Source organism: Brienomyrus brachyistius, chromosome 6 (genome assembly GCF_023856365.1).
Source record: "Brienomyrus brachyistius isolate T26 chromosome 6, BBRACH_0.4, whole genome shotgun sequence".
Taxonomy (NCBI): Eukaryota; Metazoa; Chordata; class Actinopteri; order Osteoglossiformes; family Mormyridae; genus Brienomyrus; species Brienomyrus brachyistius.
In genome coordinates, this window is record NC_064538.1 from 20,618,262 (window position 1) to 20,679,209 (window position 60,948).

General features: G+C 45.2%; 1 protein-coding gene across 1 annotated transcript; it reads right to left on the reverse strand.

Moving 5' to 3' along the window:
- Positions 1–25,856: 25,856 nt before the first annotated feature.
- On the reverse strand, positions 25,857–59,853 carry nfatc2a (nuclear factor of activated T cells 2a). The gene is given in 11 exon segments (XM_049018423.1): positions 25,857–29,465; positions 38,067–38,355; positions 38,357–38,775; positions 38,878–39,010; positions 39,129–39,184; positions 47,734–47,874; positions 51,206–51,378; positions 51,692–51,894; positions 56,703–56,871; positions 57,282–58,203; positions 59,097–59,853. Coding segments are annotated over 11 exon segments (2,703 nt in total). The 5' UTR covers positions 59,239–59,853; the 3' UTR covers positions 25,857–29,409.
- Between the last annotated feature and the right edge of the window lie 1,095 nt (positions 59,854–60,948).

Consider the following 60,948-nt stretch of genomic DNA (forward strand, 5'->3'; position numbering starts at 1 on the left):
TGTGGCATGTATGTAATTGTTTTTTTTTCCTACACACTTAAACATTTCAATGAACATCTCATGAGAGGGGTGATTCCATACTTTTTGCCAGGGGTTGTATACGTAACCCACACACACACACACCATCTGAGCTAGCATCTTACTGGAAGAGCATCTGGTGTAACAGGGCAAAGGGAAAGTCCAGAGAAAGTTGATGAAGTTATATACTTCTGTGTAAAATAAATAAGCCTTTTGAATTTCTGCCCCTGAATCATAACAATTAGCTGTAAGTCTTGTAAAAGCCTCTTTGGGTATCTGGCCATCAACCCTGTTACAATTATAATCCCAATATCTATGTTTCCATACCAAGCATAAAGTATTAAGATTTAAACTCAGTGATTAACAGTAAGCTGCCACATGTGTTGCAGGTGTATTGGAAAAATTGATTTTTAGCACAAACATTTTATCATTGTGGTGCTTCCAATCAAAACTGGAACAAAATATCCCTTGGCGACATTAGAGGATTAAATAAACATTGCTGATAAATTAAGTTAACATAAACCAATGTTATGTGTGTTCGTGTAATATTGTGCATCTATCATGTGCATTTTAAGCCTAATGCAATCACGTGGATTTTTCAATTGTCTTTTGGTTTTCCATCCATCCATCCATTTTCCAAACCGCTTATCCTACTGGGTCACGGGGGGTCCGGAACCTATCCCGGAAGCAATGGGCACGAGGCAGGGAACAACCCAGGATGGGGGGCCAGACCATTGCAGGGCACACTCACACACCATTCACTCACACATGCATTCCTATGGGCAATTAAGCAACTCCAATTAGCCTCAGCATGTTTTTTGGACTGTGGGGGGAAACCGGACTACCTGGAGGAAACCCTTTCCCATTAATTTCTATTAATTATTGCTGGTATCTGTTGTCTTGATGATATCCAGACCAGTGACTGAATGTTCTGCCCAGTGAGGGAGGTAAATATTCGTGGGAGGGCCCAGTTCTTCATTTTCAGTACCTCGACCTCCCCCACAATGTCGGACTGATGGATCGTTCCCAGAGGCCCGGTGACCCTGGTCGACAGCTTCAGCCTTGAAGAACACTTTGAAGCTTCCTATGAGGATGTCAGCATGTCTTGTTCAGAGGAGGAGGGGAGGGGGGTTGGGTTACGGGGGCAGCCACTTCATCTGCTGGCCCCATGGGTACCTGATGTAAACATCTCATCAGTGGCCTGCCAGCCAGCTTCTACACGAGGCTTCATGCCATAAGCTCCCTGACGTTTGCTGTTGTACGTACCAGATCCATGAGGCACCAAGTGCATCCATTATTATAGCATCTGCATCACCTTCCGAGAAAAGCGCTTTTTGGGTAGCAAGTGCTATTCAGTTACCAGCCCAAAATAGGTATCATTTTCAAGAATTCACTTATGTAACAAGGCAATAGAACAGAAGAGTTTTAAAAAGTCAACATTGTTATTTTGATTAATAGAAATATATTAATACACTCTTCTAAACAATTATACTAGTGGAAAAAAACTGAAGAGTACAGTGGTGAGCTCTATTTCTCAGTACTGTTCAATGCTGTATAAACAGTTGTTTTTCGCAGTTACATTTGAATAAAGGCATGATCAGCACAAAATGAGAACCAGGCGTGAGTGCTGCGGTATAGCAACACCCCAGCCCACTGAGAGTAAATGGTCAGTATAATGCATTAGTATCTACCTCTCATCTCCATCCCTCTCAGCACCACTTATTATCCAACCCTGCATCCCACTACCCTTACATTTCCATTGACCACTCGCCTCTAGTGGGCTTGGGACGGAGCTCGATCCCATCCCAGCGAGTGTGTGGTACAGAGTGGCGAACACCCTGTGTGGAACGCCATCTCACACACACACACACACATGCACGCACGCACACACACACACACACAAACACACACACATTTTTAATGTCCTTCTGCAAAGTTCAACTTGCAAATGATGACACTCTGCATGATATAATTCAACACAGAACAGCAACAACATTATGGAGACCCTGACAGAATGGGGGGGTCCAGCATATTATACAGGCCCCCAAAATGTACCATTCCCTGCAAGATCTATATATCTATATCTATATGTATGTATGTGTGTGTGTATATATGTATATATATATATATATATATATATATGTATGTATGTATGTGTGTGTATATATATATATATATGTGTGTGTGTGTGTGTGTGTGTGTGTGTGTGTGTGTGTGTGTATGTGTGTGTATATGTATATATATATGTATATATATATATATATATATATATATATATATATATATATATATATGTATGTATGTGTGTGTGTGTGTGTGTGTGTGTGTGTGTGTGTGTATGCTGCTGACCATATTGTTGGTTACAATATTCCATTTAAAGGTGTAAATCCCTGGATAGGAAGGTGCACATTTACAGCCCACACACAATTAATATACAAACTATCCGTCATTATTAGTCATTTAAGCGCCACTTTGGATGGTAAGGATCTGGTGACAGGGTCCCTACTGGGACACTGGTCACCCACATCCTGGGGCCAGTCCTCGTTTCATTGGGTCAGTGTGTCTCTGGATGGCGGAAGGAAGTCCGACCAATAGAAGAAGCTCAAATGTAAATCCCAGGGCCAAAATAATACACCAAGCTGCCTTAAACCACGAAACAGTGGCTCATAGGATGCTAGTGCTGGTAAGCGATTGGTTACATGGGTTCATGTATCCAGGGGATGCATAGAACATTTTGGATCGTTAAATAATGCTACTGTCGGCATGTTAGCTAAGAACACGTCACTGTCACTGCACGCTAAAATGGGATATTTGACGTTTTTAATTGTTTCGTTCTACCAGCTGTAGCTTCATGTCAAGCAGCTTTAACAAAAGATGCTTTGACAAAAGATCAGGGGGAAAAGTGCTTGAAAATATGCATGAGGAAAAAAAATAATAATAGAAGTGTGATTACAGTGTGGCTAATTGTTACGAGCCTTCACTCGCATGCATCATTTAAATCTATTAGGATTTTCCAAGTATTCTTTGCTCTTACTAAATATGAAACTATACCTTTAAATGAGACGGTAATTAAGTGCACCATGTCTAATTAGCAGACACAATGGGAATTGCCATAGCAGCCAGATTTAATTTGTTTGGGTTCATTATCAACAGGATGCTAGTGAGCGGCGTCTAAGGGCCTTTCTCTCCAATTCCCTCATGCCAGCTAAACAAACAGCCGAGGAAAATCCAAATTAATTCCCAGCAAACAGAGGCTCGGGATTAGCAATTCAAATGTAATCTCATCAGTCTTCCGCCGATTGGGCCGTGCAACGGTTCAGGTGTCTCAATTTTCAGGCACCTGAATTTCCAAACAATCGAGACACACGGCGAGATTAAATAAAGGCGTCTACATGTGGTAGAGTTTACCTGAACCACATACGTGCTTGAACACCAGGTTTGGTGGCTGGTATTAAGAACACCAAACACCTGAATCAAACCACCAAGAAGACTGAATGCCTGAAGCTGTGGCCACCTTCACTATTCTGTGGTTCTGACTGAAATTCTCCACACCTTCAGAAGCATATCTGTTCATTTATGTCAGTAACAAACATTGCCAAATACACTTCCAGACCAAGATACAGACACAAGCCTCCAAGGTATGTTTTGCAACAGGGGAACCTCACGTGTGACTCAGTTAACAACATGAAGTGAGAAGAACCTTCTCCTCTCAGGAGGAACACGTCCATCGCTTAAGGCTCTTGGGGGCCCAAATTAACCTGAAATAATATTCGCTGGAAGCCAGAGCTGTTACCTATAAAGTGAAAGGTGATTCACTTCACATTCAACTCAGACAGAGTCCTGGACATCACCTCACTGTGCGATGATGCAGTGTGTTCCAGGTAGGAGGTAGTGAGAAAGAAAGGACCAGTATCAGACCAGTAGCTATTTCCTGTGTAAAGGTTTGCAGCAAATCTATGGCATATTTTATAACCAAGAGAATATGTGTGAACATCTGTCAAATATAGATATTTGGAAACATGGAAGATTCATACATGTCCACAATAACTATGGAGGTACATGAAATAAAGCCCCTGTGTACTTTACAGTAAGTATCAGTATCACCAGTTTCTTTATTTAAACCTATAAAATGGTGAGGCATGTAAATACCCTACAATGCAAATATATTTAATTTGCTCCAGACATGATCTACATTTGCAGTTAGTGCTTAACTGATGCTTACCTGTCACCTCTGGATTTATTAGTGAAAATGCGGTCAACTGCATATCAACCAATCTTCTACCTAGCACTCATACCATAATCACAGTAATTCATGGCATTATCTTAAGTGTAAATATTTTTATCTAAATTATTATCGGTTTCTATAGACATCACTTTCATTCCATGCAGTGATATGGCGGGGGGGGGGGGGGGGGGGGGAGTTGAAGGAGGTGAAAAATAGGGCCTACAGCCCGTTTTATGTCTGCTGATTAGAACCTTGTGGTACGTTACTGATTCTGATTGGCCAGAGGCTTCACACCCGGCTCACAGGTAAAGGAAGGCTGGGAAATCAGCAGTACTTGGACTTCGAGGACAGTTATTTGAACAGCCCTGCTGTTTCAGAATGAGAGACACTCCATCAGGGATCAATGACAAAACTCCATAGCCACTGTGTGCTAATCTACAAAAAAAAAAAAAAAAAATATATATATATATATATATATATATATATCCATCCATTTTCCAAACCGCTTATCCTACTGGGTCGCGGGGGGTCCGGAGCCTATCCCGGAAGCAATACGCACAAGGCAGGGAACAACCCAGGATGGGGGCCAGCCCATCGCAGGGCACACTCACACACCATTCACTCACACATGCACACCAATGGGCAATTTAGCAACTCCAATAAGCCTCAGCATGTTTTTGGACTGTGGGGGGGAAACCGGAGTACCCGGAGGAAACCCCACGACGGCATAAGGAGAGCATGCAAACTCCGCACACATGTGACCCAGGTGGAGACTCGAACCTGGGTCCCAGAGGTGTGAGGCAACAGTGCTAATACGGAATGTTCTGCAGTTTTCCCACACAGTCCTAAAACACGCTAAAGGTGAATTGGAGTTGGCAAATTGCCTGTGTGTGAAATCTGTGTGTGTGAACGGTGCTTGTGCCCTGTGATGGGTTGGTGCCCCATCCTGGGCTGTTCCCTACTTTGCACCCGTAGCTTCCAGGACAGGCTCCAGTCCCCTCGTGACCAAGGGGTCGAAGTTGAATGAAGGTGCATTTTCTCCTCGCTGGCTTATTTAATGCTTTTTTCTTTGAGGGAGCATATCCTTTCACATAGATGGTAATCGTCAAAAACATTTCTTCCAAAGGACAGTAATGCTTACATTCTCAGCTCAATTAATTACTCAAATAAACATTTCAGAGGGAAAATAAAATGTAGCTTAACATTAATTTGACATATGGCACATAGACAGTTATTAGTCAGTTTATGTCCCTGAAAAGAAATGCATGCCTTCACAGACATTTTGCTATTATTTGTAGATGTAGTTTTATCATAATGATCCATTTCCTAGAAAAATGAATGAATTAGTCATGTTTCAAGGATTCAGCTTAAGCACCAATAAAATGCAGTAACATAATATCAATAAATAAACTAAAGCAACATAATCATTGCTGCTTGATGCATTATTGATCCAGTCATGAAATCACGGTTACTTATAATGCCATGGTACAGAAATGTCTGCGGCCTAGACAGGTACAGAAATGTCTGCGGCCTAGACAGGTACAGAAATGTCTGCGTCCTAGACAGGTACAGAAATGTCTGTGACCTAGACAGGTACAGAAATGTCTACGGCCTAGACAATTACAGAAATGTCTGCGGCCTAGACAGGTACAGAAATGTCTGCGTCCTAGACAGGTACAGAAATGTCTGCGTCCTAGACAGGTACAGAAATGTCTGTGACCTAGACAGGTACAGAAATGTCTACAGCCTAGACAGTTACAGAAATGTCTGCGGCCTAGACAGTTACAGAAATGTCTGCGGCCTAGACAGGTACAGAAATGGTGATTGTCTTTTTTCACAATCAATTGAACATTTCGTTCATCTATTATTCATTGGAATTCTCATAATGCCAAACACAAACTATTGGAGAATGTCATATTACAAAATGTCCAAACAAGAAATACTGCAGTTAAACAAGGACATACGTGTCAAAAGTGATTATATTTGTTAACAAGCGCCACCCCGTCTCTTTCTGGTTAAGAAAGCATCTTTAATACTTAACCTAGTCGTGAAAATTCCATGGAATCTCTAGCTGAACTGCACCACTTGTCACACTGAGGTCACATAACAAGATTGAATTTCATGCCATCTGTTCAGCAAAGCTAACGAGAGTGAAAGACCAAATCATAAGGGCCATATGTGAGACACCAATTAGGTCTTATTTAGCAGCTAATTAGCAGCTAATAAACTGCACATTAGCACATGGTACATACTAGTACACCAAAATTCATTCCTAAAATATTTGTTCCGATGCAGACAGTTATAGGGACAATATTATTGACATTATTCAGATAAGTACAGGTTTACTGATATATCCCAGCTCTCCCAATAGGCAAAGACTTTGTATTACTATGGGTTGTGGATCTTTTTGCAGTTATTAATAAGTACATGACAGGGATTAAAGCAATTGACAAAAATTAATTGGAACAACTATTCCATTTCAAATTGGCCCAGTTAAGCTTTCTGTGAGGCAAACATTATCCGAAAGCTTGAGACCTCGTGTGCCTCTGGATAAAATGAAAAGAACATTAATATTAACCACATGACTGATGCCTGAAGTAACAGTACTTGAAATTTTAAAAAGAAGTCAAATATTGAAAATTAATATACACATTATTAACAAAGGCTTTGACGTAACAGACTTAGGAACAATATATCTGTGAAGCAATCATAGAAAAAAATTTATATAATTCTGTCTTGAAGTGATTTTGTAAAAGATTAAAAACTTTACACTGAGAACATACACTGTAACATGATGGTCCACCAAGAATCCACTGCGCACCAGTAGGGGGCAATCAACACCATGCAAGTCAACGGTAACAGTAGTTTCCTCACATTTGAACACAAGAAGCCAGCCATTGGATGTGGCTGGCGGCCAATAATTACCCCAACCAGAGGACTGGACAGTCTTCCCCAGTGTCAGGATTAGTCCTTGCTGTGTCCCATTCTGTCTGTAATTTCCCTGTTGCCCCAGCAGGTGTCACTGTTCATCTCATTCTGCTCCCTGTGTTCCCTTGGGTTTTTCCTCATTCACAGTCCCCATAGTTCTCCCAATTTCCTGGGCTACCATCTGGCTGAGTAGGCACAGTGTGTGGCTAATCAGCTATGCATCCTAGACCGTCGTTGGACATCTGATTAGTTGCACCCCACATCTGGTTTACCCAAATTACTCAAAATCCTTGTGTTTATGTACTTCAGTGTGATCCTTGCCCTTAGTGCTATTGTTTACCCTGTCTGTGCCCAGTTTGTATCCAAGTCTTGTGTTCGTAGTATCTTAGTCTCTAGTTTTTGAGTAGTTGTTAATGACCCACATCCATCCCTTGTCTAGACCTTGTTACCTGTGTATACATGTGCCTGCCTATGCCCTGATCCTCTGTCAGCTATTGAATGTGCTTGCATGATTGCTGTTAGCTGGTCGGTGTGGTAAACGCTGTTCTGAGTGTGTCTGATTACACTGTAATCACGTTTAGTTAAAGTGCTGGTTAGTTCTTGCGTTGTCTACCTGCCTTTGTTTCGACCCACTTGTGGTCAGTTTTGTAGTTTAGGGTGTTTAAGCATGTTTTAAGCATGTTTGTTTAAGCATGCAGTACCCTAAGTGTGGACCATCATCCATGGCCACGTAAAGCCCACGCTGGGAAGAAGGTTGGACAGAAGGGAGATGGATGAGCCCTGGGAATGGGGTCTCTGGTCTGGTGCCTAGAGGTCTTGGGAGACGTCTGCCCTGCAGGGGGACAGCGGTTCTTCCCCCTGAATTGGTGCTGACTACCATACCCTTGTCAGGACAACCCTTTTGTATATTTTCTACTTTCTTTAAGCACCCCCCCCCTCCCCCAAGAAGAAGCCGTCCAGGGACACTGCCCATCCTGTCCTTGCCAGCACTGCCACTGCCCACCATAATATATAATCATCACTACACTGCTACATGATGTAAGACACTAAGAGAAGCAACATTCATTTCTTCGTGGAGTATCAAAATGCCATTTGGAACCATAGAACAGATTTGCGCATGTCCACGCTTATACAGTACACTTTTGGTTACTTATCTAGGCAAAAAAAAAACAACATACAACGAAAAAAAAAGACTTAAAGGTCACGGGACATTTAAGCGCATTTATCAAGTACGTTAATTCTTTGCAGATCGTCTGCGATCACAATAGCATAGCTTTTAAACCTCATTTCACACTTTTAAGGAGGTGTGAGAATGTTACTTAAAAGCCGTAATTAATTCTGGTGTCCATTCCGAAAAAAACCTATATTTCACAAGCATCATGTGGGTTGTCTAAAAGCGTGCCGACTTCCGTTTTAGGTATTGGGTGATCTTTTTGGAAAGTTACCATTTACAGGGGCAGTAACCCTGAAAGTTCTGCTTTATGTAACTCTGATATAGTCCTGGCTCTGTATCATACGGGACAGGAATACCAACAGGGCAATAGCCAGATAAAGACGAAAAAGGGGAAGTAGTGCAACGCGAAGGCGGTGACGCACTGCGCTCCGCTCCCCGATGCGCACAGGAGGTGTCTCGACTCTCTCCGTTATTATCCCGGCGCTTAAAATTACAACTTCACATTCTGGCTTCCTTTAAGACAGATAACTGTAGCCAAGCCAGAGCATGAGTCACTGTAAGGAAGCAGCGGAGCTTTGTGTCCCTGCACGTCCCTCTGCCACGGAAAAGCAGAGAGCTGATCGCCAATGATGCGTGTTTTTAACGCGGATACGCACACCCTTGGTATAGCTTTATCACAGGAAAGCGATCTGCAAGTAGTTATAATTAGGCCACTGCCCTGCTAATGGATTTTGGTCCACGGGCTGCATCACTATTGCACTACTAGCAAAAATAACTACCCAGCTAGCTATTTCTTGATGTCAGTTTTACTTGGTACCTCGGAACTTTGTACATGTAAAGTTAGATTTTATGGGGATTTTAATATTTCATATCCCTTGTAAAATTTATTTTAAGACAATATAATAAATTTAATTTGGAAAATTTGAGTATGTGTGTCTTTTTGTTCCCTTTTTAGAGAATTTTGATCATTTTCTTCTTCATTATATTTAGTTTACTGAGCGTTGGCACAACGTGCATTTTACGTTAGCTGCAGACGTTGAGTTGACGTAACCCAGACATTGAAAGTAGGTTGGCACATGGTCCCCATAATGTCCGTGGGACGTTGGTTTTACGTTGGCCCCAGGGAATTGCACACATTTGCTTATCACTACTTGGTTTACTGCACGTTGGGACAACGTGCATTTGACGTTCGCTGCAGACGTTGAGTTGACGTAAACCCGATGTGCAGATGCACGTCCGGCCAACGTCTGCTAATGACGTTGGGCCGATGTTATGTCCGACGTTCTACCAACATTGGGCCAACGTTAAATGTTAGCTGGGGACTCGGGCACCGGTCATCTCCATGTGTCAGACCCCTGGCTTTGCAGAGCGCTGCATAGCGTTTACACCCACCGGATCACGCAGCAGGTTTGCCGGTGGTCGTGTGATTGATGGTCCCAGTCTGCAACCTCCATTATAGAGACATCGCCGTTATACGAAACTCCACACAAATGGAAACCTTAAGCTGTCATTAAGGGCAAGAGCCCACAAACATCAGGATACTGGAGCAACTACATGCCACAACAGAATGTCTATGTCGTAGCTTCCTGCTATAAATTGCTTGTGGTTTGGTTTATAGAATACGCAGCTGTTCCATCATTGATTTCTAAAAAGTCGCACATGAAATTGTTTAATTTGTTTGCGGGAAAGTTAATCGGAATGTAACGAACACATTTGGAACTGGGATCGCAGGGAGCACGTTGCATCTGCTGTGTTGCTCTGATTTGGGCAACGGGGGAGCGAAGATAGAGGAAAAAAGACAACTGTTGTTTTTCTGGGATAAGCAACAGACACATCCGGAAGAGACATAATTGCAGCTGCTACCGTGCTTTTAGGGCAGGATTTCTCCGTGTTTACAGAAAGCACTTTACTTTAACCTTTGATTTGTTTGTTATAAAGTCTTACTCTGCAGGTGAATGAAATTACATTAAAAGTTGTATGGCTTCCCAAGCTTATTCAAACCGCAAGCGTCCGCATCAGCTAAGCTGGGACAGCCTGAATATCCGTTCATTTTCTAAACCTGCTGTTCCTATGCTAGGTCATGGGGTCATGAGTCTGTGGGCTGGAGGCCGGGAATAATCCAAGACGGGGTGCCAACCCATCGCAGGGTACCATTCATGTACACACGGGCGCAGTTTGGAACTTCCAATTAGCCTCAGCATGCTTTTGGACAGGTGAGAGCAACCACAGTCCCTGGAGGAAATCTCAGGACTGTTGATTTCTTTTAATTATTATTTACATTTTTAATTTAAATTTGCCTTATTGTGCATTATCACCTTTAAATAACATCCTAAAACTCTTCTTTTGTTAAATAGCAGTTTGGTTTGTTTGATGTTTTAGTATGTCTTGCTAGTTTTAATTCTGTTTTTGTACAGCACTTAGAATTCACTGATGTTTTTAAATGTGCTGTATGAATAGACTTGACAGAGGAAGAACATGTAAGTTCTTCCTACAAGCAGCTGGGACGGAGAATCTAACCCCAGTTCTATACGTGTGAGGCAAGAGTGATAACCGCTGCACCACCATGCTGTCCTCTGTCTGAATATATAAGTGAATTTCACACACTCAACCTGATGTTCCGTAGTTGGGAGCTTAGTCACACTTAAAGTTTTTTTTCTTAATGTATAATTACTGCAAAAGGTCAAAGCCCGGTAGTAATGATAAATGATGATGAGCTAATGACAATAAGCGAGTAAAAGACTCATGAACTTTCCTGTTTCACACGGAGCAGAGATATAAATACATTTCAGTAGATCGGCTGATTGGGGCTGAGGATTTAGATGATTCAGGTAATTGCACAGCCCCTGATAACCAGAGCAAAACCCTAATCACATGCCATGCAATTAAAGTCACCCCACATCTGACAAGCCTAATCAGTGACACGGAGCGCAGGAGGCCCTGAGCTCCACTGAAAAGCAGGAAGAAGGGGCAGGGGGGACATGGGATTATTAGGGCAGCAGGATGGCAAAGTGGCATGGGCAGGGTGCCAATCGGCGCAGCTGCCCGGCCTCCGGATTTAGATACAATGCCACCTGCATAGTGGCATCACACTGCAAATACGCACACATGCAACCTACCGTTTACTATCTACAGGTTAAATCGTCTATTACGATTTCAGGCAGATGACACCAGGGCCGTTTCTGACCATTATCCTGCTCTCGGCGAGAGTCCAAATTGCGCCTTTCACTACTCATCACCAACATACATATGCAGGAAACCGGGCACAGCTGCCGTAATGCTTCAGTCACAGTGTACACAAACACAGCACGGCCGCCATTTAGTTCCTTAAATTCAAATCAGCTTTTTATTAATGTATTTAAATATCACGTGTCATTATCGTGTAATTTATCACTGATGATAGTTCTCTAAATGGTATGGAAACGATATAAGTTAGAGCCAACAAAATGATGTAGAGATGCAGTGGAAAATCCATCATAGATATTCATTTGCTGCCTAAACGAAACACAAATAAGTGCTGATAGAGGCAGAGAGTAAAAACACTAAATGCTTTAATTTTGTAAATGTTGTGGTGACGCTATTTGTGGTACATTGGAAATAATCTCTTGTTATTTGGGCACCGACTGTCAAGTTATAACACGGTCTCATCTTTGTATTGGGTTTTTTCATGTCAGACGTTTGGAGGGACAGCTAATTATTATTGTGGCACAGGTATCAGACATGGTGACAGCCTGGTACTAATGAGTCACAGACCAAGTGGGGGAAAAGCTTTTATTGATGTATGTCAGTCACTTTGACAACTACGCACACACTGCCAACTGTGTTGGCCCTGACTACTTACCACACGCTGGTAAAATAACAAATAACGTTAAACATTGTACATGACATTATTGCACAACACAATAACAATGCCACACATGCTAGACACACAGCTATTTACATTATTTACACCTGAAATCCCACATACCTCCACCCTGCCTGATAGGTACCGCCGGTACTACGCTGCCCCCCCAGCTCAGCCGTGGATGTGCCCAGACTTTCACATCCATACTGCCACTGCTCCATGAGCTGCTCCTTCATCTTCCCCTCAGACTGTTGCCAGAAAAACTGTTGATTCAGCACAGTGAATAGGGTGTCAGGGTTAGCACCTGTTTGTCTCAGTCTTTCCTGTCTTCCCCTGTTGTCAGTCTATAGTGTTCCTGCTATTCTCCATCGGCTGAATGGCTCAACGTGCTGCACGTGCAGCTACCAATTAACCCCTTTGTTGTGTGTTCGAATCCTGCCTTTTGTATTGTGTTTCATTGGTTTCGTCAGTTTTTCATTGATAGTTCCTGTGATTTTGTGGTTTGTTCCCTGTTTTGGTTTCTTGCTTTGTGCTTTGGTTGTGTTTTACCTGTCTTTCTTATTCCCCCGTGTTAGAGTCTGTATTCATTGTTTTTTTGTCAGTTCTTAGTTTCCCTGTTTTATTTTCTGAACTTCTTGTATTAATAATTTGTTTCGCCTGTTGCCTGTTTCCTTGTGTCAGTCCTTGTGTGTTCTCTCTGATTGGTTAATTGTTTCATGGTTCACTCCTGCTGTGTTGTTACCCAGTTTAGTTTCAGTATCTAAGTCCCTGTCTCCGTTCCCAGTGGTTCATTGGTTGATGGTTTATGTGATGGTTGTTGATTTGCCCGCCCCATTTGTAGTTAGTCTTTGTTTTTTCCCCTTTTACTTTTGACCCCTTGTGGGCCTTTTTGGTTTTTGTAGTGTTTTTGTTAGTAAATCCTGTTTTGTCCTGTGAGCCACAAGTGGGCCGTCTGCCTCCTTCCCAGCTTGCACCATGCTACACCGTCACCCCAAATCCACCCTGATCCTTGACCTAGGGTCCCTCAGTCAATGTTTCCACGCTGCTTCCTTCTTTGAAGGTTTTCTTTTAAGTTCGGGCGACTGAAGCTTGCGTCAGTCCTTTGCCGAAAGAAAATTGAGTTTTATCATTTACTTATTTGGAAATAGAATGCGAGCATCGAACACAAGTCTGATAATAAATTAACAGAGAAATGTAAGTGGAACTTGTCTAGCACACCATATAAATTAATAAAAAAAAAACACATCTTTGGCACCCTCTGGAGCTGGGCTACTTTAGGTAAATGTAAAGCTCTTCCATGCCTAAGGGAGAGGATAACAACCAACATACACCAGCACAGAATTATTCCATCGGCATCTCTTCAAAAAGTCAACACCACCCAGTAAAAATCCACTGTCTACTAGTTTGGAGGGTTCGTCTGAATAGTTAATAACGGTACAATTATTCTGTGCGTCCAGTGTCTCAACACTGTTCTAATATTCTGATGCGGAGACCTGAATGACTGACACCCGGGTATCATTATAAATATATTATTATGACCTAGAAGTTTCTTTATGCAGCTAATGACCACGTACTGACAGTCTCCATCAGCAGCAGCTCCAAATTATTTTCAGGGGAGGGTATCGAGGGTACAGGGGCAACCACAAAATGAAGGTTGTCCCAGACTACGATCTAATGAGTGCACTAAATGGTAAAAAACACATTTAATTATAAAGTTATGATTAGTGCATGTTCATGAAATTCTGAGAACTACCAAAATGTTGCCTCTAAGACATGCATGTAAGAAAACCTTGTTTAGGGCTCTATGATTGACATAATTTGGAGCCAATGAAAATGCGGAATAGCCTGGGGCCCAATGCGATTTCGGGGCAGGGCAATGCCGCCTCGACCACTGTCAGATGCTGGTGTGTGGACAGAAACTGACAGCCACCTGTAGCAGGCGGTCTAGATGACAGACAGGATTACAGGGATTCCCCGGGTATGCAGATCAGTGTTTTCTATTCAGGCATGCGGCTCTGTTACAGTATTCAGCCATGAAATCCCATGATACGACGCCTATATGCTGAAAGCTGCTGTACCACTAATAGCATGTCACCCCGTCCAAAGAGCAGTTGCGTGGTTCCCCACAGGAGTAATTCTTTATAACGTGTCACGCGGATATAAAGGTGGAATGAGCTGATAAGCCTTAGAAATCTATTCTGTAGGACAGGATAATTTACACAGCCTTTCTGAAACATTTTCAGCAGTCATACAGGAAGAAAATGACTACTTAGGGCTTACTGGTAAAAATCCACATCCACTGGATTCCTTTATTCAGCCCTGAGACCCTGGGGGCATGTTACAGCCAATGTAAAGACTAATAAAATGTGTTGACAAATGTACAAGAATAGTGGCATTAAGCTACGTTAAAGGTAAGCTAATATGATTTTAAGAATTCACGTTCATTTGTCATATTCGCAGCCACATTGATCTTCTGTATATGTGCAGGCAACATTTGTCAAGTACTCAGTGATTAATATAAAAATTAGAGCCCAAATATGGCACATTTGAAAATGATAGTTTTTAATGCTATTTAGTGTTGAAACGAGTATGAAGCAAAACAAACCGTCTGGTAAAAATGGCAAATATCTTGTCAAATAATTACTGTATTTCGCAATTTTCAACAAAAACACAGTGAAAGTCTTGACCTTCTGTCTGTCTGTTTCTGTCTGGCTTTGTTAGTCCCCTACATAATGTACATGGGGAGTGAAAATGCAAATTAAAACCTATTAATATAATCCAGCGTGATAGACATTGGGTAGCAAGTGACACTGTGGGCAGCGCTGTTGGCATTACTTCACTTTCTTCCTACAGTCCAAAGACATGCAGTTAGGCTAATTGGCCGCTAAATTGCCCTTGGAGTATGATGGGGTGAGTGTGTGCCCTGCGATACTGGGCATCCTGTCCAGAGCGTAGCCCAGCCTGGTGCCCTGTGCTGCCTGGGACAGCCTCCAAGCGCCGCCCGCGATCCTGGCTAGGATCAGCACTTAGACGATGAATGCATGGATTATGCACACAGAGCAAAAGCTATTGGACATCTGTAACACATAAGCCCACGTACAGGTTCCAGAACAATAAAAACAGGAAATCAGGTGTGAAAACCCCTTGAAATAGCTGTGGGGGCAAACAGGAAAAAGCAACAATGAGTGTAAATGATGCACAAGGGCTCAGTACTGTGAAGAGGACAGATTTTCATGAAGCCTTGGGGCATGCAAACACGGGAACAGCTCACCAAGCTGCAGAGCCACGAGAGAGGAGGGAGTACCTCCTCCCTCTCTCCCTCTCTCCCTCTCTAACACACAAGAAACTCACTAAATACGTGGTGACCTGTGTTGTCCCTCGTCCTTGGCCCCAAACCCCCGAAATACCTTTGTTGTACTCTCTTGCACCATACTCGTGGCTTGTGTATGATTTGTAAATGGCACCAAAATGCACCACATTTTCACATCTCGTAGAATTTCCTCGCTCACTAGAAGTTTTCTGGCTTTAAGATTAATATGGATTTAGTCAGTGGTGCTCTGTCCACATGCAGGACAGTGAGGTTGTAATGTACCACTGTTTTAGCATAGAACATTAAAATGTTTACTGAAAATAATGAAATTTCAGGGGGAAAAAGAGCTAAAGGGATGACACAAGCTGCACAACTCTAACCGTATGATGATTAGCTGTATGTGGGGTTGCTGATTCGTGCAGAAATATGCATAAAGTGATACAGTCTTAGCTGAAAACAACAGCTTCCTATTATGCAGAGTAGGAGGCTGGTGTGGAAGAAATATGAATGGGGACAATTTTATGTTATCAGCAGTGATTGATTTTTATTAAAAAAAAATATTTATTCTACATTGTGACTTGATTAATATGTTTGTAAGGTGACCTTGAATGTCTTGAAAGGCACCTACAAATAAAATGTATTATTATTATATTACTATTATTATTATTATTATTAGAAGATACTGTCTAGTAGAAGATCTCCTTTAGTAACTCCAATTCCTACAAATTTGCAATAAAATTCAGCACCATTAAGACTTCTTGAGCTGTTTGACCTCTTAAGGTCATTTGCACTGAAGCAGGTAAACACAATTAGTTATTAAAGTTATTCGATAATTGTTATCATTTTAAGGTTTCTTTCCAGAAAGACATTCTGTAGCTTGTACCCCGAGAAACACGGTAATCCATGTTCAACGGGATCCATTTGAAGTGTTTCCTCTGTCCGTCGCAGTAATCATTTTTGGAATAAGTCCATCCTTCAGCACATCTTGTAGGTTTCTCAGTGGTCTACTGGAAGGTGAAAGAGCCTTTTCATGAGAGGAGACTTAAATTCTGGAAACTCCACATCAAGGAACCTTGGCAGAAGGCCACAAATCTCTGCAGCGTGTCTCTTTAGGCACAGATCCATTGTGTCTCCAAGCAACGGCAGCTAGCTGGGTGATCAGCTGACCATCTCCACTACTGAGGCCTGGCCGCTCCTTCTGTCAGTAGTTCCACCTGGATGTAGCTCTAGTGTCGTTACCACTATACCTTACAGCTAGAAGACTAAGACTGAAATACCTACTTTTATCTCAGATTTTCTATAGACCAGAGTTTCCTAATCCGGTCCCACAGACAGCCCATGTTTTTGCTCCCTTCCAGCTGTTGCTGGCTGGGAGCAAAAATGTGAACTCTCTGCCAGGGAGCTCAGAGGGAGCAAAAACATGTGGGTCCCGAAGTACCAGATAGGGAAACATGACTAGACATTTTATAATCAATAATAAAAATCATATGTGATGTATTTAACATACAGAAGCAAATGTTATTTTAAACTTTGTGAGCTGTATATAACTAATGTTTTGGCTCTGAGGGTGGAGCAATGGTTAAGGAACTCCAATTTAATCTGTATACCTTAAACCCCACGTGGGGCGAAGCAGTTGTCCATTGCATGTGGAATAATAATTTCAAAATAAGAGTCTCTACCTTGTAACCATATGGCCTAACCCTTGATCTGCTTTTCTGGTGAATCAGCCATAAAAGCTTCCTTCATGACAGTGTTCCTGCTACCTGACCGCCTTGGCCTCGACTTGCATTGTCATCGTTTGAGTTCCGCTATTTACCGCACATTTCCTCACTCCCATTTCTGACATTGGCATTAATAACACATTGTCAGCCTTTCTGCAGTCAATCGTCGAATTATGGAAATGTGCAGCCATTTAGGAATATGAATGTGCCTGTTATCTGAGCGGACGACAACACCTTGATTAATGTAACTGTGAGGTTTCGGATCCCAACTGGAAAATGCAGTTAAAGCCAGTGGACTGTATCATTCTGTCAAAGAAATACCTCATGAACAGACTGACTTTACAGACAGACAGGTTATTGCACATACTAATATATCCTATATGTCCCATTACAGGTGGTTTGCCGGGCATTCGGGACACTTAAGAGAGACTGGGGTAAGGAGCGTGCGCTGATTACAGCACGTTGCCTTACCCATCACACGACGAACCACCTCAGGGATGAGATTATGAGTGCAACCACTTAAACTGTCCTCAAATCCAGATTGAAACCAGTTCCGATTCTGGTGTAAAGGAGAATGGTGCAAGTTGTGAAGTCACTCAATGAGTGAGACAGAGTTACTCAGGCAAGGATCTCAACGTGCAAGGAGTTTATTAATGTAATGGGGGTCAATCCCATGCATTTAGGCCCCTACATGTAATTCAACATGGTGAAATCAAAAATATGAAGGGAAGAACCACCCATCCAACTGTCTTCAACAGTGCTTCAGTTATAGCAGAGAGCATTCTGGGTAGCAGGGCTGACGATGTTCATAGAGCAGATTATTTAAAATACATTATAAATATCAGAGCTGAACCTAATGGCCCGCCCCCTCTTGGCCGCTCTGTGTCGCTGCGCCTGAGTCCCACAGATATCGAAGGGCTGCGTTTTCCTCTGCAGCCAGGGACTGGGGCTTTTTCCCCGCTACTTCCTTCTTTGAAGGTTTTCTTTTAAGTTCAGGCGACTGAAGCTTGCAGCAGCCCTTTGCCGAAAGAAAATTGAGTTTTATCAGCAGCCACTCAGTTTCATTAATGGTTCTGTGCGGCTGAGGCTAATTCGGCTCGCTGAGCCGCCATACATCCTCACTTGCTATTTTTCAACAAGAGAAACATCCCGGTGCCTCCCACACGCTCCTTCATCAATATTCCGTTTGCCGGGGTCCGTGCATCCGCCGTGGTTGTTATTCATGACCACAGCTCAGATTCACAGCATCTTAAGATGGAACAGGCATCCTGGGGGGCATGCAGATCTGTGCCATGGTTAATTAAAGCACGGAGGGGGGAGTCATATATAAGGAGAACCTTCGGTCTTTGATCAAGTTTGATGACATAGGCAAGTTTTAATCCAATCAAAGACAAGAGTTAAATATCTTCACACAAACTGATTATTCTGCAGTAACGACAGCACACTTTCACATTCACATTTTATAGATTAGGTGACACTTTTATCTAAGATAAGTGGCCGCTATCTATTCAAACGGCTGCATATTTTCACGGAGAAGTTCGGCCCTATGCCATTGTCAAGCCTGAAGGTGTTCCTGGGGCTCGAACAAACAACCTGTCGGTGAGACACCCATATTTTTAACCAGAGACAACACCTGCTGCCAGGATGTCATGCAAGCAGTATTGATTGAAATGGAAAATGCTATTTTCTTCCCATAAATTACAGAGGAATAATCAATAGCAAAATGTGAGAAGTCACACGAGTTGTACTGAGCATCTAATAATAGGGTCATTTAAATATGGAGACCGTATTTTATTTTTATAGAGCTATTAAAGACAGACCTTTGGCATAAGTGTTGGACAGCAATCAGTTGAAAAAATCATCTAGAGTCATCTTCTTGTATTGGTTGATGTGTGGAGAAGCCAGCCGTATATATATATTTTTTTAACTCAGTGCTGTTTCTGTTCTGCATAGAGTGATCAAGGGAACTTGAGTGGAATCAGCTGTCGGAGGAGCAGCATTCTCAGGATATTCGCTCGACGGGAAGGCAAATCCCAGCCTGATGTGACAGGGACAGCCGACAGTGACACATCAGCCACTTAGCAGGAAGGAGTTATTTAAAGGTCAAAAGGAAACAATATAGATCAAGGGCCAGCAGTTATTCAACTTTCTCTGAGAACCTGTGCTGAATAAGTGGTTATGGAGGATGGATGCATAGATTGATGGAGAGATGGATGGATGGATTGAGAGATGAATAAAAGACAAGAAGAACCTGTAGTTTACTCACTACCTTGGAATTCTCAGTGTCCATGTGCTGAATGGTTATGGAAGATGGATGATGGATGGATGGATGGACTGATAAATGGATGGATAGGCCTTTAACATTGATACAATGTACCTGTTTATTTTTCTGATACAACTAAGGTAAAATACCTCTCCAAAGCGCACTAAAAGAGGACTGCTCCACCCAGGAAGCCTTGTTTTTATGAGGCAGTGGCCCTACCCAGAATGCAACCTGCTGTAAAGTACCAATTAGTGAATCAATCTGGTTCAGCAGCAGTCAGGCTCCGCTGGCCATGATTCAAACCACCTGGACATGAAATCCTAATCATTCCATCTGTGTATGGTGGCATTAGTCATCTTCAAAATCCCCACTCTACTCCAGTGCAGCTCCGTAACAATTCTGCCGACAATGACACAAATACAGCAAGGCTTCCCCTGAGCCTTCTATCCTTGTCGGCGTGTATTTTGGCCAAGGTGTGTGAGCGTGATGCACAAACGTCACTGCGAGGGAGGGGACAGCTGCCCTCACTCAGAATCTGTCCCATTCGGCATGATTAAACATACTGGGGATGAGTAAGGATACTGGGAGCGTCCGCCATGCTTTTGGTCTACGAGACATGGCTTCTCCTCGCCGAGTGCATCAGAAATCGGGGAGGTCGTGAGCAGGCGGAGGGAGGGCTTCTAGTTAAGCAAATGGGGCGTTTAGTGTTCAGAGCTGTTGGTGCAGATGTGGGCCAGATGTGTGCTAGAAATGGAATGGCACTTGAGTAAACAGAGAGTGGGCGGGCAGGCAGGATCCTTCCGGAGATCGATTAAACTGCAGCACGACAGCTCTGACAAAGGACACCAAGAGGCCATCAAGTAAAAATGATTCACATGAGGTGCATCATTGGCAAGAAGCCACATTCTGGGCACAGTTAATTGGGACAGAAAAAGTCCCCCCATCCTTCTTCCAACCACTTATCCCGGGGGGGGGGGGCTGGAGCCCATGCCTGGCAGCACACTCTGGTCGGGATGCCAGTCTATCACAGCATGTAGATTCATTCACCATTGGCAACTTAGAGACACCAATTAACTTCATGTCTTTGAACTATGGGAGGAATCCAATCCGTCACTGGGAGATCATGCAAACTGCACCGGCACAAAGGGGAGATTGAGACCCTCTAACCTGGAGGTTGGCGGCGACCCACTGAGTGACCATGCCATCCTGGACAGCAGTTCTCTGCAAATGAATTTGAAATACGTACAATGTATTACCTCCCTGATACATGTTTTGAGGCTTTCCAACCTTTCATACAAACTAGAAGTAAAATGCTTGCACGTATCTTTTAAAAGACTAACTGTCAACTGTCATTCTTTGTTTCTTTTTTGAGACGATCTATACAACATTAAAAAATGAATTGTTTCAAACCCCAGTATAAACTGTATTGTTATTCAGGCAACAAGAGGAGTGTGCAAGATTTATGCAAAGTGAGGAATCCATATAGGTGGAGACATGGGAAGGTGGGCGGTTAGGGCATTTAGTGGGAGCTCCACGGTGGAGTGGCCATTAGCAGCCTGTCGGGGAGTGGGAGTGCTGTTCGAAAGCAGATGCGGGACCCCTAACCTCGCAGGAAGTAGGCCGTGCTTGAGTCAGTCTGCAGCTGGGTAACTTCCTACCCTAAGCTGGTCCAGTAGGTTGCCCTGTCAGTTCATGGGGTGATGCAGGATGTGGAGAAAATCTCCCATGTAAAGAGGAGCTAATATCATCCTTATTGTCAAAACAGAAATGCACGTGAACATATCAGCACTGGCGGTTTGACACCGTGAATAGGATACCAGAAGAGTAAGGCATCTTAGCGTAAAAGACGTTTATTAATTAGTTTTTATTTTATTTTGAACTTGGGCTTCCTGCTTTAGATAAGAAGAGATACCTGCCCGCAGTCACTGCCAGACATTTATTATTGTGTTTATTTCATTTATGATTTTACATTTATAGATGGCCTGGCTTTTTATTAAATTAGTCGTGGACAAAGACCATTCGTTGTAGATATGATATTCAGCTCCCTGATCTCAATTTGAGGTATGACATACTGCATTCCCCTTCACAATACCTGATATACTTTTTAATATTTCAGTTCATCTGGGAGTTCATCGAGGGGTGGTTTATAATTCATGATTCAGGAGAACTTGTCTATTGCAAAATAACAGAAAATCCTCTTAGAATCAGCTCATACTGAACACATCAGACAACACAAGCAATAAAAACAACCAACTAAAACCACTGATTTGTTTAAAGATCCGCTCGTGTCACAAAGAATTTTTCACATTATTGAAAGTTTGACAAAGTTTCTGAATTTAGCTTTAAGATTAGCTACAGTATGAGATACAGGAAAATTGTGTTATGGCCACAGAGAAATACTTTTTTCACGTGTTTGTAGCTCGCTCGCTCCCTCTGCTGGACAGACCTATTTGCAGACGGCTTTTTATTCTCTCTCCGGGTAGTACGGAGTTCTCAGGTGACCATGAAATGAAGTTCATATCAAAATAACACCTTTAATAGCTCTTCCTAAGGTGAGAAAACGATTCCATCTTTCAGAGTCCTACAGTTTAGGAGGGTCACATATGTGTTATTACTCTGCCATCGTCTTGTAATGCTGTTGTAATGTACAGTTCTCTCAGGGAAACGTGTACTTATCGAGTAAATATGAATGGATATTTAGTTAATATTTCGCTATTTGTACACTTTCGCGGCTTTATGTTGAGTTTATCTTAAGTGAGTACTTGAGTTTTTCGTGAACTTTCCAGTCAGATACATTCTCGGTGTCTCTTTTTTTTTGTTGCCCCCGGAGTTGCCAAAGAATTTCGAGACCCTTACTCTGTACCCTGGCGACAAAATGTCAGTAGTGTGACCGAAAAGGAACAGGCAGTGATTTAAAAGGTAGATCGGTCACAGGGTATGGGAATGAAGATCTGAAAAGGAGAAATGAATCAAGCACAGAGTGACCTCTAGATGGCGCCCCACGACGGTGTTTTCGATAAGCGAACCAGGAACAGGAAGGGAGACACAGGGAGACGACATCTGCCGGCGAAGCAAAGTTACTACAATATGTCTAGAAACGATAACGCGGATATCTATAAATATTCATGGCGTGCTGAGTGTAGGTTTATCCCAGAATCACATTTGTGCATGAAAACAAACTGAATAAGCGATGTTGGCAGAATATCAAGGAACTTAGTTGTACGTTTGTGATTTTCAGAATATGTCTGAATCGTGAATGGTCCAGCATGGTGTACAAACACTCTTTATATTCGTGACTATAGCGATCAACGAAATTAACAAGTATGATAAGTTAAAAATGAGATGCCGTTTACTTAAAAAGATATCGTCATTTTGGGAAACAAAGCCGTTTTTTTAACAACCCAAGCTTTTGATTATTATCGAATCGAGAAAATACTTTTTCTCCGTCTGTGGTCACTGAAGGCGCCTCAAATGTCTGCTAGTCTAGATTTGTACCGCTGACCTAAACTCCAGGAAGCTGACTAATGTCTCTTCAGAAAGTGCTGTTGTGATTTCAGCAGTGCGTCTGCTACCAAACAACCGGCACGTTATTTACCTCCATCCAGTCATTACTGTTCCCTAAAAGGCGTAGTTGTTGCTGTTTTGTGAAGGAGCCTTTTTCAAACTTAAAAAGGGGAAAGAAAAAATAAATAAAATGTATCTGCCACAAGATCAATGAACGACATGAATCAAGCTACATATCCAGACCTATGCCGCGATCAAATCCCATGTAACTTTGTCCCAAGAAGGATGACATTCGCCTCGAACCCACTACCTTCTGACTACCACGCGACTACGAATTTCCCGTTAGCTGTCTAAACGAATCTTGACACCTTCATATGAGTGTCCAATATATACATTTCGTTTGTTATTTCCGCATTACTGTGTATCAAGGCTGTAGCCATGGGGCCAACATTGGGGGTTACGGCTTCGCTGTGTTTACTTCTCATAAAATATATTTTATAATGAAAAGTTTAAGGAAACAGTTTTACATCGTTTAGCCACTTTGATTTGAGAAATTTGATTGAGACCATGTATCTTCATTTGGATGATTGCTCCATTTTCATGACTTATGAGTATATGAGGTGTATATATACTGTAAAATATATTATATATTGCATATACATATACTGTATATATACAGTAATATAATGAATTATGACAAAGAATAAGGGAATTATTATAATCTAATACTTAAGTCTTCTTTCAAGCAATAATTAGCAGAACAACCATGAAGACCATTTACAGCACGATGAATGAAATTCCAGTGAATGACTCAGGGTACATACTGGTGTCTTTGTTGCATGGCTTACAGATCTTGAATTAGTTACGATCCTATTTTATTATAGTGTCAGGGATATAAAAGGTCACATGACTAGCAGCATATCTGCGAAAACTTGGAGACATGACATAAAATCATCCGGCCAGCCCTTTCATTTTTTATTTTTTTCTCATAAGCAGTGAAGTAATTCCATGAGGATTCCTGAACACTGGGTTCATTCACAAAGCTCTCCTCTGGCCACAAGTTAGGTCCAAACAAGCAATCCCCTAGCAACGGGGCATAACTATCAGCTCCTTGTTTTTGTTTGTTTCCGGGGCGCAGGGGGGGGGGGGGGGGGAGTGGGTGGAGACAGGATGGGGAGAAATTGGCATCTGCCTTGGGAGCGATGGACGGCATTTGCTTTTCACAGTTTTCACAAAAGCCATGAAGCATGAGGGTCCTTTGCTCTGCTTAACGCCAGACGGTGACTGACTGCTCTGTGACATCTGCCGACTTACTTGCCCGAACACAGAAGCCCTGTACAGTCCTCTAGGAGGAGGTCCTCCTATCATGGCCTATTATGTCTAGAATTCCACTAGCCATACTATGGCCCCTCGGGTCCCTCCTCCGAATATGGTTCCCATAGAAACAGTATTGACATGACGTCAGTGATTTATTGGCCACACCATGACTGTGTTTTCGGTCCCGCTAATGGTCTCAGAAGAAACGGAACAATCGAACTGCGTTTCAAGGCCCGGCGTGATGATGTAGATCTTGCATGTTCAGAAAGCTTTAGCTGAGGCATGAGGCAGAAGTCAGTCAATTCATCCCTCTTTCAACCGCTGGTCAGTTACAGGAGTGACGTACATTTTCTTAGAAAGCAGATTATCCTTGGAGCAATTTGAAACGGCAACATTCTGATCACAGCTACGGCATCCTGAGCTGCTGGGCCACACGATGCTCCCAAACGGGCAGCACCAGGCATAGCAGGGGTACAACCAAGACAGGGCACACACACAATAATACGCGTAACGGCATGTGGGAGGAAACCCACAAGACACAGAGAGAACATGCAAACTCCACTCACACGCAGAGCAGAGGCGGGGTTTGGTGGGACCACAGCGGTTAGTAGAATTAAGAAAACAAACAAAGTTTTGTTTTGACCAAGGATAGAATGGGTTTCAGCCCTCTTCCTTTTCTGAAATCTTTAATAGATGATAACAGGTTTAATAAGTAATAAGTCCAGTTTACAAACAAAACCCAAATAGGCAATGATGTTTAATATAATGTTCCTGTTGTAAAAGGTGTACAGAGGTTTCACCATGTATTCTTCATCTTTAATAACCTCAAGGAACTAGGTTTTGGAAATGAGTTTTTGGTGTAAACAGCATGGAAAGCAAGATGACATTTTATTATCATTTAATCAAGGTGATCATCTCTCTGTATTCAAATTGACTTAAAATGAAAACATACTTGTTTGGTGATGTGAACATCAGTGACCTTTCCCACTTACATGTCCTACACAGTATTACAGGCTGAAGAACCATCCCTACCAGCTACAAAGAACAAGTCATCTTTCCTTCGAGCAGCAGTTATAATTATTGTAATCATTTCTACTTTTAGTTTTATTTACTGATGATTATCATTATAATAACGTACATCTAATTCAGGGTCACAGATCTGATTAGCTTTTGTGTTTTCATAATGTTTTTGTAATACAGCTCCATACTGGATAAGTCACTGGAAAATGGATGGATGTATATGCGTGTCTTACTACAATTAATGGTAAGTCAAACATAAGTCAGATAGATATATGTAGATGAGTTTGATAGGTACACGTTGATAAATGATCAGTGTTTTCTTTTGGTTGTAAATTGTACATGGATTTTTAGGATGCCATTAGACCATAAGCACAGACGTTGCTTGCCCAGAACTTTTTCGGGTCAATAAAGACGGCATTTTTTCCCCTCCTATTATATAACGTCATCATGCCAACAAACTGATCCGAGCCAGACCGAACAGCAGGGGGCGTGCAACCTTCGGAAGATGCCCAACAAAATAAACGGCAGTCTCCAGTGGGAATATTTGCTATTTATTGCTAAAGTTTTATAGGTACAAGCCTTTGCGTCTGACGGAAAAAACAGCAACACAGACAGATAATAAATTTAAGTATAGAAATACAATTAATCAAACTGCTATAGTCAAAAAACAGACCTGAAGTTTCTGAAGAATGTTATTGCTTGTCTAATGAAAAAAAAGGGGTTTCATATTACTGTTTCTCTGCTGACGTATGAAACGAACATATATTCGGTTTCATCAGCACAACATAGTTCTAATACTTTAAAAATATAATATCACAGTAGCAGAATACAATGTTTTTACAACTTTGGCTTTTAATATATTAATAGAAGGCCTCGAAGGAACAAAAGCACGACAGACAACTGATGCAGTTCATAAAAACACCTTTATGCTATTAACTGAATGCTCCTACAAAAAAGGATGTGGATATTTTATACAGAGTTCAGCAGTTGTCTATTTACAGTAGGGAGTAATGCATCTTTGAAGAGTCTACATTCAGAGTATGGCTGAAAAATAGATGACCGCGTGCTGTACATCGAGAGGACGGCTCAATGGCAAGACGTACAAACGGCTAACGTTTCTAGCATGAGCGAACTCGCATGACACCTGCATGCATGCTTTTCAGGACTCTACGGAATGACTTTCCAAGCCATTATGAGATCCACAGCCGGGACAAACTCAAGAGCGATGTATTGTATATGTGTACAAACGCACTGAGTTGACCCATCGACTGAATTGCAGGATCGTTCGGAAGGTTTCAGACCACTGAAAAACCCACTTTGATAAAAAAAGAGCTCTATCCGTGCACAGTCAAAGCAAAATAAAATTCCTGGAATTTACAGACCTTTATCTTTCACAAAACATGTTTAATCTGCCCAACAAATGAGAAAAGTAACTGCTACCAAACTACAGACTTAAGCACTTGCCAGATATGTCATGTCCACACACAGACCTACCTATTCAACACAGGGTCTTTCTTTGGTTTTCTGGATTTATGACTGAAAACATATACCTGTATGATAACTTCTAGTGACAGGATATATCTCACAATAATCCAGACAAAGAGCACGGTCAAATAACTATGTCTAACCAAGCTAAGAAATGTTACTGTGCAAAGATACCAAGAGCATAGTGACAGTTTTAACGACAGCTATCATCAATAATCGTTAACCCGCTGCTTGCACATACATGTTTGCCATCTTTCACCTGAAGTTCACCATCAGCCTCAGCACACAACAGCATCAAGTGCCCTTAATGACCTGATGTTCCTGGAAAACACCGAGGACTGTCAGCTGTGGATCTACCTTTAGAAGGCTTTGAGTGCCACCTTGACGCTACGGCACACACACTCAAAAGTAAAACCCCAAAAATGTGAGGGTTTCAACAAGTGCAAGGCAGCGACGGCGTGCGCGGACGCAAGAATGCACATGGCAGAGAGCGCGTCCGATCAACTTCTATAGCGCTCTACATGGATAAAAATGAGAGAATATTCTACTGTTTTCTAGAGTGTTACAATCACAAAAGAAATGCAATTTAAAAAAATGATTGAGCAAGCCAGCGCCCTAATGAGATACGGTGCAGGGATGTGAAACACTACAGATACAAGACATACATGATGTGCATAGAAGTTTCCAAACACGTTTCAGATCTATGTCTGAAACAAAGTTTACAATGGTTAGAAATAAATTAAGGTATAACACGTTTTACAATCTTTGGTAGTCCTTACTCAAAAGCAAAGCATTAAAAAGGCCCAACATTCTTCATTTGGTGTATCTAATATAGTAAAAACCACATTGTATATTATAAAATTCAATGTGCAATAAAGGTTATTTCCAGTATAGAGCCATTAAATAAAATTTAGCTTTATTTTGTACAGCACTGTAAAGAGAACTGCGTTTGGCTAATAGAGATTTATTTATAGCTGATAATATATGTAACATAGGTCGGGTATATTATATAGTCACTGTTGGTAAATATTAAATGTAAAAAAACCTACTTGCACTACATACTGACGGCATAAAATATTGTGGGACGTGATTAGAAATGTAACCACTTTACAAACGAAGATTCGGTAAATTCTTGCAATAGGACTCGGGTGGAGTTGAGCTAAAAGCAAGAAATTCAAGCTAGACTCTACAGGTTGGTTTTTCAATGCAGGATATTGTCAGTGAGGCAAACTGTTGAGTCGACCAAGCTGACCCAGTTATACTGGAAGCGTGACATTAAAAATATATTTTGTCCCTGTTAAGTACTCGCATCAATCACTTAAATCACGGAATCACTCCCTGAACTAAACATTGGTGTGAAACCCACTGCTGACTGGAGGAAATACCAGACTCCTAACACAATAAAGTGATTTTCTTCGGTAAATCGACTCGAATGTATGTGGGCCGCTTCAAATGAATCATGGGAGCTCTACAGAAGAGACCAAAAAAAAAGGCAAAAAGTATTTCGATGTTAAAATGTAAACAAGATTGCAGAAGCAGAATGGATTGCTCCAGACAGTTCCTCCATAGAGGTGGAAGTACTAGTGTAAATGGCTTTCTCCAGACACTGAAACACGGTGGCCGATGTGAGATTCTTGAATTTGGTTCTGTGGAGGATGGATCAGTCGGTGGCCTCTCATTTTATGTGCTTTGATTAACCAAAACAAGTCCTTGGACACTGGGTATGAATAATTCCTTGTGACCTCTGACACCGAATGACACAAATATAAAATAACCCTATTTCTAAATTTCTTTGGTGTTTTTTTTTGGGATACGGTTTTGGTGCTCTTCAGGCAGTCAGAGTAGCCCACATAATGCAAATGTCATTCTCAGTTTCTGTGTAACTATATAAATCAGCACTGGCTGAACTTGGTAAAAGCATGTCTGAGAGGTATGCTTATTATTGCCCAGGTGGTAAGTCACTGTATTCTCCGGTAAGTAGAGTGTCTAACAGAGAGCCAGGATGAGTGATGTCACAGCCGAGAGCCAGGATGAGTGATGTCACAGCCGAGAGCCAGGATGAGTGATGTCACAGCCGAGAGCCAGGATGAGTGATGTCACAGCCGAGAGCCAGGATGAGTGATGTCACAGCCGAGAGCCACGATGAGTGATGTCAAAGCAGAGAGCCAGGATGAGTGATGTCACAGCAGAGAGCCAGGATGAGTGATGTCACAGGGGACATCTATGACATCTTCTTCTCTTTGCTTCGGACAAGTATAGGTGCCGAAGTCCTGGCTGCGCAGGTCTGCGACCGACAGGAATTCGCCAGAGCTCTTTGTGGGGGGGGGGGGGGGGAGATCTTTGGCGTGTTTGAGAGCTGCAGTTTTTGCTCCAGAAGGTTCCAGGTCACCATATGGGGTGGGAGTTGAAGCCGAGCAAGAACATAGACGAGAGGCTGGAAAGAAGACGACAGGCGCTGCTGCCTCGTCTATGCGGGCGGGTGGGTTGGTGGAGGGGGGGGAGGCACGTTTGGTAGCCAGAACCTGGAAGCGAGCAAGGGGGTGTCCAGGAGACCCAGGCTGATCCCCAGGAGCAAGTCCAGAGATCCTGGAGACACCCATCCTCTATGTCTGAGCCCGGCCATGGATCCCTGTCAGGTCCTTCCGTATGATCTCGTTAACTGCGGAACAGAAAGGAGCAGTTTAAAAAAAGCACACTGTCACACCAAAGATACACATGTTTGTGGACTCATGTGCCGAATGAAACAGCCCTTCCCTTCCTGTGTAACATGTACAGACTTATTTATTGTTTGTTTTAACAACTGCTGTGGCTTACTGATGGATTTACTGGCCAAACCGCAGCGCTGCACAGATCAGTAAGAACCCCACACCCCCAAACCCCCTGCCCCACTCTAATGTCCTCCTCTAAACCCAAGCAAGCTAACCTTTGTCGGAGAACAGGTTTATCTCCTACCTGGGCTGCGTCTTAGTCACCCAGCTTATTTCCAGTACAAGCCTGGATGGCAGAAGTTGAGACTTAGTGGCAACTAGGAGGCTGGTTAAGAAAAACTTTAGTACACTACTTCTGTCTTACAGACAGAAGGGAAATGCATGATATTTGCTTCAGTACTGACTACAGGTGTTAATAGATGGGCGGGCAGTGCAATTCCGTTGGGTGCCTCCAGGGGGAGGTGACGAGACCCTGCTCCGCTTGCCCGCCCTTTCAGATTTTCAGCGTCACCTTTCATTGGCTAGCACTTCCTGTTGTTTCGCAGAGAGGGAGTGACAGGAGGGTATAAATGGAAACTTTTACAGCCTCGCTGTCCTAAAAATAGAACCAGGGCACATGTGGAGTTTTTCTGACATCTGATAGGTGTGTGGTAGCACATTCTGGGACCTTTACCCAAAAACGAGCAGGCCGACGTCAGTTAAGCTTATCAGATAACGGCCATGCCATCTCATAATGGGATATCTGCGGCCACAGGAGGTACACTGACGATGAGCTGTCCACGGCCGTCGGGGACCCTGACTACTGTCACATGAAAACCCCTTCATGAGCTGCGTGTGACGTCAGAGTCCTCGGTCAGCGTGTTGATTTTCAAGCGACCTCTCTTAAGACACTTAAGAAAACAGCAAAACCAAAGTGTGGTACCAGCATGACTTCCATTTCACAGTAAACCTCTTCAGGCGTATTTGACTGATTTCAGAAAAAATAAATGAATAAGGCAGAGATGTAACTCCTGCATTCGATGAGGATACCACCACCACTGGGAAAATCTGTCACATTCAACAAGCAGGAGCAAATTAATTGATTAATTACTGAATTTGACAGGAGTGAAGAGTGAGACAAGAGCAGCTTTTTTTTGAGAAAAAAAATTCAGCTAATGAATCCATAAATGCAGTTTCCTTTTCTATCTTTTATATATATATATAAAAGATACAATGTACCCCAAGTACATTGATTTCACTGAAAAATGTGTGTAAAAAGTTCTTATTGTGAGTTGCAAATAATTATTTTCACACTCAAACTGCATTATCAGATTAAAAATCAGACAAATGAAAAGAATCTGTCTTTCTCCTGCAGTTCTAAGATAAGCACACCCCGCCAAAAGGGCGGCATGCACTGCATGCACTGCATCCACTGCGCATACAGCTAAACCGTATTAAAGCAAACATACTTCTGTTTCTGGCTAAAAATGTGTAAACCGGTCACTGTTTAAGTTCCTTATGATGGTTATTATTATTGAATAATAATTATTAAATAATTTCTGTTCCTCATATGATAAACATCACAGCCAGTGTGCTGTTCCTTTGGCCAGTATCTCCTGCTTGTGTTTCAACTGGGGAAAATAACGGATGAAAAAGTTTTAATTGTGTCTTGAGTAGTTTCTGCATTTGTGTCGACACACAAAACATGATAAAAGGGGTTTTCACGTGCTATTGCATATAAAGCGGGACACTTTGTCCACTTTTTGATGACTTTGGTGACTTTTTGCTAAAGATGACATATATCCAATTCTCCTTTGTCTACTGACAGTGCTTGGCTGATTGTAAAGATGATTTATGAAATCATCTATTTAACTTGCGTTTATGTTTGGACTGGTTCACATTTGTATTCACGATGATCATTTGTTTTAGTTAGTTAACATAATTGTTCATTTTGAAAATAAAGCAAGATTAGTTTGTACCTTGTTGGCTTTTCCCACAACAATCTCTGCAAATCTATTCACAACACTAAGCTGTTCACTGATAAATGAAAAGGTTTTTGGGAGATTTGGTGTTTTTCTATCGGACAGCGATGATATGCTGGTTTTCAAGTGCTTCTGACAAATGAGACCAAACTCTTCGGAGTCACGGGTGTCGATTTAATAGTGGCTGCCAGCTGCCAGGCTTGGTTACAGACACATTATTTTTCATGTCTTGCGTTTATGGCTTTATTGGGGAAACCAGGAATGGATACAGTACCGCCTAACTTAACAAGCCACCATTTGCTGGCCTGTGGTGGTTCAGAGAGGGACCTACCTGAACCCCCCCACCTGACGGGATACGGTCGGCATGCTTCGTGAGACCCTGCATGGCCTGTACGCTGTATCGCTTCCGACACAGGCGGGCGGACTGCAGCATAATAAGAGAAGAACGCTGGGAATGTTGAATATGTCACCTTTCCAGAAATGCCACATCCTTCAGCCAGTTTCCTGGCCAGCGCAGAGCTGAGTTATTAGCAGCAGCCCTGTGGGCATACCACTACATGTGGGCATATGGACTGTTCCTCCCCACTACATGTGGGCATATGGACTGTTCCTCCCCACTACATGTGGGCATATGGACTGTTCCTCCCCACTACATGTGGGCATATGGACTGTTCCTCCCCACTACATGATGGCATATAGATTGTTCCTCCCTACTATATGATGGCATATGGACCGTTTCACCCCAGTATATGATAGCATATGGACTGTTCCTCCCTACTATATGTGGGCATATGGACTGTTCCTCCCTACTATATGTGGGCATATGGACTGTTCCACCCCACTACATGACGGCATATAGACTGTTCCTCTTCACTACATGACGGCATATAGACTGTTCCTCTTCACTACATGATGGCATATGGACCGTTCCACCCCATTATATGACGGCATATGGACTGTTCCTCCCCACTATACAAAGGCATATAGTTTGTTCCTCCCCATTACATGACGGCATATGGACTATTCCTATTCACTATATGTGGGCATATGGACTGTTCCTCACTACATGAAAACAATTTCACAAGATGCTGCACTGATTTCTAATACATTGTTCTACTAAACCATGCTTCCTGTTTTTAGTCCAGATTAAGGAAGTATAAAGCTCCCTTTTAAATACATATGATTCTTAGTCTCAGTTAAGACACTGCCTCAATGAAGAATAATCCCTTTGCTTAGAAAAGCCATCCTGAAACCCTTAAAGAGAAAATTTGCAAGCGCTGGAACAGTGCCACTCTGTTCTAAACAAACATGTTTGAAGTTACAACCTTATTAAAAATCGAAAAACAGGCCATATTTCACAAACAATGAATCACTCTCCAGCACTGAGAGACCCAAAGCAAACATGACATTTGAATGGTTTCCTTTGTTTTTGACCAGAGGGGCTGCTCTCCTTCCTGACCTCACGTCAGTTTCGTGGGCCTGCTGTCAGGCAAAGATCTCTATTTGGCTGGCTTCTCAGAACGCCTGTTTAAAAGTCTGACCTACATAGCATGACGAGGGGAAACGGGCACGGGCACTTATGCTGAAAACAGATGCCCACGCTTTCACCCAAACTCCCGGCAAACATGGGGATGGTGACCGGGGCGGTGTGCGTGACGTGAACCTGCGCAGGGCAGACAGCAGCACCTGGCATGGACTCGAACCAGGTTGAAATACTTCTGTGCAGATGACTCACGGTGACTGGTGGCAAACGAACACACATACTCTGACCTCTTTATGCAGAGTTACACTTTCGTAATGCTGACCTTCTTCCATCTTTTGGGTGGTTTCTAAATTTTCTAAGCGCCAGAGCCTGAAACGAGCGGAAAGGGAGTAGAAGTCCGTATTACGCTCTCAATCCACCTTCCAAACACGGTTTCAGAAAGTCAGCCGACTGGACCATCCTCCCTCCTCGTATCTCACGTAGTGTCATGAACGCGGCTCAGCGTGGATTTCTCTTATTAGCTTAGCTTTTCGCACCTGATTATCAGCAGAGCGGAGCAGTGGACGTTAGCTCACGCTGCTTGTCCAGGCCTATCTCACAAAGCTGACGACGAGAGCGTTTGGCTGCCCGGGGATTTACTGTAGACTTTTCGGGGATCATGACCTCCGAGATGTTAAAAAGAAGATAAAGAGACTGACAAATAGCCCTTTGCAGACTCTGCAGTACCAAATTAATGAGCACACTACTGCAGTGGGCTGGCCCTGGAAGAGCCCGCAGAAGCCACACTACCTCACACTTTTAAGGCAGTCTGTCTCAGTCCGTACTACCTGCTGCCATGGCGCCCCCTGCTGTTGCCGGGCTTGGGGTGGCGGGGAGGGACTGTCCCTCAGGAGCAACGCTGCTCCAACCCGAAAGCAGCACGGAAATCACACCGTCAGGAACCTCACTGTGAGATCTAATCATTGACGGCTTGTGCTCCAGGCGTCTGGGCGCGGGGGCAGCACCGGCCCACGGGTCACCCGTCACGTTTCCCACGACGACCTCCAAGGTCCGCAGCGATGCCCCTGAAACCCGACACCGCTCCTGCGATTTGACAGATCCAGAAGGCGCCGGTGACCCGAGACTAACGCGGATGCAGGGCAGCTCGGCCGGCTGCTGCTCCGTGCTTTATCTCGCCTGCTCTCTTGCCGCACGGAATAATCTCACCCTCCGCCCAGGCCCCCTGGGCCGCTTCAAATGTTGCCAGGGCACGAACAGCCCGGCTCAGGACGAGGCCCGGCTCAGGACGAGGCCCGGCTCAGGACGAGGCCCGGCTCAGGACGAGGCCCGGCGGACTCCATCTCAACGTTCTGCTGGCACCGTCCCGCCAACTCTGATCGACGTGCAGAACCAGAGCCAGCCGCCTTCGAACTGAGCAAGACCGGGACGCCGCCTAGGTTACTGGATGACGACGTTCTTGTCAAGCTTCTAACATGCAGGCTTGAAACCTCGACCGCCGTCCACAGAGGAAACCTGGATCCTGGTGGCAGTGCCGCTGGGACCGTGTGAATCCTGAGGCTAATTATACGTAGCCTGAACCAAAATAGAAACACAACAGCATCGAATCGTGAAATTGCCCACGTCTTGCGTGTGCCTTCTTCGTCGGGGAGGGCCATTTGTTTCTTTGAATTAACTTATAGAGAACCAAAGAAAGGGAATTTCCCTATTAAAGGTCTTTATGAGATTTCCAGGAGCAAATAAAAAAATAAATAAATAAAACAATCGGATTGCTACCAAACCATGAAAATAGGAAAGAAGTGGTAATGCAGCCCAGGCCCACCGGGTGGCCCACCGAGTTACACGTCTGAACCGGAGGATCAAAGCTACCATGGGGGTCACCCCGGTAACGCAGCATCAGTCCATCTGCTAACAGCAACAGTGTTGCTGTTTACAGAGGGAAACCCGATTAGAGTATCTAAAAGAATTCCCGATTGAGCCCACGGTTTCATTTTTTCCACTGCCCGCCCCCCCCCCACAAGCACACACCCCTCTTCCTGCCACCCCCACCCCAAACCCTATCTATAGGAGATCAGACATGGTTGTAGGACACAGCTGCAAATAGCAGGGATTTCTCCTGCCGTATTGGCATTAATCTCCACGGTGACACACGCACACACCAAAAAAAAAAAAAAAAAATGTCTGGCGGGTTCCCCCCATAGAATTCAGGGGCGTGAGGCCAAGTGGGGAACCCCGGCCAAGTTCAACAAACAAGGAGGCTTTCCCCGGCCGTCCCGGTTGGCTGTTCCTCTGTTTGACGATGGTTACCATAGATCTTGTTTCTACCCTCATAACAGTTCTAACAAATGCAAACGCACATGAAAAGCTGCTGCTTTCGGTAAACAAGGGGGTCTACAGATGCTCGTTAGGGCAAGTAACCGCCCCCCCGGCTCCATCCCAAGATGGATAATAACGCTGGGATTGTGTGGCTGCACCTGGCCATTGATGACCCCCCCAGGGATATGCAGTGTCATCGTAGCGAGAGGTCAGGGATTTTGGCCAGTGCCCCAACATCACTAAAGACCATCACTTGGTGACAAGTGGTGCTTTCTTGGCATGCTAGGATGGGGGGGGACAAGGAAGTCGACTGAGATCACCCAGCATGGATAAACGAACAAAGCCTGCTGTGACATTTGAGTTGGAAAACCGAACTGGAATGTATGAATATTTCAGACGTGGCAGAGTTTCCGTGATGTTTACACCGTGGAGGGGGAAGCCAGCCACACGTACCGTCCTGGCATGATGTCGGCTGCTTAGTGTGTTTGTTCAGTCATCACAGAGAAAGGGAGGAGGGGGCTGAGTTTCCTGCTATTGTCCCGGGGCAGTGGGAAAGCTGTCCTGAGCTGGGCTGTGCTGTCAGCCAAAGGGACGAATCCGTCACGGGATGAATCAGTGTTTTGTTGTGTAAATGTCAATCGTTATTCCATAATCAGAGTTATTGTTGGGGCTTCTCTTGTAAAGAAAACCCACTAATATGTTCGTTTACATTCATAACAACCAGGCTGTTGCCTGACATTAACTTAGGTAGAACCCCCAAGACAAGTCTCTGGTTTCTGGGAAGGGGGGTTCAACCGGGCCATGAAGAGGCCTTGTCTCGCCCTCGTGACACCGGCCGCCCCCTCAATGCCCGCGAAAATCATGACGCGTTTTCTGCAGAAATGCACCGTCAAAAACACCGCCCGTTACAGGTAATTTGGTGCATGCAAGCCTGAGGTGTCCTTTACTGAAAACGCAAGTCTGTGCGCTGAAAAATCACCAGTCAGGTTCGAACCGAGGGAAGCAGAGAGGCATCCGGCAAGAAAAAGAAACTTAAACTGCTCTCGGTTTCAGGTCTCTCACAAGACACTGCTGGGTGCCATCAGATGCAGAGTCAGGGGCAGATTTTCATTAGCTGATGCACCTTGTCCTGAGATGAGAGGGAACGCAGGTTCAGGTTCTGCTTTAGGCTCCTGCAGCGGTGACTTTACCACACTGTAGGCTCATGCAGTTTCCTTAATGCCAAACTGCTGAATAGCTATTTTTGCATAAACTGTTAAATGTAAAAAAAAAATGTACAAAAAAAACCTGCATAGGCAGTTGGGAGTAATTCCATGTCTAGACAGATACTTTCCCTTTTTCTGGTTTCCTTTATGGTCCCCCCCCCCCCCCCTTACAGCCATGCTATATTATTTTAAGGAGAAAATGTTTCATAGCTGTGGTTCGGCACAAAAAATATATATTACTATTATTATGTGAGCGGTATTGCCCAGTTAGAATTGAAAGTCAAACTGAAACATTGTACCCCCCCCGTCATGTGGCTCCCCAGCTCTGGCACTGGAGGCTCCAACCACGATCCACAGTTTAATGCATTTCTGAGTTTATGAATTCATAGCCCAGACCCCCAGGCCCAGTGGAGCCCTGTGCCAAAATCACTAACTCCAATTACTCCCTCCCTGACTGGCCACATCTATCAGCTAATCTCACATTCAATGCTTTTACTTCTCTGAAATTAGCTTCTAATATTCATGACGATGTGGTGAGGATTGACCAGCTGCTACAATATTTCACTGTGCGATTGTGAGCGTGTGTGTGTTGCCCGCGATGGTCTGGCACCGCATGCCATGCCCCGTGCTGCCCGGGAATGGGCTCCAGGACCACCCTCCCTGACCCCTTACTGGAACAGACTGAATCGCTGGTGAAAAGCAGGCAGCAGGCCATCATGAAGATCAGGTCTACAAGAGCAAACCACTAGAAGTCTAACCATGGCTGGCTTACAAAAAATGTTCGGCAGGCCGCATATTTAACATTCATGTCATCTGCAGCACGACAGATTACGAGGTTGCTGAAAGAAGGGTGGCTTCGCGGATTAAAGAACAAAGTACAACCTAAACTCGTTCACCTTGTTCCAAACCTTTTCATGCCTCGACTTTATATTATCATTAAGGGGAGGTACAAACGGTTAGTTGAACCTTTTGCTGGACAATAGTAATCCATCTAATAATTAATCTGATTACAGCATCCAGCCGCCCTTATCTGATATAATCGGCAATATTCATGGATTATGCCAATGTGGCCCAAACCAGTCCCCGGGGCTCACTGGACAAATCCACCATTCTGCACACCTGTAAGGTATTTGGAGCCTCCCGATTGCTTGGGTCAGGTGTTCTGGGAACTGGAATAAAACAAAAATGTGGATCCGTCCAGTGCCCTAGGACTGGATTGGGGAAACACTGGATTATGTTACCTATGAACATGACCTTATCCCCCCCTCCTTGACTTATGTTAATATCAGTAAAGCAGGGCTCCGCATTTTCACTCTTGTGGGGCCGGATTCCAACACAGTTTGCAGATTTCCTCATTCAAACACGCCTACAAAACCTGATAATTAGTTGATTAAGGTGAGTTTGAGCTGGGAAATCTGCAGACTATGTGGAATTCAAGACCTCAAGGACCAAAACTGGGTGCCCAGAAGGAAGGTGCGATGTGTGTAAGTCATATATGTACATTAACAAGATGTTCCCCTGTTAGATATTCGGCCAGATGTGGACAGCAGCTCTGCCCATGAGTTGGGCCGTGGAGGAGAGCACGCTCACCATCATCCAGGTACGCTTGGTCCAGATTCTCCTGCTTGACGGTGACCCGCCCTGGAATGCTGGGCCTCTGCTCCTCAGACGGGGAGCAGCGCTGGGGCTCCATCTGGCCTGGTGAGGCCCGGTTCTTGGTCATCTTCTGCACGTAGGGCTGCTGTTGGATGACAGTGGGATACTGCTGGGCGTTGGCCACCTGCGCCGGGGCAGGTGAGCGGGCGGTGGCAGTGACGCCCTGGGGGTAGCCCTCGCAGTACAGGATTGGCTGCGGCTCCGTCGGGGGCGGGGCGCCCCCCCCGCAGCAGGTGGTTGGTGGGGGAGAACTGGATGATGGAGGAGGGCTGAGAAGACGGGGAGCCGTGAGGCGGGGCGCCCATGGTGGGCGGCTGGGCTGGGGAGCCGGTGTGCACCAGCACGGATCTGTGGGGATCCGGCACGCCCCCGCCTGGTGGCTGCTGGTAGAGCGCCGGGCTCCCGCTTAGCCCTTTGGCCCCACGCGGGTACACGATGGCCGGGCTCTGCTGCTGGTAGCGCGAGTCGGGGCCTGGCAGGCTTGAACGCCCCTGCTGGCAGGACACCAGGCAGTTGTCGGTGTGGATCAGGCCGCGGGGGCTGGAATAGAAGGACTGGGGCGACATGCCAAGGGCTTGAGGCAAGACGAACCCCAAAGAGCCCGACTCATACTCGTCCACGGGCTCCGTTTTGATGGACGGCACTGTGGGAACGCAAGAGACAAGGGCAGCGTGAAAGAGGAGTAAAACGCCCACCCAGCAACATCCATCATCGAGGGTAAGGAGGGTGGGGCAAGACGCCTCACCTGCCAGGGGTGTGTAAGTGAAATGCTGCGGTTGGCTCCGTTTCCTCTTCCCGTTGATCACGTAGAAGTTCACTTTGGCCGCGTGGCAGACGGACCGGTCTCGATACGGTGGGATCTCCACAAACAGCATGTTCTGGGGGACGGTGCAGTTTCGGATTAGCGACCGCGGAGTGACAGCGTGTGAAAGCGTCTCGGCCCCGGGACAGCGAGAGAAAGACAGTGGGTGCGGGTGGAGATGTGGAGATACCTACAGCTTGGCTCTTATCCTTGTCGACTGTCGCCTCCACCTCCCAGATCTGCTGCCCATCTGCAAAACAGACACACACACCGTTGCAGGTTTCAGGCAGAAGAGTGAATCGGAACTGGGATTCTTCATCTCGTCCTCATCACTGCACGGGGTCGCCATGCCCCACCCGGCGAGGCCAGCTAGCCGTAATCATGCATGTGGAAACGAGACAAGATGAATGAGAGACAAACAGGAAGCAACAGCAGCCTCTGGTTCGTTCCGGCGTGCATCTCGCCGATCAAGTGACAGTTGCACTTTTTGTTGCAGATGTGGAAATTGGTAGCATTTTTTGATTTTCTGTGAAGTCGTCCATCCCCTCGCTGACAATGAATGCGGTCGGCAATAGTGTTACTGGTACTCGGCGGCCGGCGCAATAATTTTGCTTTTAGCCTTCTGAATATACGCGGGAATCAGTTTCTCGTTTCTGTCAATCGCTTTTGTGAGAATGAAAGAATTTAACGGACAGATCTCTTCATTTACTGCGACCGGTATTTAGCATTTGAGAACGTTTACTTGCAGAGTAGCTAGACGCAAAGCTTACTCTTGGCAAACAGAAGTAGGCACTCGGCATGAAGATCAAAGCTGACTGCTGACTTTACGAATATATGGGGGGAGGTTTGGGGCGATTTCCAAATCAATTTACAGTCATTCAGAACACTGAGAACAGTGCAGGTAAGATCAGCTGTTTCAATATTAAGACAGTGGATGACGGGCTATCAGACTATTTGCATAACAAGATTCTGGTTTCAAAATGAATTAGCATACTTTATCTCGAGACTGAAGATCTTTAATGTACCGTAAAATATCATATGGTGTTTTTGTGGGCCGCAGCCCAGGAGCGGACTACGATCTTGGGTAGCAGGGTACAGGGAAGCGGCCTGCTTTCACTGCGCTCTCAGGCTGTGTTTGTTGAATTATCCCGGCCTGCACGAATTTACATGACCCACCTTGTTCGGCCTCAACATCCTATTCAGTCGAATGAGATAAACAGGTCTCCAGGGCCAATGGGGGAGAGAACCCCAATGGGAGCAGAGGTTCTAAGTATGCTAAATCAGAACTGGTGAAAATGTCGCTTTATTATTATTTTAACTGTATTTTATTAGCATGACATCTCCCTGGTCTTGGAAAAGCATTTTAGTCACTATTTCACTAAAATCTCCTACAGCCGCCAGGGCTCTGCCTACCACTGAAGCTCCACCCCCCGGTGCAGCTCCTCCCATCCTACATTTCAAAACGAGCTGCAGTGATATCAGTGGAAATGCCGTGGGCCGTCACTGCCTAGGATTTATGAATTTCCTGCGATTGTGAGAAGCCGACTGCGGGACAAAAACAAGTGGTCAGCGGGAACCACTCCTCAGGCCCCCAACACCTTCCCCACAGAAAAACCCGTCACCGGGACTGGGGCTGGGGCCCAGCGCTCCCAAAACACCTCGCCTGGTTCCCCTGCAGACTTCGAGATGCCCTCGCACCAGGCTGTCTGCCAGCGATTGGAACGGCGCCATCTGCAATCAGAGATCACGCCCATACAGTCCGACCACATCCTCTTACTTCATGCAGACCTCTTACTTTGTACAGACCAGGTCGAGGCGAAGGCCATGCCGTGATGCACGCGGCCCCAGCCCGGGACCTGACTCTGACAGATACTTCAAGTTTTACTGTCAAATAACACCTGGGTGAATTTACCAAACAAACATCCTCACATCACCACTGCTTTCACTTCCCACTCACACTAATAGGCTCGGCCATGATTTTCGACTTGAGGTTAATACAAGAAAATAAACAGGCTAAATAAAACCACATTCACTCTCATCATGGGCCTTTTTTATTACTTTTCAGAGTTTCTCTAAAGTGAACCTCAGTGAATCTTCTGAAGCACCATGTGAGTTTTGCCCTTTGTTATTCCTCTTACTTTGTGCTATAAAGTCTATTCGTTCTTGGAAAACTGCAACGTTCCATGTCCTGCGATGCTCACGAAGCCACCGACAGTCATCACAAGCATGAATAACCCAGATCCGTAAAAACCATCTCAACAGGAGAAACGCCATTGACGAGGTTGTTAGAGAAAAACCCAGTCCAGCCCAGAACATTCGCACCTTTCAAGAAAAGACCCCGTACCCATCTTGGAGGTGCTGTAATTAATCGGCATGCAGTGTTTACCGCGCCGTGGCCCTTAGCTCTGCCTGAATCGGATCACTGTGTCTTGTGTCCACTGGGTCCAATGCGGTCTTGTTTTAATTCACCCCTTGGTTGTGATCCAGTTTCAACAAGGGGGGAGAACAGCACCTTTGAAGGGTCTCGTTCTTCTCCGGGCCAGACTTCGAAAAACCCTGGGGCTAGAAGCCCAAACTGTTCCGATGCTCATGTTTAGAGAACATTACAGTTATTTATTTGCATTTATAACAGAACTCATGCTTTACTTGGAATAAAATTTTTTTAATTAAAACCCCCATAGAGAAAAGGGCAGCCGAGGGCAGCGATACGTTAGACTGGCTGGTCGGTTATCGCCCCAGCGTGTGAGATAATGGCTGGGGGGGCTGGAGTGGGCAGCTCGCGTGCAGCATCGCTCACATCAGCGGGCTTGGAGGCGGAGGACCGAAAGTGGCGGTAAGAGGCAGACGGTAAAAAAACGGGTGTGTAGCGACCAGGCGGCGCCCCCGCCCCCCAGTGTGATAACGCATTCTTCTCAAGGCACCCGAAATCCCTTCAAACACAGACACCCCGGCTTCTCTCCGCACGTATACATGCACAGGCACATATGTGTGCCCCCCCCTCCCCCCCCGAAAGCTGTTAGAGATAAACAGGAAGGAGGTGTGGGTGTTTGGAGCCAACACTCTGCTTGGCTCGTAGGACCAAAAGTAGAAACCGTAGTGTTTTTTCAGGCCTTGCCAGAGGCTCCCGGCCCGCTGTTGCCACGGGTTACTTGGCAGGTGGCAGCCAGGTTTGTCTCTTTACCTCCGAAGAGGAGGCTGTGTGCCCGGCTGGGCCAGACCGAGCCGGAGCGCCCGCTCGTCAATATTTACCCGCCGTGGCTCAGCTGGCAGATGCGGCGTGACAATGGATGTCTGGGTAATTTATACTGTTTTGCTGTTTGTCGAAAAGTATGAAGGAAAAGGGACCGGGGGCAGAGTGGATCTGATGTTTAGAAAAAGGAACATTTATGCTAAACAATTAAACCTTGTAGCCATGCTGGCTTCTTGAATGTTCTATGTTGCTCCTGAAAGGAGTGCCAGCCAAATTAATTAATAGCTGTGAATTTCCATTTCTTTTAGCGATCATCTCCTAAATTTTTACAGATGCTTTACAGCTCACATGTATGCAAGCTCAATGCCAAGGCCACCCAAATGCCCCCCCCCCCCAGAAGCAGTTCCTCACGAGAATAAATAGAAACCACGCCCCTCCACACCACCTCCGCGTGTCCTGGCCGAGAGAGCGTACCGTGTCCAGATGCGTTACTCACTCCCGGCAGAATGTGGGAAACCCCTCTCTGGGCCTGAAACGAGGTGCACATGGTCAGAATGAGTCAGAGCGAGGAGGGGGATTCCAGCCCAGAGCCGCTGTTTTTTATGATTAATTTCACCAGAGGCAGGCCAGGGCCTCTTTCCCCTTGGCGTTTGCCATTGTTTATGTTTTGTTCCAAAACGAATGCTGAGAAACCTCCTTTTAATTTATTAATTCTTCTTCTACTCCATAAGGCAGAGAGGCTCCATCTGCGGCCCCCGCCTTCCGGTGACGGGGTAGGAGTGGAGCTGGGAGCCAGCTGTCTCGCGCTCAGGGGGACCACGGGCTCCAGCTGTTCCTAGGCTCTGTGTCACGAAGGGAAGCCTTCCAAAATACTGGCGCTCCTTCTTCTGTTTGGTCAGCGGGGGCGTGACAGGAGGGAGACCCGACTGATACGTGGCATCTCACATGTGCTTTAAGGATTCGAGGCCCACGGGGCTCCCCCCGCCGAGGGAAATATGAGTCAGAGCTGTCCACTTGCAGCACGATCATAATAAAAGGCATGTGCGCCCTGTGATGTTGGCAGTGGAGCTCAGGGGGCAGTAAACAAAGATGGGATGGGAGGGAACACAAAACTTCGACGAGGGCCCCTAACTTCCTATACGTGGAGGCCACACCACGGGAAGACAGCAGGGGCCCAGAGGGCCCCCATATATGCTTTAAGCTATACAGAAGATCGCACTCATTCCCCCATGAGGTACCTGCAGGCAAACGGCAGAAATGTTTCACCAAAATATCAGGGGTTTGATTACAGCTGATCAGCCGAGCTCAGCATATTTATAGGTAGACTGTCCTATACACATACACGTACAACACAAGCCCTTTAACTCCACTGGCCACTTACTAGGGCTGGATGATTTATCGATTTCAAAACAAAATCGCGATTTGAAAATCGCAAAGACTACGATTTAGGATATACATTATACAGCACGTCGGACCCGAGGTTTAAAACTGTTGTGAGAATAGTTTTACAAGTTCATGCCTGTGTGTCACTCTCACCAATCACAAGCGCCGTGCTTTTCGCATGCCAGTCATGCTCACCAATCAGAAGTGACCCAAGAAGACTTGGGTTTGTGGGTTTGCCCACAAACAGCAAACACGTGAAACCCTAGAAAAATGTTGCATTCACGGTGCGAAAAAAATACTGATTCCGCTAATGAGCTTTAAGTGAATTGCCTTCTTATTTCATGGTCCGAGATAGCGCCTTTCTGAAACAATCATCAATAGAACCGGCGACTTCCTTTGAAACACCAGCAGCAACATACTTCAGTGTATCATACCTTTCGTTTTTGTCAATGGGCAATAGCATTAGCATACCGCTAACCCATTAAAACAACAATGAGACCATCAGTAATCTTCACAGCAGTCGGTGACCCCCGAAAAAGCCGTAAAATCCATGATACATGTTTATGTCATATGTTTTTGTGTACAACAGTAATAAAATAAAAGCCTCGATTTAACATAAATACTAAAAGAATAGATCGCTTTCATCGCTATCATAGTTGGGTGTGGGTATCGTTTGAGAATACCGGAAAGCTAAAATGCTGCCACACCGCCGATTTAAGATCGGGGGGGGGGGGGGGGGGGGGTGTTTCCTCAATTTCAAATTCGCTCGCCATTTCGTGTTCGGTCAAAACCAGTGTTGCCAGATATTAAATGTTGGAAATATCGTGCCAGCAGCTTAAAATTATCGTATTTTGAGAAAAATTATCGTACGCATGCAATTTCCATTCTGACGTTGCTCAGAAAATCTTCCTCAATAACACATTATCATAGACTGTGCATATTATAGTGTATAATGGAACTTTTACTTACAGAACGCTTGTAAAAACCACGTCTGGGCAGAACAGCACCTCGAACACAGTAAAACTGGGGTCTTTCTCCTATTCAATTCCGTAAGTCTAATGACGATGTTTCGTATGCTTATTCTTTGCTTATGTTTTTCGTAACTGCAACTCCGCCATGCAAATCCGCGCATAAACCGCTCAGCATTGTTTACTTTGTGCGGCCCACGTGTTACATCGTGCGCTGATTGGCTGTAAAGGCACGTGAGACGACTGCGCATAAACAAGCCAAGTATGTCTGCGCAGCCGGATGAAAACACATCTGTACCTTCTCATGCTAATGAAATAACAGCCATAAAATGAAGGGGTAAAATTATCGTACATTATAGCATTTTTGGAATTATTGATCGTACATCGTACAAGGGGTATAAGTATCGTACAAATACGATAATTATCATACATCTGGCAACACTGGTCAAAACCAAAAACTAACGTGCGAGTTCGACTTCGACGTGAATACACAGTGACATCTGATGTCGAACTGACGTCGTCAAATCAAATGTAATATTACACCGGTTTTTCTCTTAAGTAAAGTACCGTGAACCGTATATAGTCGTTATAAAGTGGAAACTTCGACCAACATGAAATCTCCAATAAACTACTTTTAGCATTTAAAAATTTCCAGCTTTAGGGTTTCAAGACAGAACAGCTAGTCTGTTAAGAACATTATGGCTTTTTGGTTGAGAGTGTTAGATTCGCTGCTGTTATTAACACTAATAACACATGAACGCAAACAAAAGGGCTGCAGACACCAAAGTAGTTCTTGCTTGTTCACTGGCTGGTTCTAGTGTTATTAGGGGGTAATCAGCGTTACCTGCAAGATCACTATTGTTTTTCTTTCTGCTGCAATTGTTTTCATTATTACTTTATTTAACTTACACCACAATCATTAAATTCTCATCCTTGCATTAGAATATAGACCATTTAATATTTTGATGGTATCTCATGTGGTAATGCTGCGTCATGTTTTAAATTTACTACACACTGAATATTAAACTGAAGTGTGACATCAAAAATTGTATCGCAAATGAAATCGTAATCGCAATGTCTGTCAAAAAAATCACGATTAGATATCTCCCCCAAATCGTTCAGCCCGACTACTTACATACCATCTATTTCAAAACCGTAGGAAGTGTTTTCGATAACCTGCAATGGTGTCCTGTTGCCTTGTGACCCAGATATGCAGCAGACTATCAGCGACACTGTCCTAGATAAGCAACCATGAATGGACAGATGAATGGCTGGATGGATGAATGGACATTTTTACCCATGATACTCTGCGCTGAGGCACAGGGAATCTGGCCTGTACCTGTGCTATCAGGGTGCAGTAACTTAGTGATAAACCAGACTGTGATGCAATCAATGAGTAGAAAAGTGGTGTAGCTGTGGGTTTGTGGTGGTGGTGGGATCATCAGTAATGTCTCCAACTCTATCAGCATTTAAACCATGGGCACATGCACCTTCCCTCACTTGGACTTGACGAGCAGCACGTTACTGCATTACTGTCTAATGAGAATATTCCAGATTATGGCCAATAGCTGGAAAGCACTCTTGCACACGAAATGCACTCCTATCCAGTCTGCATCGCAAACACTGTAAAACGCTCAGTGCATGTCTCGCTTTCACTAAATAATTTATGTTTCTGGAAGTTCTGTGACCGAGTAGAGCTCCCCCCTCCCGCCCCCATTCACTAGTGACAACCACCTCTATCCAACATCACATCTCCACTCAGCATGTGGGTCTACCTCAGACAGCTCAGCACCTCCAGTCTATGAACCATTTCCCTCAGACATTTCAGAAACGCCTATCCGACAATGAAGGTAGACAGGGTGAAGATTGACCCCCCCCCCCCGCACGCACCTTAACGCAGTCCAACGATGCAGCAGCGCGCAAAGCTGCCCGGCAGTGTGACTCATTCTCGGCCTGGTCGCAGCGTAAATTATGCAAAGCCCCGGAGCTGGGGCAGACAGACTGAGGCGGAGCAGAAAGTCCGGAAGGGGGCTTGCCGAAACAGACACCGGGAGCCGCCGGGGGTGCGAGAGACCCTGGCCCATATCGCGGGGGCCACGCCTTGTGAGAGGCTCTTGTTTCTCTCTTGGGGTAGTGACTGATGTGGTGCTTGTTTTTTTTAACCCCCCATTGCTGGAACCCATGGGAACCACATTTCAAGGGGGCCACATTTCGGGGGGGGGGCACATTTCAGGGGGGCCAGGCAGAAGCCACATTTCCTGTGCTGTGGGTGCTGTGGTCTCCCGTGCACATCCTGCAATGTCACTGCCTATTAAGCCATTACTCATTATTTACTACGTGCTCATTCTGTCCCCTACCCTACTTCCAACATTAGGGCACGCAGACATGCTGTGACCTCTGAGGGACAACCCGACTGGAAAGTGCCGGAAAAAAAATGGAAAGCTCTACTGAATCATAATTTTAAAAAAACCGAGGTCAAAATAAAGGGGGAATGGAAAAGTCATATATCAGACATCTTCACTTCATGCAAACCACGCATTAATGTGGCAGATTAGAAAAGGTCACGATTCAAATGAATTGTCCTTTCCTATTAATTGAACCCAAGGCCGCATAACGTGAGCCATTTTGGAGTTACATCAGGAAAGCCCAGATATGTTTCAGGTCTGTTAAATTAGCCAAGCGCCACATATCCTGCTGAATGCTGCTGCTGATTTATAAGCACCAGGAAGAATGAGTGACTTACTTCATCTTTATTTTAATTCATAATTAATATGTCTGACCGACCTGCTAAATCCTTCACGAAAAGGGAAGTAGTTATAGAAAGAGCCGAGACGCAAAGATTTTATGGGAAAAATTACTAAACAATTCAGCACATCCCAGAAGTGACTGGATCAATCAGATATCTGACAGGTCACAAACATTTCAGACTGAGGTCTCAGAGTGGCAGCACTTTTAAAGGAAGACAACAGGCTTAACCCATCTACTCCAATTTTAATACACTGGCTCTTAATGCATTTAAAATGGCGAAGAGTGAGAAAACACTGGGCTCCTGAAACGTGTTTAACCAGTTGATTACAAAACTTCCTGTCATGCAGAATTATTGTCCAGCACTTGAGGAGGCAAAAACAATTGACGAACTCAGAGTAAATTGCAACACTGACGCTGCCCTGGAAGCTGGAAGTTTCAAAGTGGATCTCGTTCAATGAATGATTTGGGGAGGGGGGGGTTTGGGGAGGGGGGGGGGTGATGGTTACTCACCGTGCGTCTTCTCGATGAAGACTACCTTGGAGTCGGCGGTGAAATTCTGCCCGGAGAGGATCATCTGTTGTCCACCCAGCACCGAACAGTTGTCTGTGTCCTGTGTCTCCACCATGGGCAGCTCATGGGCCGAGCGCTGAGCTGTGGGGATCAGGGGGGGGGGGAGAGGGGGGGTCAGGTGTTTGGTATTTGCCGCAGAATATTTTTTTTTATTTCGGGGACGGGGGGTTGCAGTTTATGGTGCATAAAGAATACCGACTGCACAAAACTTTGTCAGGCGAATGAGCCCACCAGCCCCAGCCAATCTGTCAACTCAAGGTGACATTTTCTTAGGGGGGGCAGAATTCCCAGGTATGCCTAAGGGGGGGGGGGGTGGAGCCTATTCCATGCAGCACAGAGCAGAAGGCTGGGGAACACCCTGGACAGGATGCCAGGTCATGACTGGGAAGGCACACAATCATACGCTCCACATACCGAACGGGGGAGGGATTCGAACCCCCAACGCTGGAGGTGTAAGCCACTATGTTCATGAACAGCAATATTTTATAATTTCGTTTTTGCACTTCGGAGATCATTTTCAAACATACTGCTGAATGATAACCGGCGCACACTGAAGCGGTCCATCGTGGAGGCGTCGAGTATCTCCCAGCTGAGGGTTTGTTTGCTTGTGAAGCAGGTGCCCTGTTACCCCAATGGAGGCTTACAGTACGTACCAGGCATGCAGCCTTCCTCCCACTGAAGTGCTTTCAGTAATGACAAGCTATGGTGCCACCTGTACTTGCGGACCCAACAGCACAGCTACAGTAATACTTTAATGCAGCATTTAAGAAGCCCTTTTGTCTTAATCATATAATTCTACCCATCAGAGCCTTCTGCAGCCAGACAAACCGATTCTATATCGTGTTGCTCATTGAACATATCGACGTAAAGATTCAGTCCGATGATGCTGAGGCATTTCGCTGTAAACTGTCACAGATTAATGATGCAGACCTTAACCTGCCTCACATTAGTTAGTGACCTTAGAGAATAATCATGCACTGATATTTTTCCCCTTGAACGTTATTTATCTGGCCATTTGCATTCAGAGGACTTTTACCTTAAGTTTGTTACACTCCAAAATTCGACGCATTTTTAAAAGTATGAGTTTTAATATTAGCCGACATGCTAAGCTACACATTATTAAAGGTGGAAAACATTATGAGGTTTTTTTTTTTTTTTAATCGCTCTGCTCCATTTTCCACTGCATTTTAAATAAGTTATACTACTTCATATTTATGCAGTGTCTAAAAATAGTGAAACGTAATATTATGACAGCACAGGATTTTATTCTGTGCCATCTTACTCACCACAAACACGTTTACAGACCCATTAACGAACCTGAAACCTGAGAAACGCACAAACACAGGAGCCCGAGGCCGGGATCCAAATCGCCAGGCCTAATCGCGCATTTCCCAGAAGTGGAAATGTCACAGCGATAATACACCGCCTCTGTGGCACGGTGGTTAGCCAGTGTCCAGCTTCTTATGCAAATTCAGCTAATATACTTTGGCCAGAGTGGATTAGCTTAAAGTAGGTTTAAAATATGCAGCATATCATCTTTTGGTCAACACAATAAAACGTACTTTGCCTTAATATTTAAATAAAAATCTAACGCATCTATTAAATATATATATATATATATATATATATATATATATATATATACACACACACACATAGCTTTACTCTATATGCCTCAATCATAAAACATGTCAATAACTCTACAGAGCAGGACTGTACCACATGAAAAAATGCAAAAAGAGTTCATTCCGATTAATTCCGATCCTTTTAAAAGAGAGAATTTCGTGGGATGGATCAAATGCGATATGCCAGCACACAAGAGTGTTGGGCATTTGCTGGAGAAGCCAGGAGGTCTTTTCCTGCCAATGTTCTGATCGCCACGGCAACGAGGAAGAGCAGAAGGACTTCCTCTGTGCATGGAGGCGTGGCATTCAGGGGGCATAAGGACACTGGAACTCAATGACCTGCACCGAACACTGTGTGGTCAGCCCCCCTACCAGCGCTGCCAGGCAAAGCGGAGGCAGCGTTAGTTATACGTCAAAATTACTAAGAATGAAGTATGTTACACTCTTAAAAACCAGTGTAATACCAGCATGACGCGCAATGAAGTACTCAATTACGAGTTTCAAATTTGATGCATCTAAAATATTTTTCTTGTCGAAAAATTGAACATGCAAGAAGTGCGTGACTACTCGATCGTCCCACCGCGCAATTTAAACGTGAATGTTCATGAGGAAAATGCCGCTTAAAAGCTGCGAAGACCCACCCTGCTTTATGCAGCTTTGACAGTTTATAGCAAAGCCATTATCAGCTGAGATAAATGGCGCAGGTGAGCAGTGTAAACTGCCCCATGTGACAGGCAGGGATGATCCGTTTTCACCGCTGCGGGAGGCGCTTGGTGGGGGGAGGGGGGGGGGGGCACCATGAAATATCACGCCAACGCACCCCACCTCAGGACTGCTTATCTCGCTGCATGGGCGATGATGTGGAGAGATTACACACACTGGGGGCCATTCATTAGCCACGGAACAAAGAGCCCAGAAACAAAGGGCCCTCCCCACCACCGTTATCTGGCCGTCGGTGGTGACGGGGGGGGGGGGCAGTCCTTATCCTCCGGCCTACATAACGACACCATAGCCACCTGGCCGACTTCAGTCTCCATTTCGGTGTGATGTTGTGGCGACCAAGGGCACGGACTCATTCTAATACTAAATCTCAGCAGCCCACTGACCCACGTCAGAAAAAGCGCGAGCTTAACGCCGCAGCGGAGCGCGGTGAGGAGAAAACGGTGGACAAACAGCAGAAAAGCTCACGCCGTGTGAGGTCAGAAGGACCGGGGGGCCCTGCTGGAAGGCAAACGGCCAGTCAGAGACGGGTAAGAGGCCCAGCGTGCAGTGGGGGCACACGGTGGGGGCGGCCCACGCTGACCCTCCTCTGACTGCGTGTTCCCACCCAGCTTCACGCCAATCAGACGAAGCGAAAACTGACGAAAAACCTGAACGGAACTTGACCAGCTGACCTCCCCCCCCCCCCCAATAAATATGTCGTGGACACGCACACAAACACGCACACAAACACGCACACAAACACGCACACAAACACGCACACAAACACGCACACAAACACGCACACAAACACGCACACAAACACGCACACAAACCCGCACACAAACACGCACACAAACACGCAGACATGGTTGCCATGGTTATGTCACACCAGCAGCCACTTCTATTTTATGGTAGAAGTTTCAGTTTCTCCATTTCAAAAGCGCTTCCTCAAAAACAAACAAAAAAACAAAAAAAGGCATAAAAGCTGCTCACACCCAATAAGGCTGAAGTCTGCTTCATCGGTGGCAGGGCAGCCCAGTTAAACGGACAATGGAGTAAGAGGAGTAGGAGAGGTGGCCACTCACAGCACTCGATGGCGTGTGACGCTGCCTGCAGGGACACGTGCTGCCCCCCCGGCTGTGGGATGTGCACGCGGAACACCAGGCGCACACGCGTGTTCTTCCTCCCGATGTCCGTCTCCCCCTTCCGCAGCTCGATGTCGGCATTGCGCAGCTTCAGGATGCCTGCGCAGTCAATCCTGCATGATATTGGGGGGGATTTGGTAAGATTAATACTGACTAAGCGGCAGTTTGTGGGTGAAAAACAGGGCTGTATACCATCTTAAAGTCAATAATGTACAGTGATACAAATATAATAATAGTATTAGTTTTGGAGACTTTGAATTATGTCAATCAAGTTCAGCTGTTGTGTTACTTTGTTATTTGAATCATAAGCACTGTGAGCCATCCTGACTGGCTACACATAGGTCACATGACACATAGCTATCGACGGTAGCAGGAGCTCTGAGTGCCGTCCGCCACGCGAACTGCTGCTGGAACAGCGGGACTCACATGGCCCTCATGTTGTTCTTCGGCTCCAGGGGGATCTCCAAAACCTTGGTGCTGTTGATGACCTTCTCGTAGCTGGTGGTGGTGACGGTCTTGCCGGTGATGCGGTGGACCTGGTAGAAGGCGTGCGGCTTCAGGATGCGCTCGTCCGCCGTGCCGATGAAGATCTGCAGGCCCAGAGGCTCCTTGCCCTTGTACCCATGGAGCTGGAAGACAGCGGCAGAAACGGGCGTCGGTTGCCTGAGGTAGCCATGGAAACCACCACGTGTTACGCTTAACTCCACGGACAGACGCACCATCTGCCTGACAAGGGGCCCCAAAATCACTGAAGCATCACTCAATTCACTTCTCATGCTCTTACATTAAAATCTTCCTCTAAACTCCTCCTGAATCCAAACCTTTGCTTTATTTCTTTCTTCCTTAACGACAATTATTAATAATGCGGTTAAGCAGACAGAATTCTTTTCAAGTCTTTTGTACTCCTACATTCGTTTTTAGAAACCTATGATTCTTTCACATGAGACTATTTCCCACAATCCACCACTTATTTACATGCACAACGGACCACGATAACATTTACCCACACGCACTGGATTATTTACATGCTGATACTACAGTGGAGTCTGTACCGGTCTGCTGCCAAAACGATCCCATGTAAACCAACCCTACCCTCCCCACCCAAACCTCAGATGCACTGCTGAAGAAATTAGCATCAACATGCAGCCTGGAAGACCAGTCAGGGTATGGGCTGTTCGCACCCCGAGGCCACAGGCAATAGATATTTTCTGCGACAGCCTCTCTCCCCCACCATCACCAGATTAATTTATCTGAAAACCGTTAAAAGGAAATCCATACATGTACTTTAATTGCCTCATGCATCTCTGTTCAGAAACATCTATCTATCCAGCCTGCTTAACTGATACAGGAGCGTGAGGTTGGCTGTTTCAAGCAGCGTGGGCTGATATGACCTGAATGGCATGTCAGACCATCGCAGGGCACAAGCCTGGGGACGCCCTGGATGGGACAGACATGCACGAAACTCACACACAAGCACACACTACTGCCAATATTCCATTCATTAAAAAAAAAGCTCAGTAAAAACCTTTCAGTAATGTTAGTACATCCAGGAGGGGTTGGACAGCCAGATGACCTTAGACCCCCCCCCCCCCCACAGAGGTTTTTTTTTCTACCTACTTGGTAGACTTTGCTTCCTCTCCTCCGTTATTACCTGCCTTTCTTTATTTTTCTTTCCTTCCTTTTTCCCATTCTGTATCTCTCTCTAATTTTTATGTATCACAACCCTGTAAAGCGCTTTGGGACAACTCTGATGTGAAAGGCGCTATACAAAAAATAAATGCATTGTATTGTTAAAATCAAGGAAAAAACAACTGGCCGGCATTCAGCTCACTCATAAAAGTAAAAGCATTTTCATAACGTCAGTGACAGAAATGGCAACTTTAACAAAAGGCAAAGGCCTGGTCCCAACGTACACCAACAACAGACAATCCATCCGTTGTGAATACTACGCACGTTCCCCCACTTCTACTGCTAAACAGGCAACATTTGCATAGGAAAATCGTTCGTCGCAGGTTTACTATCACAAAAATGAAAGTGGGACTTCTCTAACAGGACGTGAATTGTGTTTAAGAAAAAAATGTATTTATAAGTCGCTATTTTTAAAGACGACAGAAGACGCAGCGAGGATGTGGCAGCAGGTGGCCTCGAGGGAGGGTCTGAGGTGAAGCGATAAACAAAGAGAAAAGAGGCAAGAGGCATCATTTAATCCTGAGACCACGGTGTTGACCACTAACGGCACAAACAGGCCACTCTGCCTGACACTGACCCCTGTTGCTGACGAGCACGCCTGAGGCAGCTTATGACAGGCGCTGATGACAGGCTGCAGGGGACCTCCACCTTACGCGAAGGATGCATGCACTAACCGCAGTGCATGAACTCGCAGCTTTGCACTTCTGCAACGTCAACCACCCAGCCTTAGGGGAAAAAAGCGCCTGCCAGAATTCACCAAATCAGAAGAGAAAAAGTAGGAGTTTGTGAGGCCATTCTTTCGTCTGCTGTCCCGCAGCCGCGCTGGTACCAAGACCACACATTTTCTTCAGAGTTGACTAGCAGTTCAGTGTGCCGCCCACATCTGTCAACGCGCTCCTGTCCCAGATTGGTTTCACCCATCTGAAACTTCGTTATGCCACAAACTTTTTAATGGACTATAGTAAAGTCCTCTGTTTTTTTTTCATTTAAAAAACATTGTCTAAAATTATAGCTTTTAGATAACGTTAAAGTAATATATAAGTCACATCCTCTGAATTCCTACTATGCATTTTTTAAACCACCGGTTAGATGCACCAGTTATTACACCTTACATAAGTGTTAAAAGGGCACAATTTCCAATGAATTAAATAAAAACGAATAAAAACTTATCATGAAAGTGTGTAGCTAAATTTAACAATACTTAAATTAAGGATAAATGTTACAGTACAGTTAATATAACATCCGAGTTGAGAAAAAAATTAAGGAAAAGCCACGACAAGCAGTTGAACACAGAGTCGCTTTGGCAGAGACTCTACCAGTTGGTTAAAACAAAACCTTGGTCTGGATTTGTACTTTCTGGACCTGAACTTTCCACCCCTGCCTGCAAAGTATTACCTTCAACAGTAACTTCTCCAGCACTGAGTTATACTTTCCAATTCCAGCCTTAAAATCCTCTTAGATTATGCTGCTACAGCCAGTTGTTATCACTACACATTTCTGTCGAGTCGGTCAGGAAGTGGTAGGTTTTGCAAAGCAAATGCAAAAGTTCTCAAGAACTGTCGGCATCTTTCTTAGACTCTGAGGCACCTTTTCAGTGTCCTGAGGGTGCCCGCTTGGGTTTCAACTGCTCGGGGAAATCCGGCTGCAACCTGCTTGCAGGTTCGTATCGTCCTGATGGTTGTGTGCTCGTCGCATGGCACGCCGACGCCGGTCCTTTCCAGTGAGGCCCACAGCGGGCTCGACCTCTTGACCCGCTTTCTGAAATCCACACTTTTCACACCATCCGCCCGAAAGCGGACTGCGTCAGCCAATTCAGCCAGCATGGTTTGCTTTCAAGAGAGTTTTTAACTGGTCGACAACCCATGTGATGTGTATTGATGAAACAAGGGCTTGGATTTTTGGTTTCCCTCGAGCCACTATAACTATGTCAGATGACATACTGAGGCATCATCTTTCTGTAGCCATCTGGCAGGTTTTGCGCTTCAACCAGAAGGTCCAGCTGGCAGACAGGAGAGGAGCTGCTGGTCTCTAGGCGGATGGTCTGGCTGGGCTTCGACGCTGAGTGCAGTCCGTGCCGTTCAGGGGCCACGGCAGGATACGGCAGGGCAACAATCAAGCAACGACTCTGCTAGCTACGATGCACGGGTCATCAGATCCGCAAAGGACAGCAAGGGCGAGCTCTTCCACACAGCAGGCAGCAGGATGTGCGAGAGATCCACCCCTGTGGAACTATATAAAATAATCCGGCATGTGGACACGGTCGCGTTTGGCATGGTGGCAGCTTGGCTGTAAGACCAGGGAGATATAAACCACACGACTGCAAACAGCCTCGTTTCCATGGGGGCCCATGTCTGTAAACCTGGTTGCTATGGAGCTGTGGAGAGTCCGCTTCGGGCCCGGAGGAGGAAAGCAGACCTGTTCGCTTGACAGGAAATGCAGATTGGACCCTAGCACAACCATAATCTGCCAAGGGGGGGGGGAGCTGTTGTCATACAAGAAGGTGATACAGGGGAACAATAATTAACTAACAGTTAAGCCTCGCAGCTGGTGTGACGACACCGTGGAAAAAAAAAGGAGAAAGAAATCGACACACCGCAATAAACGCCACGTTATGAATAAATGAAGAAGCACCGTTGTCCCATTTTGTTTATGTGTGTTAAGGGATTATCCAACACGCCGGCCTCCCCGGGCAGAGAAGGCAGGAGCAGGAATCGCCTGGACAAGCACGTGCCGAATGAAAAGGCGGCCCCCCCGTGCACTTTACAGGCAGAGAAAGTGCCAATGCTGAACACGGAGACAGGCCCGCAGGCCAGATGTGGCTTTAAGCTGACTGTGGGCGGAAGCTATGGGGGGGGGGTATGCTGTATGCTGTATGGCCTGCAGGCACCTGTGACATCAGCCATCGCTACTGCCTGCAGGGAGCATCAGACAACTGGCAAGTTCATTCTGTGTCAAATGAAGGGGGAGGGGGATGCCTGACAAATGACCCCCAACCCTCACATTAACATATTATCATTCAGAAACTTGACAAAATAACAACAACGACAAAAAAAAACAAACCTGCCTAACCCACAACTCTGTCCTAATGACTAGTTTGAAGGTGGACTTATTAGACAGACAGACAGAAAGACAGACAGACAATTATTAATACAATTATTATTTAGAATAATTATTATTAAGAAGATAGATAGATAGATAGATAGATAGATAGATAGATAGATAGATAGATAGATAGATAGATGCCAAAACTAATGAAATATCTGCAGTGTCAGAGTTTCATAATTTTCAGGATTCCACAACTTATCACCTCACATCCATTTTTATGGCTGAAATTTTTACTTTCTTCAAGGACGAAGAAATCTCCTCTGGGGAGTCAGAGCCAAAAGTGTCTATTCTTTGACAATCTCTCCACCCAACCTGCTGACCTCGTTGGATGATCAGGGTAAAGATGAACCTGAAGCATAGGAATTAAACGTGCACATCGGGTATTAAGGTGACTGTCATGTGAGTGAAAAACCTTACGGGAAATAGCCATCAAGAAGTGAATGTTTACTGTCTTCCAGCTGAGAAGAATTCAGGCACGATTTCAGAAAATCAGTGAAATCTGTTACCTAATTCCCCCCACGAGTGACATAAATGTAAATGCTTCATGATCATTTGCTATAACAGGCAGGTCACATGGGCACCGGAGGTCCGCAGTCACACGCAGCAGCACCGGCGGATGGAGGCGTGACACACCGTGACCTACCTGGACCACAGGATGGCCCCCGGTTGGGGCCTTCACCGCCCCCCGGCTGCCCTCGGTCTCGTAGTGGGCGCGGTGATGCTGCTTGGGCTGCATCTCGATGCGCAGCTCATACTGGTCTGTGCAGGTGGGCAGTGGCCACTCCAGAGGCGGCAGGGAGGCCACAGGAATCCTGGGGGAACGGGAAGTCGGGAGGGTGTTATTTCCCGGCTACGCAAAGCCCGGATGCGTTCCATCATAAGTATCAGGAAACTGTCAGTGTTTTAGAACCAAATAATAAAGAAGATTCGTTCGATGTGAGAATGATGTCAAAGGGCAGTTGTTAAAAATGACGTAACTCTGACCCAACATGTTTTTGGGTTTGGGAGACCCCCACAAATTAAACATATGAAGGCAGTCACAGGGCACAGGAACCCCCTGGCTTTTGCGGCGAGTTTACACTTTTGCAATAGTTAATCCAGTGTAGTTTAGCAGTCAGAGTGAATCAGATGGCTGACACCACGTTTTGCGATGTTTACATGAGGGTTCCATAGCGAGCTACGCAATGCTTTCTAAGCCCCCCCCCCCCCCCTCCACCATTACCTGCAGATACCGGGCATCACATGATTGGGCCACATGGGAGGGATGACAAAGAAAGGCTCGGCTCCGGACTGGGTCTTCATGTCCAGATCCGGGGGCACCAGGTACGGCTCCGGCTGGCTCTCCCGGTAAAAGGTGGCATTGGAGGTCTTGATGATCTTAGCGGGATTGGATCCGGAAAGTGCCGGGTTGAAACCATTCAGGCCATCCACCAGGGCGCCCGAGTGGCTGTAAAGCACACCGTTGGGGTCCTCGTGGCCGCCGTGGGGGGACGGACTGCGTGAGCGCGGCCCAGGGAAGAGGCTGGGGTTCTTGTACATTTCGTAGGTGCGCTTGCCCTGAGGGGAGGTGGAGCGCGATCCTGGCCGCGGGGAGGGCGACCGCGGCCCCTGGCAGCTGTCCTCCGTGATGCTGGTGCGTGGGGACGTGCCAGGGGAGGTGCGGGGGGAGCCTGTATGGATGTTCTGCAGACGTGGGCACAGGTCTCCAGCCGTGTGGCCACCGCTGGGAGAGACACAGGGGGACGCCCAAGGAGAGAAGCTCTCGGAGTGCCAGCTGGTAGAGGAATTGCTGCTGGCCGGACTCAGGCACTGGGGTTCCCTGTAGGCCAGGCACTCGTGACCGGGGACGGTCAGAGTGGGCCGGGGGCTGATGTTGACTGGGTGGGCTTGGAGGGAGTCCCTGCCATGGTTGTAGTGCTCGCGGGAGGGGGTGATCTCTATCCTGGGGCTCAGCGCGAGGCCCGCGGGCCTGGAAAGGCCCAGGTAGGCCCGGTTCTCGTGGTGCTCACAGCCCACGAGGCCGTCCGAGGTGGGGTCACCGTAGGGGGAGTGGCTGCAGGACTTGATGTCATAGGCGACCTCCTCCAGGGGGTAGGCCACGCTGGAAGGGGAGCTGAGGGCTTGGGGGGGCAGAGACGGCTCATCTGCAGAGGAACATGTAAGGGAGGGAGGGAACGGACCATGAGGAAAATGATTCTGGAAGATCTCTGGAGGAGCCAGTGAAAGAAATTTCAATATCATGATAAATATATATATATATATATATATATTTTTTTTTTTTTTTTTTAAGTGAAATGTGCAAAAATAAAAGTGAGATTAGTTTACATTTGCCACTTCAAGAAATGTAAACATAACTCAGTAATTCGGACTTTTCTGTTCATACGTCTTCTTCACCAAATCGTGTCTTTCCTCATTCACATTTGTGAAAGAACATGTGCGCTTCACCGCTAGTATTCACGTGCAAATACGGCGATGCGGGCGGGCATCATGGATATTAAGTTTATGAAAATATACAAAGATATAATCTAAAAAACTAAGATTTTAAAAGGCATATTAGCACACTCATTTAGATTTAACGTGGCCAGCACAACGATAATTAGAACAGAATATAAGAAACGCGCTCTAATCACACCCTGTACATTCAGCCGCTGGAAAATGAAGAGGAAATGAGGCGCAGCGCGCCAGACCCGGTTTAACAACACCCTGGCAAGAATTCACCTTGAAACAAATTACTCAAATATAGCACATGACTTTATTGTATATTGTTGTAATTAATAAGTTGGTCAGTTCCTTGTTATCGACTGGTTTATTGTTTAAACAATACATAAGAACTACTGAAATCACTTGGAAGTAAACCTCGTATTTTGGAATCGGCGCGCATAATCGGATCTAACGGTAATAATTTGGCTTTGGGTTTATGGTGTGGCTTAAAACATATGTTTTACAAAGCAAAATGCATCTTGGATAGCATGAAAGCAACAGAGCCAGATAAAAGCAGGAACACATGGAAACACCCAAGTTCTTTTTCTGTACAAACCTTGCTCTCCGGTAAAATCGACGCAGGGCGGATCGTACTCAAACAGGTAAGCGAAGTCCAGCTCATCTTGGCAGCTGACTTGGCTGAGCTCCTCCGCTAACCCTAAAGCGTTAGGGTCCTTGTCTTCGTAAACTGAGGTCATCGGTCTTATTTCCCAGGTTTAGACGCGATTTAAATGCAAGAAAGATCTATTTAAAAATATTATTCCGAGAGAGTCTGCGGAGATTCACACGCGGAGTCAAACGGGGCTGCGAGATAGTGAGGAGATCCCAAGATCGAGTGTGTTTTGGGGGGGGGAGGGGGTACGAGGACTGTCAGCGAGGTCTGAAGCAGAGCCGCAACCGACAGGCAGGCAGTACAAAGGCAAGCTTCCTGTTTCAACTTTCCACATGTAAATAAGGCGTGTCTCATTCTCACCTAACGTAAATAAATACTGCAAGGTGGCCGCTGAATAATTAAAGAAAAAAAATGCTGCTGGGGAAGTGCCTAAATGTAGACTACCCTTACTGTAAATAAATGCATGCATTAAGTTTAGATATCTATATGCAAGTTTAATTTGGCGGGATGGATTAAAGTTAAACGTTATGTGCTACCGCCCCCGGGTGTCGGACAGAAAACAGTGAGCTGGCAGCGTCGTCACTTAATGCTTCCCACGTTTATCACGCGTGACTTTATAGCTTGGTATTTCGACAGAGTTTTACCTTCGTTTCCTTCATTCGTAAAGGTGATTGACTTTTATTAATATAAATTAGCCAATAGTTATCAATAGGGGCGCAGTGGAAGAGGAATGAATAGGGGGGGTTGAATCTTCACGGGGGGGGGGGGGGGGCTAATGGCAAACTATTCATGACTTAAGACAACAAATACACATTTATTTGGGGAGGCTAAAATATTTTAGGGGGGCTAACGACGCCCCTTGTTATAAATGTAAAAATAACTATATGATCGTACTAATTTCACATTTCTATAATAAAGTATCATATAGGCCAATAATAAGATACATGCTAGGTTCTTCACCATTCCACTTTTGACAGTCATACTAAGTGCAAGTTATTTCGTAGCTTTTAGTCCGCAGAATAGAATCTTTGTGACTGATTACCGCACAGCTCGCTACAGGAAACCAGAATAATTCCCAGTTTGTAAACACATTTTAAACGTCTGGCTAAAAATTCGTTCGTATTTCACCGAGGAAAATGGGCCAAACCGCTACTGCTCTGCTGCGATTGTCATCCTGAGGAACGGAACCGCGAACAGAACCACAGAACCGCGAGAGTGATAGGGAGCGGAAGCACGGGTGAGGTTTATAAAGACCAGTACGCAAACACAGCGGATATTTGGGTATAGTACCGGGAGAAATGGCACCACCTATTGTACAACTTTTAAATGACTTTTAAATTAGTTCATCTCCCAAACCCAGTTCCAAAAGTGAAACTACATAAACACATTTATCTTAAATAGGTTTTCTTCATTTTTGAACCATAAACCATTTACAGTGAAACTGCATATACTTAAAATATACTTGATATATAAGCCTACAATATAATTCTACGGTTCTCTCGGGTCAGCCTACAATCTATTGGCTGGAGTACAGTAAAATAGAATAATGTATATCAGGGGTCTTTAACTCTGGTCCTGGAAAGCTACTGTCCGGTAGGTTTTCTATCCTCCTTGGCTTCTGAGGAGCCGCACCTGCTCTCAGGTAAATACCAGGGACAGGAGTGGCTCACCAGAAGCCATTTAGGACAGAAACCCGGAGTTGAAGACCCCTGTTGCATATGTTTTCGACCAAACTCGTGCGTCATATATTTACTCAAATCAATAACGTGAAATTAACACAGAGGTTGCTGATTTT